Raw genomic sequence first — 72,089 nt, forward strand, 5'->3', positions numbered from 1 at the left:
ACCGTAATAGGTACACATTTAGTACTTTCTTTCAATCAAGTATGGTTTATTTTCTACATGTCAATCTTTAAATTATTAGCATAGTCCTTATAATAACGGTGGAGCGCCTTGATGAGTAAATGATAGCAAACCAGTGAAAAATCCCCAAAACTCAGTCAGTGGAGCTCCACCCGTACATGTCAATAGCGTCATTATCGATTGGATTAGTCGACCGTAGCGGACAATTCGATCGCTCATTGGATTAATATTATCACGTGGTAAGAAATGTGCATTGGACAATCGATAACTATAATGGTTTAGTACTGCATATTTCGGTTTAATCTTCACTAAGCGGGTTTATGGCTGAAAAGGTCACGGTGAATTTGCCGTGGACAAACCTGCACTATGTTAGGGAAAAATGTCTGAAATCGGCAACCTCTGTAGATTAAATTCAGACTTACTCAGACTTACTCATAGTTCATTTAGAATTGGGTAAATGAATCATGAAAGTACCACATTCTTCGGAGGGGTCGTTACGCCGTCTGACTGGCTCGCAAGTACCTTTCCGTGGAGGCATATATAGTCACATTAACTAGCACACATCATCAGAAGTTTTATGAATCTGCCGCAAAAATCTCTTGCTGCTTTCTTTTATACCGGAGCGGATCAAAAGAAGTTCCAAAATACATAATAAAATATTACATGTATTAAAACGATTTGATTATTGTTTAGTTTTAGAATTATGCTTCTTATATTTTCAAGTGTCCGGATACTTTTTCTGGGCATTATAGTAACTAACCCTCCAATGAATGAGCGAGATATTGCGTTTTCATGTCAAGAGAGAAACTGTTTTAATCATTATACCCCTTTATATTCTGTGAAATGACAATGGTTTAACCACATACTACAACAGACTATTCGTCAACATATCAAGTCCCAGCAGCACCCGTTAATGAGAACTAACCGATCACTCCATGAAGTGCTACGCACATACCGCGCATGTTTACTTTTTTTAGGAAACGCGAAGACACGTATTGCTCTATTGCATATACGCGAAAAGCATGCAATTCTGGCGTGATATTAGACACGCACGATTGAACGATCGGCCCTCATGAATATGCGACAATTCACATCATACAAAGCTTGGGGACTTTGGCTGATTGCGAATAGTCTGTAGTAGTCTGGGGGTTGAACGCAATTTAACGGTATCAAGGCACTTCAGAAAATATTACATTTTTTATTGTCTTTGACGGTGTTATTTATTACATGAAAGTAAGATACCATTAAACCGACGAGGAGTAAAAACCAATAAAACTAGGAAGATAGCTGCTCTAAATATCTGTTATAGAGAACATTTGATTCAAATATTTATATCGTCTCTTGCAGCACTCTACATATGGTTCTCATAATTGATTATATACAAAACTATAAGTAGAAAAATATCACTATTGTTAATAACTATAATCATATTTACAATTGTTTTACTCGAGCAATTTGAAAGTTTAGTAACCTGTTTTGTAAGTACGTTTTTAGAAGTATCAGTGGATGGGTATAGAATAGATGCTATTTATATATGCGCCAAAAAAGTATCCTTACACTTGGAAAAATAATCACAGTTCCAAAACTGAACCATGTTGGAATAAATTTGTTATTTTAATAAATGCACTATCTAATCCTGCACATTATGACACCACATTGTGACCTCAAGAAGTAAAGTTGAATTGAATGCATTCAAGCAATTGAATAGACGAAGGTCCAGTTTAAAAAGTGATAAACTGGCCTATACAAGGCGCAAAAAGATTCCAACAAGGGCAACATATAGACAACACAGTTTCTTCAATGAAGCTTTATTTAAAGCAGTTTTTATTTCAGTTTTTACCTCTCTGTACCTTTCATTTTATTTGTCAGTTCTTTTGTTTCAGTTTCTTTTGTTCCTTTTGTTTTAAATTAAAGGCACGCATAAATTAGCCATTCACCACTCTCAAACCAGATGTCTAGTCCGTGGAGTTTTGAATAGGACAGTTTGTCACTTTTAAAACTGGACCTTCATCTAATCAAATGCTTGTAACTTTGCTTCTTGAAGTCGCATTGGATCCAATGGTGTGTCATAATGTGCCGGATCTATTAACCCAAATATTGTTTAGTTTTAGAATTAGGATATTTCGTCTCCAAGTGTATGGATACTCTTTTTCCACAGTATAGAGAACGGGAAAGCAGCCAATATAGCGATATTATATCGTCCAAACTTTACAACCTTGTCTCGCAAGTCTAAATACTTATTCTGTTATTCATATTTAATACAAAACCATAATTTATTCTGTTAGTATGATTTAAAGAGTTTGATGAGCCATTGGAGGTTTTATTTGTCTAAACAAAATAGTACAATTATTAACTTTCTTATCGAAAGTAAGCAGAAATATGTTTACACACACTAAATAAACAGCCAAATCAGTAAACACGTCCATAGGCAAAGACCGATGAAGAATCCGATGTTACCCAAGACTCGGGCGCAATGAGATGCTGAAACAGCCCCTTCGTAGTCACCATGTGAGTAACGATCGTGGACCTGTCGAAGAATAACAGAGATAACAAAATAATGTCAATTAAGATATCTGCCGGTAAAGTTCTTGTTTTGAAATATTTTCTCAAGATATCAAGAGCTATCTTAAGAACTACTGAACCAATACTAAGCTTGTTTGTACTCATTTTAATGCATTTTTCATGCTGATTCAAAATATGGTCATGACAATTTACATTTCTGAAATTTTTGAATTAAAAAAATTGAAACATGTCGTCTGCAGTCGACACCCGCGTGAAGAGAGTTAAAGTTAGACGAGAGGTATTGTTGGTCGACCCAGCTAAAAATCGATTATTTTAATCAAAATATTATTGAAAAATAACACTTTAATGTTTTGCAAAACTTCATTCTGCAAATCATATACTTTGAAAACTTGCTTGATTTACTGTTGTTAATGAATTATGTACGTTTTACAAAAGTGTTGTTGTTTCAACATAACTCAAGAACCACAGGACCTACAAAAGTATATCTGTGATATTTGAATTCTTCTACACACTCGCTATGAAATGATCTATGCAATTTTTGCTGAAGCTTTCGCAAGATACTATGAACTACCAAATCACAACAGTTTGACATAGTTGCTAACATTAAATTGAATTAGTTAAGAGCTGTGCAATAATGATGTATATCACAATGGTTTGCCAAAACTCGCTTGCCCCTGTTTTGGATTTGCCAAAAAGTCCTTACTCTTTAGAGATGGTATGTGATGAGAGAGCAGCGAACATGAATTCTGCATAATTATGAACAGTTTGTTTGAGCATGAAGTATAGATGAGATGCCCCACGTGCCAATATTGCTTCTCCTCCTTTTAGTCAGCAGTCCTTGCCCACTCCATTGGTCAGATAATGCCCCACCTCTTTGGTACCCATAATAATTGCACCACCCCAATTCTAGTCAATGGTGTATGGTTTGATAAAGCTGGATGTATCTTAAAGTTTACTTTAAAGCTTAAGAAGGTATGCTTATATTTTGTATCAAATTGCAACTTTCTGGATTTTTCAGGACATTAATTTGAATAATTTTTGCTCCATTGCTTAAACGTAGATTTCTCGACTGGAATTATTCAAAGCTATATTTTGTATTATTCATCACTATTTGACTGCTTCATTATTCATGTTATTAGCAGATCAATACATAGCCATGTCATGCTAAATATTTCCAAACAGCTGGTGGGAAGGATTTGGAATCTGATACCAATCAGATTTACATCCGTTTTTAAATCCAATACCGCATCAAGTCGCCACTGTTAGGGTTGCACCCGAGACCTTATGCATCAGGGTCATATACTTATTATGAACGCAATTGCGATACACTCGCTTAATATTACATGTACAGGGTGGGCCAAAAACAACTTTACCCAATTAAAATGTTTCATATGTCAACATTGAAACGTCTGCTTCAAATTGTTTTTATATATTCGTAAAGAACATCTTCTTAAGAGTATTTGGTGAAAAAACTATTCAAAAAAGTATTAAATTAAAAACGTTACGCTAGTTTTAAATCAAAGGGTCAAAATTAACTTTGTCCACACGAAGGCCTAGTGGCTGTCGCTTCGCATCACTTGCAATAGCGAGTTCGATAGAGAATGAGAACCACTTATACGCACACATTTGTTCAGCAATTTTATATAACACAATCAAATAAACCAAATATAAACAATTTAAATATCAAGCTACGATATTTCGTCATTTTTGTCATTACGAAATGTTTATCTACAAGAAAGTTACTGCACTTATTGCGTTCGTGGTATGTTCGGCAAATTGTTGCGTCGAGAACTGACTCAGTTCTTGGATGTCCGCTTCTTGCTTTGCATCTATTCATTACACTTCCGAAGTTGTGAAAGTTGTTCATATGTAGAGTTATGGTAGGTTTCGGGAAACGAATCCGAAATCGACGCTGCACTTCCATGAAGCTTTCTGTTCTTAAGTAGGTCTATACCTCTCCCATAAAAGTCCTCTCTTGTGTTGTGAATTGCCTTATCTTGACACTTTGCAAACCTATTTAGAAATAAGCCACGCAGTCACAAAATGCACGAAGGCCTATTTAAAATTCAAAAATTGCTCCAGGTGAATCCTTTGTAATTGTGTAATAATTGTTGGTCAATGAGAGGAGTGAAGTTCGAATACATGACAAGCTAGTGGGGATTAAAATCGATTGAATTCGTTCATGCATGTAAAACAATTATCACTTTTCAAAGACAAGCCAAACGTGTTTACTAATTAATGTATGCCTAAACGCACATGTTTGCCTTACTCTTAGCAATTCGACACATCCCATTGAGTTACGTGTGGACAAAGTGATTTTTTACCCTCGGACGTAAAACTAGCACCATTTTGTTAATTTAGCTTCTTTTGCTTTCATTTTTTCATCACATACTTTTAGGAAGACATTCATTTAGAATATGTAACAATATCATGAATAGCTCTTCCACAATTCGAGCAACCACCCTCTGAAATTGGGCAAAGTTGTTTTTGGCCCACACTGTAGAGTACTAGGAAATTTGAAAATTCAAAATACCTACCACACAGCTAAAACATAGTGCCACGAGTCCCAAAGGGAAGAAGCAAAACCATAGTACAGTGCAGGAGAGGCACATTTGATTGGGTGGTGGGTATTGGCGCTCTGCTATAACCACAGTTGCAGGTCGTTGAGCATTGCCGTAGTCGTACTGATACTGCAAACAAATATGAAAACAATTTTTTGCCTTGGAATACATTTTTAACCAGACCAATGTTCATTTAATTTGCTATTCAACATGTAACTTGCTTCAGTTGCTAGTATATTTACTACAGGAGCTTACATGATGACTAAATAGTGAAATACCAGAAGGAACGCAATGCTAGTTTCCAGCCCAGTTAGATATTATCTAAACAAGGTTCCTTCGCTACTACTTATATTATCAACCATGTCTAAAAACAAATGAAATCTCACAATATAACATGATTTTAATCATGGTTGAAACTGACTTTACTGTTTCTGAATTTTATGAAAGACATTTAAGGCCAATACATGACCAATAAGATTCTGAACAAGTGGAAGTTTTATTAAAATTCCTCAGTGGAATCCTCACGATTGCAAAATTTAGAAAATCCCAAAAACGGCTTGTGCCCCCCAATCAGACCCGGTGCCCCCAATCATGGTCGGTACCCCTCCCCCACCCCATCGGATGACCCACGCTACGCCACTGAAATTCCTTATTGGTTCTCGTTGGTTTCTAAACCATTCGCTTTAATAATCATCTCACTTGTCCTCTATTGTGCATTATTACCTGACATGAAGGCATTCCTGGTTGTTGCATAACGATACGATGATCAGGGAATCCTGGGTAAGCAGGTGGCTAAACGAAAATAAAAATGATCAATCATTAGTAGATTGCAGTTTTTTAATTTCTCCATATTTTCGGATCCAATCTTTTATTACACTTAAAGCCTTTTCAGACATTGCTAGCTTAGCTAAACTTCAATTCCCCTCGAGTAGGTGCGTATTTCGTTGGTCGCAGTTTAATCGCGCGCGTAAAGCCCATAGAGTACACGCACGCGTACAATGGCGGTTTGTCGGTACGCTTGCAGCGAACCGCGTAAACGAATTGAAGCTGGAACAAGTTTGGAATTTTTCACTATTATACACAAAGCCAAAAAAGAACAATTTTTCACAAGGTCATATCTTAAAATCCTGTGCATCAAAATGAACCGAAATTACACACAGTATTACTTCAATACTCTACTCTGACACAACAGCAAAATACACTGACATTGAACAGCGTCCTTGAACACATTCACAGATCAAAAATGGCACCCATGTTGCACTCATCACCTGTGTATGTGTGCAATCATAGATTGAATACAATACCGCTCTTTTAAAACATACTAATCTTGCAGGTGCGAGTGATCAGCATTTCTTTGACATCTTTGGTTCAATACATAGGTACTGTGTGAACGTTGCAGTACATGGCGATCTTTTCAAAAATTGTATTCATCTATTGCTATGGTAGTTAATCCGATAATTACGTCACTTCGACAGTGAATAGTTTACTTTAGGTTTAAATAAAATAAATACAAATTTCGGTATTTATATAGCGCCTTACCACAGATCACGGAGTGTTCAAAGCGCTGTAATTTCGCTGCCATGGTGAATCATCACAATCAGATAGCATCAACTAGGCATTGTGCCGCCGAAATAGCGCAAACCTATCCGCACTTAGATTGTAACATCCACCATTTATCTGTGCAGCTCCCAAAATTCCACTGGGTGAAGGAAGTTTTTGATAACCAAACAACTTGTCACCGATTTTTTGAAAGCAGGAGAAAACCGGAGATCCCGGAGAAAACCTGCGAGAGCGAGCATGGAATCGGTATAAACCAAGTGCACATGAGTCCTTGGGCCGCGAGCGAAGCGAGGGAACTACCGCTGCGCCAACTCACAGGTTTCTACTATTGTTAATACTCCATGCCACATGACAAAAACACTTAATAATAATAATAATAATCTTAACATATGTACTTACAGGTTGTTGGTGTCCATATGTGTTTGGGTATCCAGAAGTTGTTATCGTCGTTTGCATCTGTTGTGAAACTCCAACTTGAATACCCGGATACGGTGGGGGCTAAAACAACAGACAAACAACGTAGTGAAATATTCGACATACTCCTCATGAAGTTACACAATACGGATGATTATAATTATATATATATATTATAATATATTAACAAGATTATTTTTATATTCCCAATAGCCTATATTAATTAGGTATTTGGTTATTCGTAGCCTCATCCCCCACTTTTCTCAAAATAAGTGATAAAAGGAATAAAGAGGGCTTTTTATATCCATTTTATGATTACAGTTGGTCTCTACTCGTTGTATACTGAGAGCTGGTATCCATTTTTATCCCTTGAAGAAGAAAAGTTTTGCCTTTTTCAAAACGTCGGGTTTTTAACTCTGTTTATATCTTTCGTGTTATTTCCCCATTGAATGTTGTGTCACATTTTGCCTGTTTTGAAGTAAAAAAGTTGAGCCTTATCCTAGAATAAGGATGAGGCTTATTACCTTTTCATCATACATAAATCCGATTGGCGGTGCGGATCCACGTTGTGTTGAAGATGCGCCAGTGCTAGCTCCAGCTTGTGCTGATTAAATAAAATAGAAAACGATTGCTGTCAGTTTACTCCCAACTGTAAACATGGGCGTCAATCCGGGGGGGGGGCAGGGGTGACGTGTCCCCACCTTTCGGTAAAATGACCCATGTTGTATTCTTCCAAGCCACTTTTTGTGGGGGGGCAGGGGTAACGTGTCCCCCACCTTTCGGTAAAATGACCCATGTTTTATTCTTCTAAGCCACTTTTTGACAATTCAGGCTGATTACCCACCCCACCCCCACCCCCACATTTCAAGCAGGATGACTGAAATGACTTACTATTGACTGTGAACTGTGACCCTGTTATGTAAGTTGTACCACAAAATTGCGGTTACGAGCTGAGCACACTCGCTAATTCATTCAGATTCAAATTGACCTTCATATTTTAAGAATCAGCAGGTTATTTTGCCATATAGAAAACAAAGATTTGACTATAAACATGGAAGGTTGCAAAAAAGAGACCCTAGACATGCTAAACGTCGAAGGTTGCAAAGTTAACGTAGATACCGACATACAGTAAAACCCGACCCTTTTTCGACGTTTTCTCGGTTGCGAGACGGACATATACCAAATAACCCGCTGGGCAATTAAAATGTATGTGAGAGTAAAATCGCTGGATTCTATGTGACATTTAAAGAACCATCCTTCATTTCCCATACATTCATTATGGATTTTATATACTTACCATTTACTGATGTACGCTGTTCATCATTTGTTACTGCTAAATTGTCAGCCATGTTTGATTGTTCACGTAAAAACGAGTACTAATAAGACTGTGATATCTGTTGAACATTTGGACTTTGATCTCGATAACGTCATCTCCATAAACAGCATCGCTATGGTAGTTGTTTGGCGTTTAGAAAGCATCATATAGGAACAATATTTTAACATAATGTCTGGTGTTTTTCTTTTTTAAAACAATGTAAGTCCCTGGAAAAGTCGAACTAGTAGAAGTAGGCTAGTATAAAGTGATCATAATTTTATTAGATATGAAACGTTGCTTTAGGTTTTTCATACATTTTCTCTCGACTAGTTGAATAAGAACATAATTTGTCAACATCTTTTGAAACACCCTGATACGCATGACGCATTTAAATTGTATAGGATATGAAGAAGTTCTCGGAAAGGTGGATGCCAGAAGGATGTAATGTATTGTAATGATGTTATCAATGCGGTATTGTAAAAAAATCTAGCTTTTAATCAAAGACCCATTATATACCAAAATAATAAACAATAAACATTTTGAAGTGACGGGGATGTGCGATCAGTGAATCAAAACGAGGGATTTGACACCAAAAAAGGGATAGGCGGTGGAAGGGGGAGGAAAGGACGAAGTAGATGATTTTTCTTCGTTTACAATTAAAATCTATTTCATGAGACATTTTAGGGATTCCCCTTTCTTGCATCAACTTGATCAAAAGCAAATTGAATCATTTCTAATTTTGGATCATATGGGAATTCCCCTGAGATTGTAAAGTGAAGATGACATCATATTGGATTCCACTCAGGAAGTGATGTCACGGGATTACTCTCAGGAAGTGATGTCATGTGAAAGGTTAATGTTATAATTAAGACTTGAGAATTCCCAAGATCACATTTGGCTATTAAAATAATGGGATTTCCCAGTGCTTGATATATAAGAGAATGTAAACATAATTCTTCACAGTTTATAGTGTTGATCTGGGCTAGCTAGCTAATATGGCTTACAGTCCAATTCCTTCACAGAAAGGAAATTGCGAACCAGAATTATTTTATGTAGTCAATGTGCTACTACCTGCCAGTGTTGTCGGAAAAGATCTAGAATACGTCAAAGAACGTACTTCTTCCAAGAAATGAATATATATTCTTCTGTCAACTTGCTGAAGTCTGTTTTTTTGTTATTCAACGCATCTGTCAATATAAGTGGGGACAACGGCATCGCAGTCCTGCTTCCTGAAGATATTGTGTGATAGGTGGAAATAGCACCATTTTTGGAGAAAGCAGCGCAAGGGGATAAGCGTTTGGAGAAAGCAGCGCAAGGAGACAAATGTTTGGAGAAAGCATCGCAAGGAGATACATATTTGGAGAAAGCAGCGCAAGGAGATTTGTGTGAGGATTCTATTCGCAAGGATATTTATCAATGCAAGTGTACAATGGACTTCGCTGATTTTCGCAGGACAAGTGAATAAGGATATACATCAGCCGTCCAGAACATTGCAAGAACTTTATGATAACTAACAAGAAGACTGCTGGCTAAGTACTGATTAATTTAAAGCTGTAATTGTGTGATTATATTGTGTATGCAATTGTTGTTATATGTACCAATCATATTTAACTTTCAATTAAAGACTTAGATTTTGTTAGCTTAATCAAACAGTGTATTTGTGTTGTGCATTCGTGTGAGTTTGGTTAAAAGGTGATTTTGGCCTTGAGTCCTGTACGACTCGTAACAATATTCATAATGTATAATTCAAAATGTAAGGGATTTTGGCGCTAGCGTCCCAAAAAGCAACCTTTTTTCAAAATTTTTACGCTTTTTCAATTTTTGCTAATTCGTTTTGCCGCCCCTTCATTTTTGCCGCCCCTGTTTTTGCTTCCGCCCCTTCGTTTTTGCCGCCCCCTACTTTGACCCCGGGGGGTGGCGCCCCAAAGGCCCCCCAAAATACGCGCATGCAAACCTTCGGAAAAGTGAACCTTCAGAATAGCGAACTTCACCCATGATAAAGCCTATGAGGCTAGTCATGTCCTCCTGTTTTCTTTCTCAAAGAGAAAAAAAACTATAGTATATTTCCTCATAGTCTTTATCATCTAGTTCGGGATACTTGGGATACTTGAAGGAAGTATCCATTTTGACTGATATCTCTCTTGTTGTTCATGTTGGTGCATTGTATCCTCATATTTACATTATCTTTTGAAATATTTTCCCAATTAGTATTAAAGAAAATCATGTACAACGTACATAATTAATTGTTGAGAAAATTATAAACGTAAATTATTAGCAAAATTATTATTAACAAACTGTAGTCATGATCTCTTTCGCGAAAGCGTTTGACTCCACTATATAAAAAGTACTATTAAAATAACTTCTTTTTTGATGGTCTGTATGAAAACACACACACAAAAAACACAAAACCACAAACAAATAAAACAGAAAAACTTTGATGTGATACACTCTAACGCGATAGCACAAATATCGTACGGATATGGCGCCAACTGTCCTGCTAATTTGGATCGAATATCCAAGCTCTTCCCATCTGTGGGCTTCTTGAAGGTAAACTGATGCATCAGATGCATGTAAAAGATAAAGTGTTCCATCCGAGCTAGCTGTTCTCCGAGACCCACTCGTTTACCTGCATTGTACGAAAAAACAGTGAATGTGTCATTAATAGCCCTATATGTGACCGTCCACGGCGAATGAGCCGTAAATTCCTCCCCCGGTCAATTTTGTTTTATTTCGTGTTTAAAAAGTAAACATCATAAACTTAAAAATGGTATATCATTTGACTTCAAACGATATCCAGAAGCGGGGTTATGGTTTGTTAAACTTTGCTCCTTCAACAAAATTATAGCTTTTACGTTTTTACATGTGTCTCTTTTTCCACATTGCTGGCAATAAATATCAAACAGTCATAATTGGCGGTCATTTCAAATCAAAGTCAACGAGGTTTAAGAAAGTTCTGTCATTGTTAATTGTTGGTTATGCATACATGTACTAAATATAATGCCTGGTAACCCACCACTTGAACGGGATTTAGCAAAAGCAAACAAAGACCCGAGCTATTAAAAGTTCTATAGCCATCTAAGGTAGAAGCTTATTATCCACTTCAACAATATGATTATTGATTAGTTTTGACTATCAGAATAAGACAGATGTCGGGCCAGCTTAAGTTACCGATGAATACGACCTTCGTACACATTTTACACCGTAACTCAGAATACAATTTAGGGAATTTACGGCTCATTTGTGCTGCCGGGTCACATATATACAACGACTAAATGGGTTTGGACCACTTGGTATTAGACGAAATGGGCTTGGACGAATTGGCGATATACCATTTCAACATGCTACATGTAATCAAACGAGTCAGACCATAAAGCTTTCACGCTTCATTGGTTCTCCAGAGAGAATGCTCATAAAATTTTCAAAATGATACATGATTAACTCTTTGTTAATAATAATCTTTCATTTTTTGGAAACCCAACTTTCACTGTTGTGACTAATCAAGTAAAGTGAGCTTCCAATGATCAGAAAATTATAAACTGAATTATCCTTAGTTTTGACAGTTCTCCTGTGGCCGTTGACACATATACTCATTCTTTGTGATTTTAATCTTTACCACTGGGATGTAACTTTATTGATTAAGGAATAACAAGAAGCCTGTTTGTTGACATGTAGCCCTACATGTACCTACCTGCAATGCCTAAATGATATTGGCTCAGGAATCTACGAGATCACTCCGTCTTCGTCGAGGATCCTCACAGGAAAAAACATCAGGTTCATCCCAAATGGAAGGATCTCGTGTCACGCTGCAAACATTTGATATCACATTGGTACCTATTGGTATGGTGTATCTCCGAAATTCCATTACTGATATAGCATATCGTGGCGCTCCCATGAAGATTATGCTTGCAAACCGCTGCATCTCGTGAATAACAGTTAGTCGGATTGGGTAAACGATCTCGCCCAACTATAGAGTCAATTTCTTCCTGAACACGCTTTTGTACATCCGGGTATTTTAGCGTAATGTGGATGAAGTTGTTTCCGAACCACTACCACTAATTCGTCTTTGCTTAGATGTGTCTCAATGCATTGTTAAGTTTTCATTTGCAAATCTTTTAAGTATACATCGATAATGTCTCTCATATTTTCTTTATCGTATGTATCTTGATGCAAATTCAATTTTAATCTAAGCTGTAGACGAGACGGTAAGCCCCCTTTGGAATAGAAGGGTATATTTTTCAAATGGTATAATTATTCGAAGTATTTCTATAGTCATGTGACTCATTGAATTGTCTAGCAGATAGAATAGGCTCGTGGTATTCAAATAGTCTCCAAAAGACAACATATTACATTTGAAACTACATTGCAGAAAATATTGGCGGGGCCGGGTTAATTATTTTAGGAACATAAAGTAAATCGCCACACCGATATACGCGGAAAGCCCTATAAAGAATCCGAAGCAACCACAGATAATGGCCATGCGAGATGCTGACAGCGCACCTTGGTAATCACCACGTGAATATCGTTTCCGGACCTGTTTGAGAAATCAATACAAAACTTGAATTATTCTGATGGTATGGGATGGTATAGGCCTAAATGAAATACGTTTGCAGCCACGTTAAGTTCATGTCTTCCAGAGGAGTATGGATATTATCCGGAATAGCCTAATATAGCAGCTGAGACCGCTGACTCTCACTGGAGCTCACTGGCCGTTTTGCGGCAGCTCTTTATTTTCTCCGTCGTCGTGCACTGAGCCAACTCTATATAGTTAAATATGATTTTCCTTTTGCACTTACATACATGTACTTACCATGCAACTAAAGTAAAGCGCAACCAGTCCAAGAAGAGTGCAGCAGCCACAACAAAACCATATGACGGTACATGTACAGCACCTGTGATTATTCGGTTGTTGTTGCCGCTCTGTTGTTTCTAAAGTTGCACTTGGGGGATTACTGTTGTTTTCGTACTGATATTGCTAAAAAAGAGAGAGAAGGCGTAATTCATAAAGGGATTTGCAACATCTAGTAAATTCATGATTTTTAAGTCGAAATAGAAAGGAGAAAGAAAGCCAGACGTTTCTCATTACCAATATAGATACGCCTTGGTACTTTCGCCCATCAACCACATGTATTTAAAATGCCTACCGTTAAGTACCGTGCAACTGAAGTAAAACAAAAATCATGTGACGAGATGCTTGATTGATTCAAAAAATACCAGAGCACCTGTATAAATGAAATGAAATGAAATTTTGGATTTACCTGTAGTTTTGAGAACACAACAGCGTAATAGAGAGATCCTTTTTGACCTCTGATTATATTAACCCTAACACCCAACCCTGCTTTTTGATATCGGAAGCTAAAGAAGATACGAAAAAGGAGAGAAGATGAATAAATAAGTCACTTGGCATCCCCGGGATTCGAACCTACACGGGTTATGGCTGCCCGGGCAGCAATTCCGTTAGCATATAACACTTAGGGTGATTGCGTCATCGCAGACCCTGGGATTCACGCATGCCCAGCATTTTTCATCATGGTATTTTGTGGTATTTTTGGGTGTTTAGGGTTAAGGATTCTATTTACTACTAAGGATGGGTTTCCAAAATACAAAAAAGTTATATCAACATAATTATATTTTAAATGATAATATGGATCTACTCCCGATTCCAGAAAAATACAGCTATTGTAGGATTTAAAATAATTAAAATATATTCCTTGCCAAATAAAACATAGCTCAATCTTTTAGTTGCAAAACTGGGAATACAATTCGTTTTATTATTTGGCCGGGTTTTTTTTTTTTTTTTTGAAGAAAGAGAAGGGCTAATGTGAAATGTGCGTGCCTGGGTGCATGGGATGTTGTAATGGAATAGCAATTTGGTTAAAATAAGTTACTATTCAAAAACAATTATGGTTTCCACTCCCCTTTTAAGGATTTCGGTAGTCAAAAATGCCGTTCACCCCTTCCCCTATTCCGACTGGTCTTTTGACAGCCCTGTTTTTCGTTCATTCTGAATTACGTTTTTTCACAAGATTGCTGTTTACACAGGTTTGAGCAAATAAATATCATTTTATTTGACAAATACTATTGCGAAATGTAACGGCCCCTTTTGGAGCATGAATCAAATATTTTCAAAATGAAATATAATGTGAAAGATGCCCAATAATTTTGTGTACACCTTGATCTAATTTCAACAGCCCAAAATTGTTGGAAACGAATTTATATTCCATGGCACTATTGGCACTAGTAAGGTAACGATTTGAGCAGAACCACTCTCATAGGAGCACGGTGGCCGAGCGGAACGGGTCCGGACTCATAATCGGAAGGTTGCGGGTTCGAGCCCCAGCGACGCCATCGTGTTGTGCCCTTGAGTAAGGCACTTTATCTCGATTACTCCTCTCCACCCAGGTGTTTAAATGGGTACCGGCATTCTTAAATGCTGGGAAGGTAACAGACTCGCTGTAGATCGATCCCCCTATAGCAACATTACATGGAGGAGTCTGGCCCAATCGCCAATGAAAGAGAGATGGGCACTCCGATCACTGTTTATACAGGGTCGTCTCCTTTACCTTTACCTTGAGCAGAACCAAGTTGGGTTCACTTCAAGTTCGGTAGTGACTTCATTGCTTGTTTATGGTTGCACCGCAAGCGTGCCGAAAGACCGCCCTTGTACGCGTGAGTGTAAGCTCTGCGTCTGCGAGATTAACTTTAAGTGCGTGATTTGCGAATACACACCTACGTCACTACCGAACTTGATGTGAACCAGAGCTAGTTAAATATAGAATAGAAATAGTGTTTCTGTAAGGTGGCCACTTTTTGTCTGACACACTTTATTCTGATATAGGCTGATTCAAAATGAAATACACTTTCGTTTGTGGTGTCTTTGCAGGAAATCTATCAAGAATCCGCTGTAAATGAAAATGTCACAGGAAAGAATAGTGTCTGAACGTCTAAATACTAAAAGAACGAGGCTGTATTTGCTAATACCAAACTCGAGTTATACTTATTTGAATAAAACCACCCTTTTTGTATCTGCACACCACACCACTTCTACTGACTGACCTGTCTTCAATTACGGTATTTTGAAAGTTGGGAACCAGGTTTAGTTCATCATCACCTTGCTCAACTTACATGAGTCCTTACTTGTTGCAACAATGTGTCGGGGAAAAGTATTTTAGTGTGTCAGAAAAAAGTGCGTCAACTTTATACAAAAACATCCGTTGCCTGTTGTGAAATGCTTTGTTATATTTTACCGGAGGTGATGAAGGTATTCTTGGTTGTTGCGTAATTATGCATATGTGATGATCTGGAAACTCTTGATAGGCAGGAGGCTATGGAAAATTATAAACACAAACCAATATTAACATTGGAATATTTTAGTACGTGGAAACCATTATAGCAAAATTCTTCTTAGCGAATCCAGAAATAGATGTTACATACCTCGATCAATGACAGTTTAAATTTATATTATTTGACAAAAACCAAGCAACCTTTTAAAAACTTTTTTGTGTTTTCTAGGATAGCCTACTCACCAGTGCATTATACGGTCCGGGGTATGGTGGTGGCTGGGGAAAAATAGTCAAAAAGTTTGTAAAAAGCGTATTCTACACAATGAAGTATATTATACATTGTATTAATATGTAAACTACCCCTAAACCTACACATGCACTCTCGCACTAGCGAATTTTTCACATTTAAGTAGGCGCGATAAAACACCGATTCCATTATTATTGCTGAAATCCATGTTTCCGGCGCGGTGTGCATAATTTTGACCCAGATTGCTTACCGGACTTAATTACTTTAAAATTGGAATGTGAAGCCTTCCCACAAAATCAATGAATAACGAGCGCGCAACAAGTTGTAATTTTACACTAGAATCAAGTGGCACATTGGCATATTGTAAATTTGTTCGAATATCTCCGGTAAACAAGGCTGGTCTGCTTGGTAAGAGATGTCGCACAGTGTCATCGCCCTGATATCTTCATGGCAGAAATCGCCATGATGGTAGATCGAATCCACTTGTTCTACAACAGCCACGCATGGCCATTTTGTTCCGACCTGTATAATAAGTTAGAGACGCATAATCCCAGCTAACAATTTTTCGTTGTACAAAGTTGTCTAAAAGTTATATAAAGTCGTACAAACGTAATATATGGACGTTGTAAGTACGTAAATCTGTGAACTCGTATTCGTGTTGTGACAACGTTATTCCCGAATGTTAATGTAACATCATTATGACGTTGTTTCGACGTCAAGTTGTGAACGTCGAAACAACGTCACTATGACGTTAGATCAACGTCCGAAAATCATAACACGAATACAAGTTCACAAATTAACGTAATTACGACATCCGTAGATTACGTTGTATCGGGGTCAGACCATGACATTTATACGGCGTTGTAATAACGTGCTTTATACGTCAAAACAACGTCATAAATTTGAGTACTAAACCACGTTTTAACCACGTGCTTTATACGTCGAGACAACGTGATTATGACATTATATTAACATCCGGCAACAATGATGCTCAATCCCAAAAAGGGAGAGCGTATAAAAATTCAAAGTTTAGAACTTCAGGAATAGAAGTCGTTACTTTGAGTTTCACGCCTAAAGCCGATCGTCAAACGACACGATGGAGACATTTTGGCTGGACAACAATCTCCTTGGAATGGAAGAATTTACATTCCATGTTGTCAACATCTAAACTATTTTTCAGATACGTGTAACGTTTTCTGAACGTATTATTCAAACGTTGTCACCAGGTCTGGTCAAACATTGCATCAACGTCGAAACAACGTCATTACAATGTCATAATGATGTTATATCAACGTCCAAAAATCAACGTCGAAAATAACGTTGTCACTACACGAATACGAGTTCACAGATTTACGTGTTTACAACGTAAATGACAACCTAAGTCCAACGTAAGCGAACGTCGTGAATACGTAGTGTGTTAGCTGGGATGGACCGAGGGACATCCGACTAAGGCTATTGACAATAGCCTGGTGACTGGCCTTCTTTAGATGTCAGTTAGTCTAGTACGTCATCTGGTTTAGACTGCCTCCCCTAGCGGTATACACAGCGCTAGTGCCGTGTTATGTTCTGTAACCCGAGTGTTTACGAATGGGCGCAGCTGTCATTTTTTTGTTTTCGAGCGCAAACTTTACAATATAGGCTTCTTTAGAAAGCAAAATTTACGGGAGATATTCGTCATTTTCCAAAGATTTGTCGTCTGAATATCAAATCGTGCATTAGCAGATACACGTGAATTGATTTAGTTTCCCTGCCTGTACAATATAATTATTTACCAGGCGTTGTCGCTGTACATCGAGAACGCGCACTTTGACCTCGCTCCTCCCGCCTAATACGCCACTGAGTTGACAACAACCAACCAAACTCTTGTATTTGAACAAGTTCATCTGGAATGTTAGTTTGCATCTGAGAATTAATTATTCTTTGCGTACAATATCATGAATTTTGAACTCACTTTTTAGTTTCCTTTTACCACTATACTTAATAAGACTTAAAAAGATGTCAAGGTAAATTACTGAAAATATGATCAAAAGTAGTACATGTTTTTGTATTATTTTCTTTATATTTGACTAGTTATAGTTGCCAATCAATAAATACCCTAAATTGCCAATAAATAAATACCCTAAATTGAACAAATAGATATATCGGTTTTTGCATGTCAATTTTTGAACTCTTCAGTCTGCTAATAGATACCAATAGTTACCTTATAAAACCGGACTCCTGTCGATGAAAGGGATCCATTATGTGAGGAAGATGCTGCCGTGTCCTCTATTTTCACTACACACGATTGAACAATATTATAAACAACAAGTGATGTTAAAATGGATTTAGAATCCGTATAACAAGATGTTGTGATCTTATAGCTGACATGAGTGAGAATTGAAAAGGTTTTAGGAAAAAAATAACAATCTAAAATGAGATCGGCCCTATCCAAGTTCTTTCTTTCGATTATTAGTGCACTCCCAAATACAATTGCTAATATACGGTATAATTAATATTATTCATGTTATTTGAGCAACACAATCCTAACACTCTACACATTTATTAACTCATAATGGTGTTAACATTTTAACATTTAACACTTCTATTAACACTTCTATTCACATTCTATAAATTTAACACTTCCGTTAAACTTTAACATTTCGTTTAAAATATTTTAACACTTTAACAGCTATTAGATACGATGGTAAAGATGCTACGTATAGACGAATCTCACGAGCCAAGTCATAGTCAGGATTTGGTCGGCCATTACTGGGTCTCCGCTGCACCAAACTGGTGTTGTGACTGCCCAATTGGGTGAATTAAAGCCGCTTAAAAATCGATGTTATAATGTATTGTGTTGCAAACTTTCATCATCCTTCTGTCTACGTGTATAGCACGGGTGATGGAATGCAGTTCAGAATTCCCGCCAAGGCCGAATCATTTCACATTTTGGGTGCATTGTAGCCGACGGGGACCCAGTTATGGCTGCCAGTGAGGTGTAGGAATGCGTGAAATGAGATTCGTCTATATTCTAAATATCCAATGTTATTAGAAATAATATGCCTACAATTTCCTGACGGAATTTGCTCTTCGGTATTTATTGCTACATTGTCAGCCATGTGTAACGTTGTTTACCTGCTTACGTATTTCATATTGCACACTGTTATCAATACGCGGGCGTAGTGCAAATTGAACTTTGATCATCCGTTTCATCCCTCTTAGTGGAAATGACGTCATAATATATTTTAGTATTTGCTATCAATAAGTTTGACTTGGAAATTAAGATTGATGAGCTACATTAATACGCATTAAGGTAATGATAATATTTATTTCCAATAATGAAAAATAAACGCAAGGTCAGTGTAAATATAAAGGTCAAACCCTAGGGAAGGTTTTGTAAAAGATAGCATAAGACCAGAGTGCTTTATTATATACAGCCGTGATCAATACAAGAAGTACGTCATGTTAAACATTTGCCCGGCAGTTGCCATTGGTCTTTGCCCGGCAGTTGCCATTGGTCTTTGCCTGGCAGTATGCGTTCGCATCATATTTTGTTGACGACCCGATTTTTTAAAACTCGCACCGAATCAGTCAAACAGTAAAAATGTTATTGAAAAGTGAAGTGGTTGTATGATGTTCTCTAGCAGCATAAACGATAGACCAGTCCCGTGTCTTTAGTCCTTCCGAACATTGTCTGGTCTATTGTTTTTCAGCGGTTTCTTCTTTCTTTAGTTCAGCCAAATTTCAGTTCAGCCAAACTTTTGTTTTTCAGTGGTTTCTTCTGACGGCTGGACTCTTCAGTGGTTTCTTCCTGTTTCTTTAGTCCAGCCGAGTTTCGGCTGGACTATTTTCTTAGCAGTTCCTTTTACTAGGTCCTGTCGAACTTCGGATGCACTAATGTTTTTCAGCGGTTTCTTCTTTCTTTTTTTCTTCCTTCCTTTCTTTCTTTCTGAGCCTGCTCCACTAATCAAAATATTGGCCATGAAACGATATTGGATAGGCAAAAAACGAAACCCTGCCTCTCTAAACATAAACTTCGGGTAATATTAAAGAGAGAAAAACGCCATTATATTTCTCGACGGAACGATGTGGAAAAGTGGTGGCGCTATACATGCTTTATGAATCATTCACACGATCTAGATCAGGCTTCCTCAAATAGATTTGTTGAAGCGCCACATGAAATTTAAAAAAAACTGCAAAGCGCCACTCAATGGCTGCGAATTCGCGGGGGGGGGGGGAGTCAGAGGGGGGTTTCCCCCCTGTGAAGCTATCGATTTTTTTAAATTTGAGGTGCAAATGACGCCATTTGGTGCAACATTTTGTACTATTTTAGCCTGTCTTTACAAGGATAACATGGGAATCGCATTGTTTATTTATTTATTTTTAAATCTAAACGGCGCCGCGCGCCACTCGGGAAGCCACGGCGCGCCACATGTGGCGCGCGCGCCGCTATTTGCGGAGCCCTGATCTAGATGATACACAGGCGGCGGGTGGCATGATGGTCAGAGAGAGCCGGCACAACCTCTCGGCCGTATGGCATTTTCCATATACTCGATTAGTTTTGTGGGGTTCATTATCGAACCCCAACGGTTTTAGCTTGTATTTATATTATTTATGAACATTTATTTGTTTGTGATATTTCAAGCGTTTTCTCAAAAAAATTACATTATACGGTTGAAAATTTACTGAATTTAGAGAATGCACGGCGACCACCACCTGATGATACAGACAAAGTGTGTGACGAATTTAATGTGTTTGGGGATTTCCCATTGACAGATCGTGTAAAATTATATGGACTTGTAATACTTTCTTTATCATCTTCTGCAAATTTAAAAGTAGACTTCAGGAAGTGAATAATATCACACTGCAGTTGTGTGTAACTACTACGACGAATATGGCAGGCTTATGGCTACAGGTAGAATAATAACACATCCAGATTGCACTGGCATGTGTTATGCACTTTCAGTTTCCCACGCGTTCGAATGGGAATTGGATTGCGCACTTTCCCAATGTTTGGTGAGCATATTTTCTCCAATATTTTGACAAATCGACGTCGAACGTTCTATTCTTGTTTGTTTTTGCCAATAGTATGTTTAAAGTTGTAAGTTTGTGTTTTTGATCGAAAAGACTGGATATTTTTTATTGCCGATTAGAAATTCTGTACCTTCGCAAGGGTGGTGAATTCGGCAGAACTTTGATGATAATTTTGCCTTTTTGGATACTAAAATGCATTCGATCCTGAAGTTTGTTTCAGCAGAGTCTTAAATTAGCAAGCACAATAAGGTGGGTACCAATTTTATATACCGTTGACCAAATTTTGAAGATTTTTTTTTTAATATCTGACCTGCGCAACTCGTTATAATGTGTATTTCCCATAGACAGACAAAATGGCGTGAGCCAGTCCTTAGCTTGCACGGCCACTGTGCATTAAGGATACAAGGAGTATTAAAAATATAAAATAAACAACAACATCACTAGCAACAACAAATCTTCAGAGCAATAACATCCGCTGAAGACGCCGGTTGACCCGGTGAAAGCGCTCCGGTGAGTGTACTAAAATTGAGTAGCGTAGAAGTCTAAAATTGCTTCCTATAAACAACAACTTGTTTAGCAGTCAACATTAATAGGTAAATTTTCACGGGAAAATTTTCTGGACACGTGACCAATGCGTATCAATGTGAGTGTAACCTCGAGCCTGATCTCTGACCCCCGGCGGTGACCTCGCTATTCAAGTCTTAGTAATTTTGCGTTGGAATAGTATTTTTGACCGCAATTTTGATAGAAATTTCTGCATTGCAAATTTATTGAATATTATGTTATCTTAATTTTTAAAACATTGAGGAAGGAGTAAAAGAGTATATGTATTCAATAAAACACATGAAGTCAAACAGTCTTAGTCTGTCTCTGTTATGGACGTGTACCTTTATGAAGACTCTTGAGAAGCAGGAAAACCACATCAATAGGAATTACCGCAACTTTAAAATCCAAAAGGTCATTGTGTCATCGATTCTAAAGGAGGTATCAAACTGTACGGAATCAATTTATCTGTAACATACTTTTGGTAGGTCTTGACAAACAGGAGAGTGTGGCAGAAGACCTGGACAAGGTCGTCGGAGGTTGACAACACCAGCCTAAGACCGTTATCTGCGAATTTTAGCTGCCAGAAACAGATTTCATACCGCAGTCCAACTGCGAGAAGCATTCCACAATACCACAGGGGTGGAACTTTCTGACCAAGCTGTACGTGATCGACTCAACATCTTCGGACTTCATGCCAGAAGGCCAAATGTTGTGTCCCCGTTGACTGTAGAACAACTCTTTTGTCAAATTCAGAGCATTTATTTTAATATCTTTACTTATTACTTAACATTTTTGATCCCCAAGAGTCAAATATTTGACAAAATAAATCAGAAATTTTACATCCTAGTAAGACTATACATTTTCTTAATACTTATGACTAGTTCAGTTCATTTCAGTTTTATTTTCATCTCAACACACATAAATAATATAGTACAGAGAAAACATTTTGTAATACGATTAGTAGCAATATACAAAAAGCAATGCCAAATAATTTACAATAAATTGAGATACTATTATTAATATTAAAAAATAATACTTTAATGTTTACAGACAAGTCTATAGCATAAATACAGTATTCAATATTTATAAGGTTACATGATTATGAACGTATACTTGATAAAAAAAGACATAAATAAATGTTGAATGTTGCATCACATGTCAGATAAAACTTAAAAGAAGGAAGGTATAAACCAGTAATAAATTAAGCTGCAAATGTTATCGTTGGGTTGGGTATGAATAAGATACAAAGCAAACTAACCAAATTATATGAATGCCATTGACAGACAAACATAAAGACAGACAAACAGTGCAGCATACAATGCGAACTAAAGCAGCGCATGTATGGCCTAAATCTATCATGCAGGAGAAAGCACTTTAAACATCATCATGTAAATATCCATTGATGAGGTACTGTTTGAATGTTAAATACTGTATATAGGAGACGGGGTGAGTTTAAGGAATTCAATGAATTTTTAAATCATGTCTAATCACATTACATTACAGGCATTTATATAGCGCATCTACATCAAGAACGATGCGCTTGGAAACACAATAAACAACAGGAACAGTAATAAAAAGACAATTAATGCATAAATAACTGAGTTTTGAGAGACCTCCAAAGTGGATATGGCAGACTTTGGGAGAGCATTCCATGTTTTGGGAGCAGTATATTATGAGAAAGTGCGATTTGAAGCAGAATGATAATGGAGTTTAGGATGGATGAAAAGAGACGCCCCTCCGCCAGTTCTTCCTCCTGGCTTGATACAATTTTGGTTTGAATAATCAATGAGATCGATGAGATCTGCGTCCTCAGATGACCTAAACCATGTTTCGGTGAATGCGTATAATGTCAAACAATTGGAACAAATGAGTCAAGCTCACCAAAAATGTGAGGGAATGGGGGTGGGATAATACTAAATACTGATAATAAAAGGTAATGGCTGGATGTTGGCCAATACAAAAAAAAAGACTTCCACATGTACAAGACACTCAAAATGTCATTTAATATAAATATATAGAATAATGAAAGAACAATTAGGAAGTGCACACGCCTATCAATATACCCAAATATCACGAATTAATATTTTAGCGAAAATGGATTCAGAAGAGAGATGGCGCCCTTCAGTTATTTCGGGTCACGTGATATCAGGGTATATAAACCGGTGCGCTCGATCATTCTTGGCTCTTCCGTACCCTGAGACCGTCGAGGCAGGTTGGTCAAGACATACCTCTCTCTCTGTATCAATAACCACTACTACCGCTCCCAGCCGATAACTTGGATCAGCCCAGAACACTAATAAATGATGAGAACAATGACCATATGACATATATCCGACTCCTTCGTCTGACTCATTAGTGTGACTAGTATTCATAAGACTGTGCGGATTGGCCGCACGCCCACGTCATATCACCAAGTTGCCTTAGACGCTCGCTACCAGGTTTCTGCCACACTATCAACTGAATTTGTCATCAGTAATGTAGGTTACTGCCATAAATAAGTACAGTAAATTTCAATAGGCTGAACAGCTTAAGGGATCGGGAATGAGCGTTTTGAGCGTTTCGACAGTATTTTTTTAAGGAACATGAGAGCACATCAGACATATCGAATTGCATTCTGAATACGGAGAATGTCTTTCTGATATCAAATAATTTTCATTTTTTTTTTTTTTTTTTATTATACAAATTTTATGACAAATTGTTAAAATTTGTTATTTTCACATTTTGATATATAACAGTCCTCGAAGTAAATTTTATAAATCTAATGATATATTCTTAAAGTGTATGTAGCTGGAAGGAAAAGCCGACGATCAATTGAAAATTTAGACTTTTCATATTGAAGATATGGATTTTTCACCCAAAAGACCTATTTTTTGTGTGTGTTTTGGGAAAAAAATTCATATCTTCAATACGAAAGGTCAAAATTTTCAATTGATTGTCGGCTTTTCATCCCACCTACATACACTTTAAGTATAAATCATCAGATTTATAAAGTTTACTTCGAGTACGGTTAAATATCAAAAATATCAATTTTTAATCATTTGCCATAAAATGTGTATTACATTGCGAATTTCAAAAAATCAAAATTATTTGATATCAGAAGGACATTCTCCGTATTCAGAATGCAATTCGATATGTCTGATGTGCTCTAATGTCCCACAATAAATACTGTCCAAACGTTCATACCCCAGCCCTTAAGTAAATGTCAATGCAGTATAAGCCTACTATAAAATACATTGTATGGTTTAAGCAAAATTTGAGCAGGGTTGACTATGTTTGATAACCCTTTTCCACTAAATGCTATTCAATTGTTGTCATACGATCAACAAATGCCACACGCACAAATGCATAAAAGTCACCTTAGCACCAAATCTTGTAAAAGATACATTTTGAAGGTACCTAGTCTTAGAGTCTAGACACATGTTAGGGACGAAATCAAAACTCGACCGGCGGTCAATCGCCGGTCCCGGGCGGTTCTGTCCGGTTGCTATTGTTCTAAACAATGGAAAGCGGGCGGTTGACCGGTCGAGTTTTGATTTCATCCCTTAAGTGGCATCACTCTGACCCCTAAGCACCACACACTGACCAAGTTGGCTACTACTGCCACACATAGACACAGCGTCTGCAGAGCTTGTTTAAAAAAATTATAGCACTTGACTTTTTGCAAATAGTTCGAGACAATGACCTTTTTTGGGGGCCTCGTAGCTTAAATTCCTATTGGACTATTAGAGTTAAAATTCATACAAGTTTCCAGAGTCTGAAATTTATTTTTCCTTAAACTGTACATCATAGTCCAAAATCCAACTCTGCATAGGATCATGTTGGTGAAAAGCCGCTACAAAAGACATCATTCCTGATCGAATATCGGTCGTTATCGGAGGTAATTGTGAATACACCACATTCACCTGATCAACTATTGCAACCTTTAATTGAAAAGTCTTATTACGGCAGTCACATGATGCCTCTAAAACCAACCCAAAATGCGTTCGACGTTCATATAAGAACAAACAATCATTTAAACTAAGCACCGTTGATGGATGGTCGAATACAATGTGTGGTATCTGATGCCAATACTTAGTCATCTGTGTCTCATCAGTTTTCTCAGATAGTGAGCAAACGCAGAGAGTACCATCAATAATAGGATCTTTGCATTTGTCATATACGGCGAATGTACTTATTCTTTGATAATGGGTAAGTGTCATCAAAGTTTTCTTTTTGATGTCTGAGGTGGGTGAAGACTCATGGATGACAACTCTAAACTCGTCTGATGACTGTGGAGCATTGGTTCCGGGTGATATGTGGATATTCATCTCCGTTATTGTGATATTCTGAAAAAATAAATGGTGTTAAGAAAATAGAATTTTCCGAAGTTTAATGTAAGAACAGTCTACATTACAATGCAGGCTTTGTTGTCTCATCAAATTTAATGGGGATGTGGATTTTCGTTGGATGGGGTGAAGGTGAGGTGTATGCAGTTTGCGAGGGATCAAGACCGGTGTGTGTGTTTTGTGGTGGCGTTGAGGCACACTATGGACCACAATGGCCTCATCCCAATGGCATAGTTCAATAACCTCAATTAAACACTCATAGTGCAAAATTTGACCTCAAGTTGCAGAGTATGAGTGTTTGTACCCATATTTCAAAGGTCATCCAATGAATGTGCAAATATATTGGGGTTAAAGAACTGTGCCCTGAGAGATGAACATGTTGTGGATCCTGGGGAGGTGGGGTTGGTGGGATGGATGAATGTGAGGTGTATCAGGTGTGTGTACGAGGGAAACCGGTGGGTGTGTTTAGTGGTGGTGGTGAGATAGTTTGAATACACCAGGCACAAAAAGAAACTCGTCAGTTATAGTCATCCTTGCTGTTCAACAGCCTGATAATTTTGGATTATTCTGAAATATACATTTTGTTAACTGGACTTTTCTCTCTCATTTGACACCCTGTTCGTGAAAATCGAGCAAGAATTGACCAAGATATGCGCATCCAAACCCTCAAACCCCAAAGCAAAAAGTGACAATTTTAACGATTCATTGTGCCTGTTAAATTGCATGTTTTATTGCGATTAGGCCAAAAAAAAATTGTTTGTTTGTCCTCCACAGCTTTGAAAGAGGACGTGCGGGCGGGCGGATTTTTTTTTTTTTTTTTCGGATTTGGCGTATTTCTGGACCTTGCTAGAGCTAAATGCTACAATCATTCATGGTGACTTAAAAAAAACCCATTTTGTTTCTTTAATATGCAGTTAAAAGTTATAATTTGTGTTCATGTCATAGTGGTGGACTTTTATTAATTTTCAACCATGAAAGAGATACTCCAAAATCTGGAAAAAAAATTTGAATTTTACTTATTTTTATTTAAAAAAAACATAATTGGAAAAAAAAAAATTGGTCAGGCCTTCATCTGAGGAGCGGGCGGTGGAGGACAAACAAACAACTTTTTTTTTGCCTTATTGGCCCGTGGTGCTTGCGTGTACATGGTGTAATACAACGATGCGTTCCCATTGAAAATCGTTGAAATTACAACTTTTGATTTGGAGGTTTGAGGGTTTGGAGATGCATACACTCTAAATTACAGGGATTTAAATTCAAATCCAAAAGACTTACTTTTAAAACTTTCAGAGACTGTAGTTAGGGACCAATCAATATAGGATTAAAATAAGTCTTTACAAAGTTTTATAAATTTCAGTCCCACAGGGATTTAAAAATGCAAGTCCATTGGATTTAATATTCAAGTCCTTTAAGATTTACTTTTAAGCATATCTGGGATTTATTTCAAAATATCGATATTAAATACAAGTCCGTGTGACTTCTTATCAAGCAATACGTCTATTCACGGGAGTAATACCAAGTCAGGACTACTTCTTTCATAAAGTTCAAGCAATAGTCTGCAGTGCCAGTGATATTCCAGTGTCACTGTGTCCGAGTGTGATCCTTCATGGAAATAAGCTTACAAATTTATAAATTATATTATGTGTATAGGTAAGCTTAAAAAAAGCTTTAAAAAATTTTAAGTCTCAACTAAGATTTAAATTTTAAGTCTTTCTAATTTAGAGTCTATCTTGGTCAATTCTTGTTCGATTATCACCAACAGGGTGTCAAATGAGAAAGCAAAGTCCAATTAACAAAATGCATATTTAAGAATAAACCAAAATTATCTGGTTTAACAGCAAGGATGACTATAACTGACAAGTTTCATTTTGTGCCTGGTGTAGTATGAATGAGCATAGGGTTATACCGGTAGTTGGAGTTAAGGTTGTGTTTAGGGCTAGTGTTATGGTAAGGATTAGTGTTATGGTTTTAGTGTTAGTGTTATACAGGGTGGTCCAAAAACAACTCAACCCAATTTCAAAGTTTCATATCTCAAAATTGAAAAATCTGTTTCATATTGTTATAGGAAATTGTTAACAATCGTCTTTCTCAGGGTATTCGGTAAAAAATGAATGAAAAAGAATTGAAATTACAAATGTGGCCACAGTTTTAAGTCAAAGGGTCAAAATTGAGTTTGTCTATGCATAAGCCTATGGCTACTGCATCACAACAAATATAAGCTATGGTTTACTCTGATGATGGCCATAAAAATATGTGACCAGAAACTAGTTTGGTTGATTTGTATTATCAAGCGCATCTTAAAATCATGTCCTTGTTTCGCGCAAATAGGGGATAAGCTATACTTACCTCAATAACCGTTTCCTGTACTTCAGAAATCCATTTTCCAACAAGTCGTTGACAGAACCCAAAACCAATCTTCTTAGTCTTACTTTCTTTAGTCTTCATAAATGCTTTTTGGATCTTATTATTTATTTGTCCCATAGCGAAATCTGCCATTGTTACTACTTTTGTGTTGTTTTGTAATCCATAATTGATACGCCCTTCTGCACAGATGCATTTACCAAACATTGGTGCTATCCCCATGGATTTACATGATCTCTTTGGATCTATTGGATAAAACAACCCATTTGGATGCGTATCAAACTTTTTATCAACAGCAAGACTTTTCTTGCTAATGCCAGGAACCAATGTTAATAACGTATGTCGCAGATCCAAAATATTGACCAGCCTGTCTTGATTAATTTCTAATGCTCTCATTTTGTCAACGCCAAGCTTCTCTTTTAAATCATTCGAAACAAGCGCAAACAGTACAGGATGAGACATTTCTATCTTAGATTCCGTTGTCTGTTGTACAAATGTGCCATATGTGACACCGTGGTCTCCAAATATAAGTGTAAACGTGTTTTTTTGTCGACTTAGGAACTTGATAAACTTTGCGAAACTTCCATCTAATGTTTGGATACGACGTCCAGTGGCTTCATGTGCAGTATTTAGATCTAACCACTTGAAAGAGGGTCTTCTCACTAAATTCAATTGTGTCTGTAACATTTCAATGTAAGAAAGTATATAATCTGGTTGGTACTGTCCATTGTAACATATAGCAGTATGGTCATATTGGCCTTTCAATGGGTTCCATATATTGTTAGCTTTCATAATTTCACAGTTAGCTAATGATATACCGATGTTATCAACTCCCTTTTCCAATAATTTTTGCTGCATTAATTTCCACACACCGGTGGTATCGTTCTTTCTATAAGTCGGCATTCCCACAAATTTTGGAATACCACATGGACAGCCACCCATACTCCATGTCCAGCAAAGATCATCAATCCATGTCGTATGATGGCCTTTACGTTTAAACATATCAAAGAGATTACCAATGGGAATACTCTTCTTAATCAGATATTTACGATCCTCTACCTTTCCTGAAGTGAGTGCTACTGTATTAACAATGGTGGCGCCGTGCATTGCCTGCATCAAGTTATAACTGAATAAATACGCATCCTGGTTGGATTTGATTTCACGTAACGCTTCAACAGACTTAGGCAATGACCTGTAGAAGTGACTGTGAGACGTGGAATCCAGCCATATCACGTTAATGTTGATGGAGTCTCTACAATCACTACCTTCATTACATGTAATATGTGAGAAGTTCTTCGGCACCAATAGAAGCTGGGATGCGTTCGTTTCGTCTTTGAGCGTGCATTGAACATAGCAGAAACCATAGTTTTCGGTATCTTTGTGTTTGTCGATGATATTACGGATAGAATCTTCCAAAGAAGCGAGGTTTATCTGGGTCTTCCACTGCATATGTCCATCTGTACGATTGATTGTGCCTAAATATATATTCTTCACACAAATGTTGTTGCTACAGTTCACCAGATGCGAGTTACCATTGCTCTATTTTGAAGAAGAAGTAGAAAAAAAACAAAGAAAAAAAAAACAATTCAGATACAGTATGCTTGGACTATATTTATCAATACGTATTTATAAATACGCACGTGACCACATACGCACGTGACCACATAGCGGGTGGTCTTCCTGTACATTTTAATGCAAAGGTGGTAAATAGCACGAGACTACTGTGCAGCAAAAGTTTCCATTTTGTTCAACTTTGTGTTTATATTGTAGACGTTTCCGTCGGCAAATACTTTCAAAATGTTGTTTTTGATAACATGTTACAAATTCGGAATGTTTAATAATTTTGCTATTCAATTAATGCTAATTTATCTAAAGAGTTCCTATATCCTTTTCAATGTCCCGAGGATTTGGTCATGCTTGCTAGTCTTGGTATGTCGTGCCCATGGGTCACATGCGATTTTATAAATACGTAGTACAATCATACTGACATAAGCCAAAGTAAAAAATATAAATAAAAGCTGATAAAATTATATTTACAAGTACTGAGCATCATCTTACAAGTAATGTTTCATTATCAATATCATGCAGTTTTTCAAATTTGAACAAAACCTAATTAAATGTTTGCAAAACAGGTTGTTTAAAAAGAACATAAAGGATTCACCGAACAAAATAAAGCCCATTGACTAGTGTGCATTGTGTTGTTCTTTTAAACGTCAAACTTGGAATGAAGTGAATTAAAACGCATGCTTTATGCAATTGCCCATTTCTTCGCAATCAGTCAACCGATTCAAGAAAAACTAACATAATAAGATGCATAATAAGATGGGTTTTAAATTTTTGGATTCTGATGCCAATTTTTCGACTTATGTTCAAATTCATTCACCCGGTATTTTTTCTGGGATATCCTGTATTTCTGTTTAAGCAAACCACCTGATGCTGTACCCATAGAGGTTATCCGTGTTCTATAAGGCTGCGATCACATAGAAGTATACTATTCGGGTATACGGTGCACGTTTTGCAGGTGCACGCGTATAGCTTAAATCGAGCAAGGTGATTTCATAGTACCGGGTCACATCCCTAAGAAGGCACTATTCGAAAAGGCCATATACCTGCGTATAGTATAGTATAGTGGGAATCGTGCGTGTTCGATTTTAGTGCAGCGTATACCGTCCTAATTTTAAAACTAAACCATATGTGGGTAAATTTGATTAGAAAATTGGTAAACTGACCTATACTCGCTGTTCACTATACGAAATACGCTCATTCGATCAGGCTGAGTTCACATAGTATACTTCTATATGAACTCAGCCTGATCGAATGAGCGTATTTCGTATAGCGAATACCGTATACCGTATATCCTATCAGCGACTGCTATACCTTGTTTAGGAGTTTAGGATTTTCAAAAGAAGTACCTGCATGTGCAACCATGAGTGCTTCAAAATAGCCCGCCTACGTCATGCAAGTAACTCAGAGGTCGTGCATTGAATTGGTTTGAATGAGGAATACTACGGGCACCAGCGCGCTGCAGCGCCTTTTGTTACTCACACATGAGTAACGTGGATAACCTCTATTGCAGCTTGATTTAAAAAAGATAAAAAACTCACTTGTATTCGGCAGATGTCATAAGATTTTTGATGATTGCAAGTCGGAGTTGATTCAGAATGATAGAGTTTGTTAGCAGTATCACAAGAACTTCTGTAAGGCTTAATACGCTTGCAGGTTACATATGATGGAGGCTCGGAGTCGTCGTCAAATCGTGGAATGGTACAAGTTTTATCTGAATCAAAAGCCTTTTACATATCAAAGAAAAAAGAATCGACATTAGTTTATGTTAGGATGTCGTACTAATCTATACTAGCATCGAAGCACGTCGTGTTTAGGCTGCGATCACATAGAAGTATACTGTATACGGTATACGGTATTCAATATACGATATATGCTCATTCGATCAGGCTGATAGCTAGCATACTCCTATGTGAACTCAGCCTGATCGAATGAGTGTATAGCGAATACCGTATACCGTATAGAGTATACTTCAATGTGAATGCAGCCTTAAAGGGGGTCTCCGGCAATCACAACATTATGCCTTATATATAATTATTAGAAAAATAATTATCAAGCACGAATCACGTGGTTTTATTTAAAACAAACTCATGGTGACCATAAAAACGAATAAAAACAGTCGGCTCTCAACATGCGATATTCAAAATTCCCGGGCCGAAATTGTCTAAGTGCAATGACGTAATGGTTATTTGTGCTCAATTGTCGTCAACCTTCATTGTATTACTGGGACGTCATTGCACTCGACAATTTCGGCACCCGGGAATTTTGAAAACCGTGTGTTGAGAGACGGGTGTTTTTATTCGTTTTTATGGTCATTATGAGTTTGTTTTAAATAAAGCCACGTGATTGACAATTATTTTTCTTACATATAAGGCATAATGTTGTGATTGCCGGAGACTTCCTTTCAGATGTGGTCATTTATTTATTAAAAAATAATGAACTCACCGAAACATTACCACCCCTGAAGGTAGCACTTATGTCATGTGCATTGCTGGCGGCGTGGAATTGAACTCTGAACCACCCAGTATGATGATCCTATTTATAATTGAAATTGAATATGAATAAATTATATAATAAATATGTAAATCAATATATCTTAACCATTTAAAATCCCGTTCAGTGATTCCAGCGCAAGTTTTAAAAAAAATGCTTAAAAGTTAGGGATAAGTCATTCAAATTGTCATTTGGTATTTTTGAAATTAAAAATTTGGCAAAAAACAAAGAAAACTGCAGTATTGTCAAAGTTGAAGCCTCATTCAAATACATGTAGCTATTTTATATAATTTCTGTGTAAATTACAGATTCATGTATAAATGCCTTATTTTGTCTTAAATACACGGCTTTCGGCTGAACCGCTAGCAGGCTATGTTAGCCCATCTATGACAGTAACAAAGGTACCAAAATAACGATCGTCTGGATGAGCAAATCACTGCAAGGGCCTTTAAGTGGTTTGTAGAAACTTTCATTTTGCCAATGTCATCAACAAGGTCTTTTTTTATTATGTTTGTAAGTGTGTAGTTCAGAACAATTATGCTTTTTCTTCTCTTTGTCCTGAGCTACTCACCAAACCATTTTGGTTCCTTGTATCGTGCATTTTGCTTGGTATCATCACACTTGTTATTGGTAAATATCTTTTGGTATATGCGACCGTACACGACGAATGAGCCGTAAATGTCCTAAATTGTATTCTGAGTTATAGTGTAAAATGTGCATGAAGGTCGTATTCATAGCTTCCTCAAGTTGGTGCGGCAAGTATCTGATTTTAATAGCGCTAGTCAAACATCTTTTAAACCAATCAATAATCATATTGTTGAAGAGGATAATAAGCTTCTACCTGTTTCAATAGAATTTTTAAATAGCTCTGGTCTTTATTTGCTTTGGCTAAATCCTGTCAAGTGGTGGGTTACAAAGTATTGTATTTTGTCTAGGTATGTTTAAGTAACAATTAACAAGAGAGGGCCTCGTTGACTTGGGGATGATTTGAAATGACCGCCAATTATGACTGTTTGATATTTATTACCAGCAATGTGAAAAATGAGACGCATGTAGAACCGAAAAAGGTACTATTTTGTTGAAGGAGCAAAGTTCAACAAACCATAATCCTGCTTCTGGATATCGTTTGAAGTAAAATGATATACCATTTTAAAGCTTATGATATATATTTTCTAAACATGAAATAAAACTAAATTGACCGGGGGAGAAATTTACGGCGCACTCGTAGTGTACGGTCACATATATATTTTGGTATTTTTAAACCCATCAACATGAGAAATATATTTTATTAATACTAAGGTTTATATTTGTTTTCTCGTGTTTCTTTCTTTCTTTTTATTACCTGATTAGTGTACGTGTAGGTATTCGTCATCCAGAAGTTCAAAACAATGATAATGCAAATAACATATACACCGAGAGCAGCTGCTATCAATTGTTTGTTGACCATTTTGCTACGTCAACCACCTTACTGCAACTAAAAAACAACAGCGATAATAATAATAATAATAATAATAATAATAATAATAATAATAATAATAATGATAATAATAATAATAATTTAATAATAACAACAACAACAACAACAACAACAACAACAACAACAACAACAACAACAATAATAATAATAACTACAACAACAACAACAACAATAATAATAATAACTACAACAACAACAACAACAACAACAACAATAATAATAATAACCTTTCTAACTTCGCGTAAGCACATGACACAGAATAATTGTATTGTATCATATTGTATTACTTTGAATAATAATAATAATAATAATAATAATAATAATAATAATAATAATAATAATAATAATAATAAATAATAAATATAAAAATATCCGATCACTTTCTTAACTTTTCTACCTACGCGTAAGCACATGACACAGAATAATTGTATTGTAATAGTGTATTACTTTGAATTCACTTTCAAACAGTATGGTCGTTATGTGCAACGCACTGAAGGGTCTATTGTTCTATTGTGTCCGATTTGAGCGCTGACATATTGGAAAATGTTGCCAATCAATATTCATGAGAGTGTACATTCAACGTCCAGTTATCGAAATTGGGTGACATGTGTTTGGCAGGTGTGAAATATATCTGACTGGGTGTTTTAATTACGTAACGTATTAAGGTTTTGGCATCATTAAATGGCTGTCTAGTGCTATTATATGCTTAGATTCTATAATAATAATAATAAATTTCTTTATTCATTCCTTTTTTTTCCTTTCTCTGCACTAATTCTTTCTTATGCACACACTTAAGCAGTGGCGTAGCTTTATTTTTGACATGGGGGGTTAAGTACCCAGTACAGTTAACCTTATGGTACAAATGCGCGGGAAAATTTTAGCATAGGCCTATTGAAACTAAACTGGTGAAATATGGGACAAACGTGGAATTAATTCGCGCGAAGCGCTAAAAATGGCATTTTGTGGCTAAAATTACCAAATATGAGGTTAATTTGGACAGAAACCAATACACAGGCGTCAGGGGGGGGGGGGGTGATTATATCGACCACCCCCCTGGTAAAATATTGGTGGAATTTATCCCCAACTCCCCCCTCCCCGATCTACGCCTATGTAATTTAGAGCCCTGTGACTGCATCGCTCTCTTTCTCCCCCTCCTCCTTTCTTTTTTGTCTTCCGCCCCTCCCCTACAATCTCGATTACCCATCCGCTTCTCCTCTTTTCACCTCTCGACCCTCCTCCACTACCTCAATTGGACCTGGCTTTTAAAATGGATATTCGTGATATAAAGAAATCCATTTGATTTTATTGAACAGGCCTATATAACCATGATAACAACATAATAGCTGCGAAGTAGTTAATTATAGAAAGTGACACAGATAGACCTATATACCTGGCAGCAATGACACGTTGTTACGGGTAATCTATCAGGAACTCTATTGAATTTATTTAAATGAGGCGCCTAAATTAAGATGGGCGGTCAATAATTCTATGTCGACGCTAAAGTGTGTTTTTGTGTGTATGCGACAACTCGAGCACACCCTTGTGTGGTATTATAACAAAAGGTACCTCTCGTCAATGTAAACGCTTTCACGTGACTTTCATTTGATCACTTAATGACAGTGGCCTGCCTATATAGCGTTAATACGCTGTCAGGTCAGTTACCAATTTAATGGCGGAAGCCCTTTGTCCCAAACAAAAGGTACCTCTCGGTGAATAGCTTGGCGGAAACTCTAATAGGCACAAAGGAACAATATGCGTTACGTAATCTATTCCCTCTCCTTTCTATATCTAACCTCCTTGGTTATGTGTGTGAGACGAACTGTCACGGTAGATTGCAATCATGCTTTTGTTGAATGCATTTGAGTAGTCCGCCATATTTACGGGGTGATACGTCACATGCAAGGCCTCTATAAGACCATGTACATCAAAGTGGCGCTTACAAAGAACAAGAGCGGTTATTGCACCTCTAATTGGTGCCCATGATTTTCATTTAATTGTATTCTTTTTAATTCTTTGTATCTAAAATTGTATAAAATTGAACTAATTGAATTATTAAAGGCGAGCCCTACTCGTACAGACACGTATAATAACCCTCCATGGAGTTTTTAGGCCTAAACTTGACAATCGTCCAGCTGCCCCTCCAAAGATGATGGTTGATGGTAAAGATAAATGCGCGCGAAGCTCGTGCTAAATATTTAAAAGTGTACTTGTAACTGATCTTCAAACTTTTAGGGCATGTATGAGGGCTTGAGGATATTGATATCTTTTTGACAATTGTGTACTTGAAGCAACTTACACATAATATATATGTGTCACGTTTAGAATCTCGTGCTAACATTGATAGTATAATAAAACACAAAAATGTTCTTAAAACGTTTATTCCAAACGTTTTAATAACATTTAAATATCGGGTTATTATGTAGGCCCCTATACCATGCGACATTAAAACCTTTTCTGTCAAAACGTTGCATATTTGCTGGGTACTTATCTGAAGCCTAAATAATATGCGAAACCCAAGTGTCACCAAGTGTCACATTTAGACATCTTTAGACCCCTGTAGGTGTTACATTTGAGTCCCAGAGACATAACGTACTTTGGACCTCTGTAAAATATTATTCAAATTTTGACTAGGACATTTACTTTTGGTCCCCTGAGATATATAATTTTCATTATTTATATCTATTTTTGTGTGGGCTCCATGTGCCCAAATATTATATTTGATATGTACCTTTGTTATCAATATATTGATTGTGGTCGTGGGTTCGATTCCCATGCCGGCACATTCCCTTGCTTTTTTTTCAAGTTGGGTTGTGTGCCGGTCGGGATTTGTGTTTATTTGTTGTCATGTTTAATTGTAACACTTTGGGTTGGTTAAACTGTTCACTCTTTCTTATTAAATATATTCAGTTTCCTCTTGTAGCGAGCAATCGTTCCCCATTGTGTTTATTTGTTCTTGTGCAGGATGCGTATCCCCATTACCTACTTTACTTATCAATATATTGTTTCGCTTTGTTGTTTTGATAAAATAATTGACCTGGGATGATGTGGAACTACTTGTTGAAAAGAAAAGGCAGGGGCCCGCAAGTCATGAAACCAAGGGGGCCCTGTCAGCAACTGCTGACTTGCTGAGAGCTTAAATCCGACACTGGGGAGATGTCCTTTAACTTTTTGAAAATTGAAAAAAAAAAAACTAACCGCATACGAAACCCCAAACTCCGACCCAGGAGTTCATACCCCGTACAAGAATGTAACCTAGGTATCTCCAACCACAGAGTATATTGCATGTAAATATGTCCTAAAAATCTTTTAACTTGTGCTAATTTCATAATGTGGTGATAATTGTATAATATTAAAGTAGTCTTCATAATTAAAAGGTTTCATAATTAAGTTCCTAGTTTTTTAGTTTCATAATAATGGTTTTAAGAAATAAAATTTCTGGAAATAAATATCTAACTAGAAAAAGATAATACTGCAAAAAAAAAGTGGGTAATGGTGAATTCAACGGACGAGGCTCTTCTAATACTGCAAACATAAATGGTCAAGTATATCACTGGAAATTTTGAAAAGTTTGGAAGTAAGAGATTAAATAATTTGATTTTAGAAAAACTATTCTCACATTCTTGTACTCGTGCAATATTTTTCTATCTCGTGCAATATATTCTTGTATCACATTCAAAGCCATTCAATATTATATAAATATTGGTCAATATTTCTTTCTTACAATAAGTTCAAATTTTGATGGTTAGTCACATTTGACACCCATGTAATCTTGCGCTTTTAAGGTACCGTAAAACCTCGTCTACAAGCATATAGAGAGCTTCTGATGAAAGCTAAATTAATCCTTGCGCCATTATGGAATTACAGATCCAAGCATATACAAACAAGTATTATTGTAAGACCAATCTATTGCATTGGCATATTTACGCATGTATAGTATTAATTTAGCTTTCATCAAAAACACTGTGCTTATAGACGAGGTTTTACGGTATTTATTTTAATATAATTAATTAATTAAAAAATTAAATAATTAATTATCAATTAATTAATTACTGCAAATCAAGAAATTAAAATAGAAGTTAAAGTTAAAGCATTCGTGAACATTATAATTCAATGTGTGCGACACGAATTTTTCCAGGTACCATTAAATAAATACACGTTAATTAAGCATTTTGTGCTACTCGGAGTTGGCAATTAATGCTTGGGAACAAAGATCTTTTTTGCTTCTTTTTTTTTTTTGCGTGTGTTTCGGCAGGGATCGGTCGGGCGGTTTGATGGTTACCATGGCATTTAGATACGAGCTCATTACCCCAGCAAACACAAAAACGTTTTAAATTAGTTATATTTTGGGTTTTGGTTTAGGTAAAAACGTTCTAATAACATTAAAATGTCGGGTTATATAAAGGTCATGAAATCGTTATAAAACGTTTTGTATGAAAACACACTACAACAATATTTTTAAAATGTTTTCGAAATGTCATTGTAAACTATTTTTTTGCAAACATTTTTGGCTAAATATTTTGTCAACACTTAAATAACATATGTTAAAATATTAGCACCCAGCAAACACAGAAATGTTCTTAAAATGTTTTTTACAAAACGTTTTAATAACATTTAAATGTCAGGTTATATAAAGGTCGTGAAAACATTTTAAAAACGTTATTGTAAATTCATGGAATAGATGCATTTGTAGGATTGGAAATATAAATTAGGCTTGATTTTTGATTGCCAAATCCAAGGATACTCACATATTTAGACTTTCGCCATCTTGGCTGATGGCTTCTTCAGAATGACCACTGGGGATCCACTTTTCCCGCGGGATTGACCGCTGTTTCCGGCGATTTTCGCATCCCTAGGTTGCTGAGTTCTTATAAGTGGATCGTATACGTGATCAAGAGAGTAACTACCGATGTCCCGGTTGACTGTTTTATCCCCCCGCCTTCTGATCCAAATTGCTTCTCTCTGATGAGTCTTGTTTGCTGGTTTCCATCTTTCTCGAGTAGTTTAGGCTCTTCCCAGTTGATGACATGATTTTCAATGGCAATGTGGTCAGTTATCGCCGATTTGTTAAGTTCAGTTGTTGACACAGATCTATTCTTTCTTGTATACTTTCTATCAGCGACTTTTTCAGCGTCTTTCTGATGTTCTTTGAGTCTGACTCCAAACGGACGCCCCGTCTCGCCAATGTAGGACTTGTCACATCCTTTACACCCAATTTCATACACAACTCCACTGGTCTTGATAGTATCAACTTTATCCTTTGGGTGTACAAGTAACCTTTTCAACGTGTTGTGTGGCTTCATGGCGACAGCGATCTTATGTTTTCGGAAGATCCTCTGAAGTTTCTCTGATAGGCCTTCTACATACGGGATGACCACCATGCCTTTAGTTTCTGTGTCCTGCTTGCTGTTCTTACGCTCTCTTTTGGTCTTATCCAAATCTGCTTTCGCTTCCACCTGTTTTTTGCTTTGTCAAAAGCCCACTTGGGGTATCCACAACTGTATACTGCCTTCTTAATCCTACTCTCCTCCTCCTCTTTGTCTTTGTCTTCTGTAACGATGGTATGCATTCTGTCTAGTAGAGTTCTGACGACGCCGATTTTCTGGTGTAGAGGGTGCTGTGAATCAAAGTTCAGGTACTGATCGGTATGGGTTTTCTTTCTGTAGACCAACAGTTTAACACTACCATCCTCCTTTCTCACAATGAGAGTGTCTAAGAAAGGGATCTTGCCATTCTGCTCTTCCTCGTAAGTGAACTTGATGTTGCCCGTGGTGTCTACTCCGTTCAGGTGTTCTGTAAGTTGTTCTGTTGTGTCTTTCTTGATGATTTCCAACACGTCATCGACATAGCGACGCCATAGGCGGGGTTTGCATTCCAATGGTGCGGTGGCGATGGCCTTCTTCTCCAACCATTCCATGAACAAGTTAGCTATTATTGCACTAACGGGGCTACCCATTGCTGCGCCGAATCTTTGCCGGTAGATCACCCCTCTGAACGTGAAGTATGTGGTAGTTAAAATGAATTCTAGTAAATCCATGATGTCATTGACTGTTAAAAGTGTCCTATTTTTCAATGATGTGTCCTCTTCAAGTCTCTCTCTTATGATTTCCATTGTCTCCTGAATTGGTGTATTTGTGAACAACGAAACTACATCGTGGCTGTTAAATATTTCGTCTTCCTCTACAAGCACTCCAGACAACTCCTCGGCAAGGTGTTTTGAGTTTACAACGTGGTGCTCCGAGGTACCCACTATCGGTGACAAAATTTCAGCCAGCGCTTTAGATGTCTGATATCCGATGCTACCCATGTAGTCCACTATCGGGCGGATAGGGTTGCCCTCCTTGTGTATCTTTGTTGTACAATAGAGCCTGGGTATGGTCTCTGCTGTTGGATACAGGAGTCTGTATTGGTTTTCCTCAATCTTCTTGGCATTTTTTAACTTCTGAAGTAACCCCAGAAGTTTCCTCTTGTACACTTGTGTTGGGTCCTTTTTTAATTTCTCATACGTGCGTTCATCACTCAACATGGTCTTAACTTTCTTTTCATAATCAAGTGTTGACTGTACCACGGTACATTTACCTTTGTCGGCTCCCATTATGAGCAGGTCTTTTGATTTTTGCAACTCTCTAAGTGCCACTTTCTCATCCTTACTAATGTTGGGTTTTGGTAAATTAGCCGATTTTAATGTACCAGCAACTTCCATGCGAAGGTTTTGGGCTTCCTCTATACTTAGTTTGGTGCATGCTGTCTCACACGCGACGATGAAATCATCATGTGGAATATGATCTACCGCTACAGCAAATCCCAATCCTCGCGACAACAATTTTTGTTGTGGGTCGGTGAGGTCTTGATCTGATATGTTTTTTACCCATTTTTCTCTCCACTTTTTTAGTTGCGTGCCACTCAAATCCAGCTCTGTACTGACCTTATTTTTGTCTGCTAATTCCTTCTTTTCTAGAAGCCAATTGATCTTCTTCTTGTGCCTTTCTTTCGTCGTTTCTTCCTCATGTTTACGGTTGTTTTCAACGTGTTTATCTACGTGTTGTCTCACTTCCGGGTCCGGAATTTTCAGTGTTTCTAGAACGTTTTGTTGACATTCTTGTTTCTTTTTTAGATTTCTAACTTTGTTGTGTATTACTCGTATGCGCTCGTTAATAAGTTCTTTTTCTGCTCGGCGGATAATATTTTTGGCTTTTTCCGTGTTAATCGGACATCTTAACTTTAGACTTGACGGTGTTATCTCTTTGTCTTTACATCGGTGGGTAAACGTCAAATGTTGTTGGTAACGGACTAGTTTACGATCATTACTCTCCAGATCACGTATACTTTTCACTGCGTGTTGACCGTAACGACTTCTCAACTCATGGAATAGATGCATTTGTAGGATTGGAAATATAAATTAGGCTTGATTTTTGATTGCCAAATCCAAGGATACTCACATATTTAGACTTTCGCCATCTTGGCTGATGGCTTCTTCAGAATGACCACTGGGGATCCACTTTTCCCGCAGGATTGACCGCTGCTTCCGGCGATTTTCGCATCCCTAGGTTGCTGAGTTCTTATAAGTGGATCGTATACGTGATCAAGAGAGTAACTACCGATGTCCCGGTTGACTGTTTTATCCCCCCGCCTAACTGACCACATTGCCATTGAAAATCATGTCATCAACTGGGAAGAGCCTAAACTACTCGAGAAAGATGGAAACCAGCAAACAAGACTCATCAGAGAAGCAATTTGGATCAGAAGGCGGGGGGATAAAACAGTCAACCGGGACATCGGTAGTTACTCTCTTGATCACGTATACGATCCACTTATAAGAACTCAGCAACCTAGGGATGCGAAAATCGCCGGAAACAGCGGTCAATCCCGCGGGAAAAGTGGATCCCCAGTGGTCATTCTGAAGAAGCCATCAGCCAAGATGGCGAAAGTCTAAATATGTGAGTATCCTTGGATTTGGCAATCCAAAATCAAGCCTAAGTTATTGTAAATATTTTGGGCAAACTTTTTGCACAATATTTTTCAACCCCAAAATAACATTCTGTTTAGAATGTTTTGTATCAAGTTTTCAAGAATGTTTTTGGAATGTTATTAAAACGTTTTTATACCCTTTATATAACCCGACATTTAAATGTTTTCTGTAAAACATTTGTGTTTGCTGTGCAGCAAATTACCAACAAATGTTACGAAAACGTTTTATACCATTGATGTACTCTTTATACAACCCGACATTTAAACGTTTTCTGACAACCTTTTACAGCCTTTTGCGAATGATGGCGAAAACGTTTTGTGTTTGCTGGGACGCCTATTGATTGGGACTTCTTCTGAATCGTGTCTATTACCATGAGTACAAGATGTGAAGTTTTCCTCCATACAAAGATTGTATTGGCCTGAACTGCGCCTATGTGTATTAGAATACTTGAGAATTTCCAGGGCGTAGCCAGCTTTCTTGGTCAGGGGGGGGCAAAATAAAATTTTGGGGCACAGACGAAAAAATTGCAGTTGCATCATACAATACATAGAGACTGTATGTCTTCGAGCTTCCCGAAAAGGGCCTTATTGGGATGCTGTGCGCGCGTAGCGCGAAAAAAATGGTATTGTACACTATTTTCGCCCATTATCCGGCTAAAAAAGGGCTTTATTGTTACAATGTGCGAGCGTAGCGCGGAAAATTTTTGTTTTTTACTCTATTTTGGCGCTGAATTTTGCTATAAAAGGGCTCCTTGCCCTTTTCTTTTCCTTTGCCCTCCTGATTTTCTCTTTCATTTTTTTTGTCAGAGGGCACTTTTTCTTTCATTTTTTTGTCGGGGGGGGGCACTCTGCCCCCCCTGCCCCCCGCTGGCTACGCTACTGAGAATTTCCCATGAGATTTTTTTTTCTTTTACAGCGCCAGATATACTTTGAAAGTTCGGTTTCCTTTTCATAGCGCTCGTGACGGAAAGATTTGGTGTGGTTATTGTACCTGGTTATTATACCTATATTGCGCCAATAAAGTATCCTTACACTTGGAAAAATAATCACAATTTCAAAACTGAACAATATTGGGGTAAATTAAAAAAAAAATAGATGCACTATCTAATTCTGCACATTATGACACCACATTGAATCCAATGTGACCTCAAGAAGTAAAGTTACAAGCAATTGAATCTTTTGGCCGCCCCTTCATTGCCCCTTAATTTTTGCTGCCCCTTGCCCCTTGCTGATATATCAGGTCCACATAAAATGCTATAGGCCTATACAATGTCCCCATAGAAACTGTGAAGTATGTATATAGGCTACTAATGTTTCTTTCAAATAAAATTCAAGAGAATGAAACGTGTTGATCAGACCCTGTTGACACAATAGAGATTTATAGTTGAGAGTCTAGCAATCCTCCAATCTTTTGAAAAATTTTCGGGTCACGTCACTTGTATTCGCGTGAAATCTGTACCACCGACCGTCATTAATCTTAAATACGAACACAAAGGCAATTTGGGTGAATTCCCTTTTTCTACTTGCCAGGGTTCATTACAATAAAAAAAGTTCACCTTCATTAGATCTGCAACACCGGTTTTTGTCTGATGTGCAATGGTGATATCCCGGGGTCACAATTTGGTTTTGTTTTCGGATACTAGTACATGTATGTAATGTATACTGCGCCAATAAAGTATCCTTACAGTTGAAAAAATAATCACAATTTCAAAACTGAACAATATTTGGGTAAATTTGTTTTTTTAATAGATGCACTATCTAATCCTGCACATTATGACACCACATTGAATCCAATGTGACCTCTAGAAGTAAAGTTACAAGCAATTGAATAGACGAGGGTCCAATTTTAAAAGTGACAAACTGGCCTATACAAGGCGTAAAAAGATTCCAACAAGCGAAACAAAGAGACAACACAGTTTCTTCAATGAAGCGTTATTTAAAACAGTTTTATTTCAGTTTTTACTTCTCTATATTTTTCATAACTTTCATTTTATTTGTCAGTTCTTTTGTTTCAGTTTTCTTTTATTCCTTTTGTTTTTAAATTAAAGCCAAACGCATAAATTAGCCATTCACCACTCTCAAATCAGATGTCTAGTCTGTGGAGTTTTGAATAGGCCAGTGTGTCACTTTTAAAACTGGACCATCGTCTAATCAAATGCTTGTAACTTTGCTTCTTGAAGTCACATTGGTTTCAATGTGGTGTCCTAATGTGCAGGATTACATAGTGCATCTATTAAAAAAACAAATTTACCCAAATATTGTTCAGTTTTGAAATTGTGATTATTTTTCCAACTGTAAGGATACTTTATTGGCGCAGTATAGGTAATGTAGTGAAGACGCAAAATATGAATATTGACCCGGGTTTTATGAGGAATGCCACTCTGGTGAAGAATGATGTTTTGATTATATTTATTACAATTTTCTCTATCATTTGACACCTTTCCGGGGATACCTTATTCAAATTCAAGTTCAAGTTTATTTTTTTCATCTCAATTCACATCAATGACGTTATAACTAAGGGGCTTCAACCGGCTTTTATGGTTTGCAGTAATTAATTAATTAATTAATTAATTAATTAAATAAATAATTATTTAATATAAATAATTAATTGATTAATGAATAATGTATGAATGAATGGATGATTAATTAATTAATTAATTAATTAATTAATTTATTGTTATTTAATCAACATTTAATCAATCAATGGGTTTTTTGGCATCCAGAGGTCCAAAGTACGTTATGTCTCTGGGACTCAAATGTAACACCTACAGGGATCTAAAGATGTCTAAATGTGACACTTGGTGACACTTGGGTTTCGCATATTATTTAGGCTTCAGATAAGTACCCAGCAAACATGCAACGTTTTACAGAAAAGGTTTTAATGTCGCATGGTATAAATGGTACAAAAAGGTTTTGATGACATTCATGTCATTACCCAGTCATAAACGTGATGCAAAACATTCTGTTATTTAACTGTTGACAAAATATTTTGCAAAAATGTTTGCCCGAAATATTTTACAATACCAATTTTAAAAACGTATTCATGATCTTTATATAACCCGGTATTTAAATGTTATTAAAACGTTTAAACGTTTTAAGAATTTTTTTGTGTTTGCTGGGTAATGACTAGAAATGTAATAAACAGTATTTCATTAACTATCAATGTTATTGTTAGCACGAGATTGTCCGTTTCTAAACGTGACACATATACCGTATATGTGTAAGTTGCTTCAAGTACACAATTGCCATAAACATCAATATACTCAAGCCCTCATATACATGCCCTAAAAGTTTGAAGATCAGTTGTACACTTTTAAACATTTAGCACGAGCTTCGCGCGCATTTTTACCATCAACCATCATCTTTGGAGGGGCAGCTGGAACCGGGGGGGGGGGGGGGCACATCAAAAGTTTTGGTGGATATGTTCCCCGGAATTTTGAGGTGGTGGGTCTTTGGGAGCTGACGGCGTACCGGTAAAAGGGGGTCTTTTGGAGCTGCGAACCGGGCTGCGAACAAGTAAAACGGGGTCTTTTGGAGCTGCGAACAGTCAAAATCAAGGGTCTTTCTTGGATTTTTGGTTGAAAATCGTCTGAAAAAAACCCCAGAAATATGAGGAATGAGAAATTTTTGGGTCTTTTAGAGCAGAAATTACCAAAATCAAGGGTCTTTCGGAGCTCTATTTTGGTCAATTAAAGGGGGTCTTTCGGAGCTGCAAAATCCAAAAAGGGGGGACTTTCCGGGGGAACATACCTGTATGGTCATTTGTGTTGAGTGCCCCTCCCCCGGGAGCTGGAAGATTTTCAAGTTTAGGCCTTTAAACACCATGGAGGGTTATTATACGTGACTGTACGAGTAGGGCCCGCCTAATATGTAAATGCATGGGGCCGGTGTACTTATGTATGTTCACCCTTTTCTCAGACATTTGGGGGTGAGGGTGTGTGTGTACGGAATAAGGGCATATTTTATTGTGTGATTTTTGGTGCTTGTTTGTAAGCGCCAAACATGTACATGATCTTATAGCGACGACTGTTTGAAAGTGAATTCAAAGTATAATACAATACAATACAATACAATTATTATGTGTCATGTGCGTACGCGTAGTTAGAAAAGTTAAGAAAGTGATCGAATATTTTGAAATGGGAGATATTGAACAAAGGTTTGTGTTTTTTTCTCTGGAGCCAGATGATATGAGGCACTTAAGTATTAGTTTGCAATCATCTTTGCTGCTAAATGCTTCAAAATAATGTAGTTTTCTACATTTGAGCCATTGTGTAGCTTTCTACATTTGAGCCATTCGCATGTATAGACGAATCCAACGAGCCAAGTCATGGTCAGGATTTGGTCGGCCATGACGGGTCCCCGCATGCACCAAACTGGTGTAGTGACTGCCCAATTGGGTTGATTAAAGCCGCTTAAAATTCTATGTTAGAATCTTTTTGGTTGTACACTGTCATTATTCTTTTGTCTACGTGTAGCACAGGTGATAGAATGCAGTTTAAAATACCCTCCAAGGCCGAATCATTTCACATTTTAGGTGAGATGAAGCCGACGGGGACCCAACTTTGGCAGCCATTAAGGTGTAGGAATGCGTGAAATTGGATTAGTCTATAAGAATAAATACGGATAGTGTACTTCGGTTATATCTATAAATGCGCTTTTATAAATGCGCACGTGACACATGGGCACGACATACCAAGACCAGCAAGCGTGACCAAATCCTCATGCATTCTCGTCCTCATCCTCATACAGAAAGGGATAGGAACTCTGTAGATAAATATCATCAAATTTAAGTATTAATTGAATTGCAAAATTATTACACATTTTGCAATTCCTAGATAGACAATTTTGCTGCACAGCAATCTCATGTTGTGCCGCCTTTGCATTCAAATGTATAGAAATACCACTCGATATGTAGAAAGACACTTCGAGACTTAGGGAACAAACCAAAAGATCGATGACGCCCTATAAACGTAACTAGTTTCCTTTCTCAGCCGACCCCGTCCCTCCCTGTCAGAAACGTAATAATGAAATGTTGAAAAATTTGACATAAATAATAATAATGACACATCCTTCAGCTCGATGTGTTTGTACAAACGTAATCGAGTATTTTACCCCCTGCCCCCTAAACGAAACTAGTATCGTTTAAATATAGGACGTCATCGATCTTTTGGTTTGTTCCCTTACTGTCTATAAGCTGTTATGGTAGCGCGCAGGTGGTCACGTGCGCATTTAAAAGCGCATTTATATATATAACCGAAGCACACTGTTAAAAGGGCATTTCGTGATCCACAGCCTCACCCCCCCCCCCACTTTTCTCAAAAAAAGTTGATATTTTGATATCACTGGAATACTCTGGCTACATAATGTTTATGTACAAAATATTTCTTGCAGATTAATTCGTTTAGCAAAGATATCGCGAAATTTGAATTTCGTTCTGGTGCACCAGAACGAAATTACAACGTATTGTCTATAGAGCAGTGTACTAATACACATAATCATGCATAAATCGCAAACGCAAAATCGGAATCAACTGAAATTTTGGGAATATGCTTTTTTCGTGGATATGTACTGAAAAATGTCATAAAAAGAGGATGCTAGGATCACGAAATACTCAGATTGACTAATAGCATTGTAATTTTCCAAGTACTTGCAAATCATAAATATGTTTAATATAAAACTATATTAAATGACAGTTTATGAACTAACGCAATACGGTATGCTATTAATTATTTCAACAAATTTGTTGCCATTATACCACAGGGGCAGGGCTTCCTAATGCATGTGCCTTCATGTGCACAGTTCGTGTGCAGAATCTTGTTAGCTCCAATTTGATACTAAATTTGCTACGAAACACTCTAAATTGACAAAGGTTGATACCAGTATATTTGAAAGTATACATAGATGAACTACAACTGGTTTTTTTTATGATCGCCGTATTGCAATTTGCATGTTCGGCCGAGTGAATATACGAATAATTGATGTAAATTTCGAGTACCACACCCTAGGTAAGAAGTGTAAGAAGCTGTGTAATAAATATTCCGACAAATAGGCAATCATTATTGTGTTATAAACGTTACTGGCCTCTGGAGTTCACCGGGGGAGTTCAGCAACTCTATTGAATTGCATGGCGCACGATTGACCGTGATTGACTTACTTGTAAGTCTTCACCCATATAAAAATATCAACGTACATGTGTATATCGACACCACAGCACATCTGTGCTGAAACGCTACCTCCCCTATTGGGCCCGTGGAATATTAGGTAGACATACTGATCATATCCCCGTCTTCTAAATAAAAACAATAATAATGTGTATTGATATCCCCAATTCAGCACGGTTCTTGACTAAACTGATTGTAAAAATTCACGTGGCTAGTATTACGCAAAACATGTACATTCGAAAAAAATAGGCTACTTTTACATGTACGAATATGCCTATCTTCAAAAATACTTACATGATGATGTACGATGCGGACGATGCCTATCTTCAAAAAATCAATGTTGTGTTTGAAAGGTTCAAATTATTCATATCAAAATGTTTCTCGTGGTGCAGCAGTTTCAAATGAATATATAAAACGTGATACAGTAAAGTGAACATAATAATCACTAGGTACGGCGCCCATTTGCACCGAAAGTCAACCACGGCCACGTATTTTCACTTTGCACTGAAAACATACGGTTCGGTGAAGAGGTCGGTGCATAATAAAGTGTCGACCAAGCACAGGCTCTGCGCTGCACTCTTATACTTTAAGATACGCTCGGTGCTCGCTTCTCTCGCTATTCGAGAGGCGTCGCGGTTCGTGGTGGCGGATACGATATCGCCATTTTTGACGTCGCCATTGGGTTGGTATTGCCAAAGCAAAATTATTTTACTTTTTAAATCATTGGGGTACGACAAAGTACCCCACTGTAATAGTATGTTATTTTTCAATTTATAAAACTGCTATTGACCGTCTGTTTTGAATGGGACTGTCAGCCTTGTATTTTCACCAGCCTCGTACGTCAATGGTCGATACCGCCTGGGGCTAGTCGACCTTGCATGTGCAATTCATAAATTTCATACTGCATATTAGATGAGAGAAAACCGCTCATTGCTGGTCTTGAATACCAGTCGTTTAGATATGTTACATCTCTTTTGCCCTACAAAAATGGTTTCTTTTAACTACAAGGATCAACTGTCCCTTTTCGAACAGGCCAATCTATTAGTTTTTGTTTGTTTGTTTTAAACATGAAAGTCCAACAATTTCAAAAAGGTAAAACACTGATTTGTCAGTCAGTATGACAAACACTTTTTGGATTTTAAGCTATTTTAGATGTTTGTTTTTTTCACTCATATCAACAAACACAAGTAATTGCTGAATAAATTTAGAAATTCTTTCCGGACATTGAGTTGTCTTGTTTCAATAGTGCAAACTACAGCCAAACATAGTGCCTCATCCGAAGACTTGGATATTATCCGGGGCTGCACGCATTTTGTTTCTTCAAAATTGTGCCAAAACGCAAAGTACGTGTCGGTTTTCACAAACACGACGGTTTTAACAGAAATTAGGCACGAATTTACATCATCGCGGCTGCTATTCCTTTTTGGAAGGAGATAGAGACATGGTTAAATGGAAATATACAGAGTCGAATAGGGCCTAGATATATGTTACAAAAATATAATTTTAGGACTGGAAGGACACCCAAGGTTCAAAGTGCTAACTATATTCTTTTTAGTGCTAAGTATTACTTATTTAGAATTAATTATATCGACACTTTTTCACATTTTTAAGTAAAAAATATTTGAGAAAAAGCTTGTTTTCAGAGAATAAATAAATTGAATACCGTATCTTTCATATAAAATTGGAGTGTGTAAGAAAATAATGTAAAAACAAAGTAAATACATATATATATTTATTATTGTCTTTCTCGTGTGCCCACGGACAAACAAACAAAGTATTTAAACTAATTTAAAATTATGCACAATTTTGTAAATATCTCAAAAAAGTAACTAACCCCATTAAATAATGGCCATTATTCAAAAAGGGGCTATTGTATTACAAATCTGTAAAATGCGTTGGAAGCAGAATTTATTTCTGCGCATTTTGACACCTCATTTGATACGATTGCCCAGAAAACAATAAAACATGTTTAATTTAATGTAGTGAGGTCCAGATTTGAAAGTTGCACTTACATACAATACAAAAACACTCGGATATCATTACACAGATTTCCTTCCATTACACTGAATACAAAATCAATACAATTTACTGCAACTTTCAAATCTTGGGTTACATTGATTTAAATGTACGCTGTGACGTCAATGTTTAGTCAATTGCTACAAATGAGGTGTCAAAATGTGCAGAAATAAATTCTGCTTCCAACACATTTTACAGATTTGTAATACAATCGCTCGTTTTTGAATAATGAGTGTGTATTTTTGCTATCTACTAGAGACAGCTTATCGAATGAGTGTGTATTTTTGCTATCTACTGGAGATAGCTTATCAAATGAGTATTTATTTTTGCTATCTACTGGAGATATGTTATCGAATTAGCGTGTATGTTTCAAATTAATAATTGCTTGTATTAGAATAATTTTTGTCTTTCAAGAGTGACCGAACATACTTTGGTATAATTTCCAACTGCAAACACTTCGAAGATGGGATGATACATATTGACGATGACGAAGCATATCATTGTTAATAATGGGGTGGTAAAATCAGGCAGTAAAATGTGATCTACATAAATGTCATTTGGTACCATTTTTTTTTATGTGAAATTTGTCTTCCATGTGTGATCATTCTGCCACGAGAGTACATTCTGCTATCTACTGGAGACATCTTATCGAATGAGTGTGTATTTTTGCTATCTACTGGAGATAGCTTATCGAATGAGTGTATATTTGTTGCTATCTACTGGAGATAACTTATCGAATGAGTATAAGTGTGTATTGTTGCTATCTACTGGAGATAACTTATCGAATGAGTATAAGTGTGTATTGTTGCTATCTACTGGAGATAACTTATCGAATGAGTATAAGTGTGTATTGTTGCTATCTACTGGAGATAACTTATCGAATGAGTGTGCATTTTTGCTATCTACGGGAGATAGCTTATCGAATTAGCGTATATTTTTTCTATCTACTGGAGATAGCTTATCAAATGAGTATTTATTTTTGCTATCTACTGGAGATAGGTTATTGAATTAGCGTGTATGTTTCCTCCCGCCTCACATAAACAGGCTATTTCACACCTCTCTCAAACCACCGCGATTCTCTGTCCAATATGACAACTGTTGTCGAATTTGTGGTTGGTACTGTTGAGATGCGAATATACAGCAGAGTCTCCATAAACGGATGCACTCTCCCTTAGCTAGTACATGCGCTTGGCCAGCGGTTGCTTAGTTTCCCCTATTATACTGCATTATACAAGTCCTTGCACCCATTGTCTGTGCATTGAATAGCATAGACAAGGTTAGGTTATTCTGTTTGTCTTTCGGGACCTTGTCCTTAGGGTCAACTAGTTTTTGAATCAGTGTGTTGGTGGGCTTAAAGAGACAGTGATTTGGTGTCCTCGAACAATTCTGCGTGTGTACCAGCATAGAAGAGCGAGCGCATTTCTTTAAAGTTCACCATACCATGGTCTATATAATTCTTCAACGCTTTTCATCGCATTTTCTTAAACGAAATAAAGATTATTATTTTGAAGTTATGGATTTGGATGACCGTTCATTTTGATATCCACTTAAGTTGATCATATTGAATGAACGTGTATCTTGCTATCTAATAATAATAATAATAATAATAATAATAATAATAATAATAATAATAATAATAATAATAATAATAATAATAATAATAACACTAATAATAATAATAATAATAATAATAATAACACTAATAATAATAATAATAATAATAATAATAATAATAATAATAATAATAATAATAATAATAATGCGCTTATATGGCGCAGAAATACCTTTAAAAGGCCTCTAAGCGCTTTAAAGAAATATTCAAGCAAAAACAAACACAAAAAAGTTACAAACAGTTATCAAATGAGTGTATATAATTGCTATCTGGTTATGGATTTGGATGACCGTTCATTTTGATACCCACTTTAAGGGCAGAGTAATGGGAGAGAACATGGACCTTTTCGAGCTTCATTATTTCAGAATTGTATGTCCAAAGTATATAAAACTATACATTTTTGGAAAGGAAATGAGTCAAGGAATCCCATGGTGACGTCAGATTTGTTCACAAACCTCAAGTTTTTGAAAAAATCACAAAAATTAACTTTTTTGGCCCAATTTTTTGTGACAACTTAGAAAAAAATCCGTTCGGAGTAAAACAAATTCAGTTAGCTTTTCATGAAGAAGAGACATGAACTTAGGGAAGGTTTTTTTATTTTTTTGAAATTCGTCTCTTTTTTGAAATATTGAAAAAAACATGTGAAAAAAAGCCATTTTGTCACTCTATTAAGCTAAAAATTGCACATAATGGTGTATATTTTTGTTTAAAACAAATATTTTGAAAAATGAAAAAACCTTCCCTAGACTTTGATGTACTCTAAAGGATAATGCAAAAAGTTTACCCTTTGCTTGCATATTTTTCGAGTTATCTTGTCACAAAAATCGCGCAATATTGTCAAAAGTGAACTATGAGAAATCGACGTTTTAGTAAAAAAATGTCAAAATTATGCACAAAACGTCCTTAAATTTTAAAACGGTAAGACTTTCACACTTGTAAAAGCTGTATCTGGTGCATGGTCTAAATATGCATATTTTTGCACCAATGAATCTATAATGTCTGCTTTCAGTGCGCCAAAATTCAAAATAATTAAAAAATCATGCATTTTGACTGCAAATTTTTGTTTTGTTTACACCACATTTGCTGGCGTTAACAACATACCGAATGCGCCTTGATTGCGTTGGACATACGCGCAGAGTTGCGCCGCGTCACGCGACGCGAATCGCGCGCGTAATCACAATATTTCGCATTCGCGCATTTCTGACTCATTATTTCCCGCCAATTTAGTAAGCTGTCTTGAGCCATGTGACTTTTTAAAGTTGAAAAGAGTGAAATAAATCAAGCAAAAATACGAATAAATATTAGCAAGTTGTATTTTATCAGTTTCAAGTGAAAGAATACATCTTAGTGTTGATAAATATCAAAAAATCTCAAATTCGGTCGTGGACGAATGTGTCTTCCATTACTCTGGCCTTAAGTTGATCATATTGAATGAACGTGTATCTTGCTATCTAATAATAATAATAATAATAATAATAATAATAATAATAATAATAATAATAATAATAATAATAATAATAATAATAATAATAATAATAATAATAATAATAATAATAATAATAATAATAATAATAATAACGAGGCGCTTATATGGCGCAGAATTACCTTTAAAAGGCCTCTAAGCGCTTTACAGAAATATTCAAGCAAAAGCAAACACAAAAAAATTTAAAACAGTTATCAAATGAGTGTATATAATTGCTATCTGGTGGAGATAAGTGTGTATGCAGCTATCTACTGGAGATGGTTTGTTGTTAAGTTTATATTTTTGCTATCTACTGGAGTGTGTAGCTTGTAAAATGAGTGTATATTCTGCTATCTACTGAAGATAGCTTACTGTATAAGTGTGTATTTTTGCTATCTACTGAGTGTCTATTCTGCTGTATACTAAAGATAGCTTATCGAATGAGTGTATACATATATATTCTGCTATCTACTTGAAATAAATTATCGAATGAGTGTGTATTTTTGCTATCTACTGAAGATAGCTCATCACAATGAGTGTCTATTCTGGTTTGTACTTGAGATAGCTTATCGAATGAGTGTGTATTTTGCTTTTTTCTGAAAATAGCTTATCGAAAGAGTGTATATTCTGCTATCTATTTGAGATAGCTTATCGAATTAATGCATATTCTGCTATCTACTTGAGATAGCTTATCCAATAATTGTGTATTGTTGCTATATACTAGAGATAGCTAATCGAACGTTTTGATATGGTGTGAGTACTCATGACCGAATGAGTGTCTATCGTGCTACCTAACAGAAGATAGCTCGATCATATATAATATCTTGTCATCACCTGGAGATACCTTATATCGAATAAATATGTACCTTGCTATCTACTGAAGATAGCTCATATCGAATCAATTTGTATCTTGCTATCTACAGACACTAGCTCATCGAATTAGTATGTATCTTACCTTTTACTCTAACCCAGTTCAAACTAAAGCGAATCTTGCGATCTACTGAATGAAGATAGCTCACATGTGTATCTATTTATCTACTAAAGATAGCTCATACCAAATAAGTGTGTATCGTGTTTCCTAACTGTTAATAGATTATATTGAAAGAGTGTGGATCTTGCCATTTACTGACGATAGATCATATCTAATAGGTTGTGGGTATACTCGATTATTAACCTGTCAATAATTAAAATGTGTTTTAAATGCAGATAGACCGTGTTTGCGACCGTATAATCTCATAGGTTTGTATTTTTGCATGCATTGAATATTACTCAAGTCAATGTGTATCTTGCTATCTACTGAATTCACCTGTATTCACCTGTTCTTCGGGCTCTGGAAATAAGGCTGTTGCCCTGTAATGTCCACCCAATATCATTTTATTATTCAATGCATGATATAAACTTAATTACTGAAGCTAGCTTATAACCTAATGAGTATGCATCTTGATCATACTGCTTACCGCTCGTAAGTTCGTGTTATGGCAAGCCACATCATTCATAAATGCGAGTTTTGCCCGCTATACTGGTCGAGGAGCCCGCTATACTGGTCGAGGAGCCCGCTATACTGGTCGAGGAGCACGCTATACTGGTCGAGCAGCACGCTATACTGGTCGAGCAGCACGCTATACTGGTCGAGTTTTCACCACGCCGAACGGCGAGTTTTCACCACGCCGAACGGCGAGTTTTCACCACGCCGAACGGCGAGTTTCACAACGCCGAACGGCGAGTTTTTCTGACGTCGATCTAAAATACTTATAGTTCACGAAAAATACTACATGTAGGATTATAATAATGTTTAATAACAATTTTGGAAAACTTGTCTGCAATATTGTAACAACCCACTGTTTTTGGCGCCAAAGTTGGACTCCCTAGTTTACTGAAAATTGGTCGCTCTATAAACGGAAAAATGATAGGCCCTAAGGGTGGCGCCCGGGGCACACGTAGGCCTATTATTTGTATTGCTACTTGAACAATGTTCAGAATGTTGTATGAACGGGGTTCATTCATAGGATTTCGGGCATGATCGTTGATTTATACGAGTGTTTAAGCGATCATGCCCGAAATCCTATGAATGAACCCCTAAATCAATGTTAGTTGCAAATTCAATCAGTCAGGTTATTTATTAATGTTATTTATTGAAGATCGGGTTAAGTGTCAACCGGTATGCTCTGAAATTTGTTCATTTTTCGTGCGCACTCTTTCGCCCTTTAAACACCCCCCCCCCTCGGGTAGGCCTACTCACATGTATACGGGGATGTGCCGCCCATGGTTTTAGTCTCAATGGGTTTTAGTCTCATATATTTTCCTACTTTGTTTCCCCGGATAGTACTGCAGCATTACAAGGAAAGCCGCATTCAAAGACCACAAAAAATGTTTGGTTGTAGGCTACTTGTAGGGCCTACTCCACCGACCGATCCTAATGTGCAGGGCCTACCCATAATAGGCCTATATGTAGGGAGCACGGTGGCCTAGCGGAAGGGGCACTGACTCATAATCGAAAGGTTGCGGGTTCGAGCCCCGTCGACGCCATCGTGTTGTGCCCTTGAGTAAGGCACTTTATCTCGATTACTCCTCTCCACCCAGGTGTTTATATGGGTACCGGCATTCTTAAAAGTATAACAGACTCGCTGTAGAGGAGTAGCGATCCCCCTATAGCAAGATTACATGGAGGAGTCTGGCCCAATCGCCAATGAAAGAGAGATGGGCACTCCGATCGCTGTTTATACAGGATCGACTCCTTTACCTTTACCTTTTTTATGTAGGCCTATTACGCCTATTTCTTTTAATCCAAAAATTAAAAGAGTCTATTTTTCTTTTCAAAAAGAAAAATCCAGTTTTCCCAAAAAAATGTGTTTTCCTTCAATAATTCAAAGCACATTCCTGACAAGCACTTTTTATTGTGTAATAAACATTTAGACCACATCAGAGAGGATGCCCACAATTAAGAATAAAATAATGAAAAATCATAAAAAAGTGAAATGTATATGATGATATTATATGATGTTATATAGGCCTACACATGAAACCAAAATAAAGAAATACTTAAAGGGCCACATAAATAAAAATCACGAGCTATCTGGTCAAGAATGATAAGAGGAATACCGGTAACTAGAAAAGAGCGGCAACATTTTTATGTTAATTTATAGGCCTAATACGAAAAAGAAAAGAAGAACCTTTAAATTAAAACACAGCACAATTTTCTTTTAATTTCATTTGTGATATTTCCAATTTATTTTCCATTTTTACACATTAAACAGAACTTCAGTCACATTTTCAAAGGGCAAAACCTGGTATATAAATGTAGGGCCTGTCATTTTTCATAGAGCGACCAATTTTCAGTAAGCTAGTGAGTCCAACTTTGGAGCCAAAAACAGTGGGTTGTAAAACACGATATTGCCTTCATATTGCAAAATATTTTTAAACATTATTATAATACGTGTAGGCCTATTATTATTATTATACTACGTGAATATTTTAGATCGACGTCAGAAAAACTCGCCGTTCGGCGTGGTGAAAACTCGCCGTTCGGCGTGGTGAAAACTCGCCGTTCGGCGTTGTGAAACTCGCCGTTCGGCGTGGTGAAACTCGACCAGTATAGCGTGCTGCTCGACCAGTATAGCGTGCTGCTCGACCAGTATAGCGTGCTCCTCGACCAGTATAGCGTGCTCCTCGACCAGTATAGCGTGCTCCTCGACCAGTATAGCGTGCTCCTCGACCAGTATAGCGGGCTCCTCGACCAGTATAGCGGGCAAAACTCGCATTTATGAATGATGTGGCTTGCCATATCGTGTATCTAGCTACACATGTATATTTGATTCCAACCTTACGTGAACTCAGAACTCTATCAATGCAAGTACCCGTTGGTGTTTTTATGTTTGAAGTAAAATAAGTAAAATGCGCCATAGGTTATTCATAACATTATGAGTTAAGAAAATTAAGTTTGCCAAGAGGGCGCCATAACACTTTCCTTTTCTGGTCGATGGGGTGGAGTACGCCAGTCGCTCAGCGTTATTAAAATCAGGTGGTGTATGACGTGCAGTCCCTAAATTCAGTAAATTTTCATCGTCAACCGTGTAATTGAATGGGATTATTTTGAAATTTTAAAACGCTTGAAATATCACAAACAAATAGGCCTATGTTGATAAATAATATAAATACAAGCTAAAACCGTTGGGGTTCGATAATGAACCCCACAAAACTAACCGAGTATATGGAAAATGCCATACGGCCGGGCGGTTTCACGAGTTGCCGGCTCGATCATGTCATCCGCCGCCTGATTAAAATTGTGTATACTAGGCGGGTCTCTCGGTTCGTGCTAATGGCATTTATTCAAATTTCACCATACCATGATCTATTTCTTCAACTATTTTCATCGCATTTTGTTAAACGAAATAAAAATGATTATTTTGAAGTTATGGATTTGGATGACTGTTCAATATTTTGTTATCCACTTAAGGGAACAAACCAAAAGATCGATGACTTCCTGTAAACGAAACTAGTTTCGTTTAGGGGAGGGGTAAAATACTCGATTACGTTTGTACAAAAACATCGGTCTGAAGAATGTGTCATTATTATAAGTAATTATAATAAGTGTGTATGCTGCTATCTACTGGAGATGGCTTGTTGTTAAGCTTGTATTTTTGTATCTTGACATCATCTGGAGATAACTTATATCCCAGCAAACACAAAAACGTTTTGAAAACGTTTTTAATAAGTTATATTTTGGCTTTTGGTTTACATAAAAACGTTTTAATAACATTAAAATGTCGGGTTATATAAAGGTCATGAAAACGTTTTAAAACGTTTTGTATGAAAACACACTACAACAATATTTTTAGAATGTTTTCAAAAATGTTATTGTAAACTATATTTGCAAACATTTTTTGCCAAATATTTTGTCAACACTTAAATAACATTATGTTAAAATATTTGCACTCAGCAAACACAGAAATTTCTTAAAATGTTTTTTTCAAAACATTTGAATAACATTTAAATGTCGGGTTATATAAAGGTCATGAAAACGTTTTTAAAACGTTATTGCAAATATTTTGGGCAACATGTTTTCCCGAAATATTATCTTAACCCCTCAATAACATTCTGTTTAGACTGCTTTGTATCAAGTTTTCAAAAATGTTTTTGGAATGTTATTAAAACGTTTTACACCCTTTATATAACCCGATATTTAAACGTTTTCTCTAGAACGTTTTTTGTTTGCTGAGCAGTAGATTATCAAAAAATGATTTTTAATGTTATTAAAACGTTTTATACCCTTAATATACCCTTTATATAACCCGACATTTAAACGTTTTCTGACAACCTTTTATAACCTTTTGCAAATGATGTCAAAAAACGTTTTGTGTTTGCTGGGATAGAATAAACCTTGCTATCTACCATATCTACTGAAGATAGCTCATATCGAATCAATTTGTATCTTGCTATCTACAGACACTAGCTCATCGAATTAGTATGTATCTTACCTTTTACTTTAACCCAGTTCAAACTAAAGCGAATCTTGCGATCTACTGATTGAAGATAGCTCACATGTGTATCTATTTATCTACTAAAGATAGCTCATACCAAATAAGTGTGTATCGTGTTTCCTAACTGTTAATAGATTATATTGAAAGAGTGTGGATCTTGCCATTTACTGACGATAGATCATATCTAATAGGTTGTGGGTATACTCGATTATTAACCTGCTGTCTTAATTAAAATGTGTTTTAAATGCAGATAGACCGTGTTTGCGACCGTATAATCTCATAGGTTTGTATTTTTGCATGCATTGAATATTACTCAAGTCAATGTGTATCTTGCTATCTACTGAATTCACCTGTATTCACCTGTTCTTCGGGCTCTGGAAATAAGGCTGTGACCGTGTAATGCCCTTCCAATATCATCCTATTCATTGTAAGATAACTTAGGTATGCATACCATGTGAAATAATTACTTAATTACTGAAGCTAGCTTATAACCGAATGAGTATGCATCTTGATCATACTGATAGCTCTTAAGTTCGTGTATTTAGCTATATTTGGTTCCAACGTTATGTGAACTCTATCATTGCGTACCCGTTTTTTGTTTGTTTGTTTGGTTTTTTAAAAGTAAAATAAGTAAATGTGCTACAGGTTATTCATAACATTATGAGTTAAGAAAATTAAGTTTGCCAAGAGGGCGCCATAACACTTTCCTTTTCTGGTCGATGGGGTGGAGTACGCCAGTCGCTCAGCGTTATTAAAATTGTGTATACTAGGCGGGTCTCTCGGTTCGTGCTAATGGCATTTCTTCAAAGTTCACCATACTATGATCTATTTCTTCAACGCTTTTCATCGCATTTTGTTAAACGAAATAAAAATGATTATTTTGAGGTTATGGATTTGGATGACCGTTAAATTATTTGTTATCCACTTAAGTTAGATCATATTGAATGAATGTATATCTTGCTATCTACTATATCTTTTTATCGAATGTGTGTGTATTTTTGCTCAAATTGCTATCTGGTGGAGACATCTTATCGAATAAGTGTGTATTTTTGCTATCTACTGGAGATGGCTTATTGATAAGTGTGTATTTTTGCTATCTACTGGAGATAACATATCGAATGAGTGTGTATTTTATACTGGTGGTAGCTTATCGAATAAGTATTTATGCTGTTATCTACTGGAGATGACTTGTTGATAAGTGTGTATTTTTGCTATCTACTGGCGATAACTTGTCGAATGAGTGTGTATTTTTTTGCCATCTACTGGAGATAGCTTATCGAATGAGTGTGTTTATTGCTATCTGGAGATATCTTGTTGATAAGTGTGTATTTTTGGAGATAACTTATCGAATGAGTGTGTCGCTTGTCAAATGAGTGTCTATTTAGAGAATAAAGGTATTGTTTTTAGCCGCTGGAGTGCATCTATCGTCTCATATAACACGGGCGACATCATTATTTTAAGTAAAACAACGGGGCGAAGCCGTTGTTTTACGCCAAAAATAATGATGACGCGTGTTATATGAGACGATATATGCACGACAGTGGCTAAAAACAATACCTTTATTCTCATTCTTAAACACTTCAATTCAAATAAATATATTAATCATAAGCATACCATATTTTAATCAAATTAAATCCTACATTTTACAAGGAATTACCTAGGGCTTAGAATCGATCAGTCCCGTTTTTGCTATGCTCCTCCGATTGGTTCAAATAGCGCGTACGAGTATCGCGTCGACACGCACGCGCTAAAGTGTGTGATATCGTGTCATATCACACGGGTAAGAACCAATAAGATTGCAAGAACATTCTCAAGTGTTTAAGAATCTGCTATCTACTGAAGATAGCTTGTGATGTTTTTGCTCTGTTTTTCTCTCCCGGCTTGGCTCTCCACTGTTGGAGTGCGCCTCCGATTGGTTCAAATGGCGAGTACGCGTATCGCGTCGACGCACACGCGCTGACCCGTGTGATATCACATGGGCAAGAACCAATAAGATTGCAGGAACGTTCTCAAGTGTTTAAGAATAATAAATATGACAGCTGTTGAAAGGTTTAGGAACATTATAATAATTGTTTGAGAAAACAGAGCTTACCCATTATAGTTGGTGATTAAGTGATGATTTGTATTTTGTGATAATATTTTTTTTATCATGAAATAAAAAAAAAAGTTAATAAATGAATCGACACTTGATTGACAGACGATAGGGGCAAATTATTACCAACAAATAACGAACTAAAAATAATGGGCTATTCCAGTTAAAATCCACACTACCCATGTGCAAAATTTTGGAAATATCCTCCATAGAGGGAGTATGTTTTTCAAATGTAATTGGTCAGGGTTAATCATTTTGAAACCCATACTCCCCAGCTGTATTATGGCTTTACCAATATCTTCAACAACTGGAGTGAGTATTTCAAATGGAAGTTACCCAAATGTCTATTCTATTTGAAACTCACACTCCTTTAGCTAAATCTTCCACAAGGGTAGTGTGGATTTTAAATGGAATATATCCCAATTTACTCACGTCTGTCCAGTCCAGGTCTCTCATTACCAAATTTTTAATAAGGTTTTTATTCGGGTTGTCACTCGTGTTTAAGAAGTAATATAACATTAACGCATACAATATCTTTTAAATACAATTATAATGAGTGTCTATCAATCAAAAAGAGGTGGAAATGAAAGTTAATTGCAGCAAGTGGACAAGCCAACTGACTTGTTCAATAAAAATGTCACTTTGCTTAATTAAACATGTTAGTAGGCATATCACCTCAAAAATAAGCGCAGCAGAAACACGTTCTTTAATGATTCTACATGAATGGTCTTTATGAAAGTATCAAAAATAAAAAACCAGAATTGAAATCGGACAATGCATTGTGATGTAGTGTCAATTTCAAGATGCACGTAAATGGGATGAAAACCTGCAACAAATAGCTACAATGTCAAAATTGGCACATTTCGAGATTTTGAAGGCTAATTTGGACACTTGCTTGACAAAGCATTAATTTAAGTATCACAGGTTAAATGCCTATCTTTCCTGACTTCGTTAAAGACATTGGGAAATGAATTTGGAGAATACCTTCTGTTAATAAAATACTATATGCTGACCTCACGCTCCAGTAATTTCAGATGATTGAGCTCAGTAATACATCAAAGAATGTCTTCCAATTCATGAAAACACATAGATAATCAGCTTATCGGATTAAAAGCTTGAGACATTTCAATTGCAAGGCCCATTACTTATACAGCAACAACAACATAGGCCTACAAGTATGTGCACACATTATCATGTTGTGGATGGTGAATCAAGCTGGTCCCTACACATTCCCAAATGAATGCAGTGAACAGCCGGTGTTCACTCATGATGGACGTACTGATCATTATGTATGATGCAAACTTACACCACATTTCGCCATAATACATTCTAGAAACGCTTGCTGTTAGAATAAGAAAAATTTTAATGCTAATTTATTGCACATTCTAGGGAAGCGTGGTTACCTTTTTAAAATAACCGAGTGAGAGGGGTTTTCAAGAAAATATTTTTCCTGTCAAAACTGAAGCATCCTCTGTATAAAAGAAAATATGAATATTAACTGCACATCATATATAACGATTCGTGATACCCAATTGTGGCACATTTGATGTCGTTTAAGAAGCAGAGAATTTTATTTCAATTTTATATACGCCAAAATATTTTTTTAATTGAGCAAGAATAAGGATAGAAAAAACGTTGAAAATCCTATGTGAATATTACATTAGACCCAACCAAAGATTACTGTTTCGTTTTTATGGTAATCTAATCTTTTATTTCCTGAAAAAACATTTTGGGTCTAATGTCGAATATTCACATACTTGATCAAAACATCGAACGTGTATACAAGAAAATGGTAGGTTTTCCTCTATAGTATTTTACTGACCATGGAAATGTACTGAGACACAAGCACGTGTCAAAATCGATATAATGTATTGTCCATATAGACGCCCAGTTATCATGTTTATTGTTGGATTTTTTTGTATAAAACACGCAGTTAACAATAATTGAGCGCTAATAATACACATAAATGTTTTTAGGCAAATAAAATTCCAAAATATGGTACGTTTTCTGCCTTTGCTTGGCACGTGGTAGGCCTATGTTGAAGTTGCGATTATATCTTCAAATAAGTTTCAAATGAATTCCAACAAGACAAATGGCAGAGTGGTCTAAGGCGCTGGGTTCATAGTGTGTCCAAAGCAGTCCGCCGCCTTGAGTTCGAACCCCGCCTCCGCCAAACTTTAATGAAGTAAAATTAAAATTAAAATTTTACTTTAAAAAAATTTCATATTGGGGAAATGTGACTGGCAGAATTTATGTATGGCGTGGAGTGGTGTGATGCAAACTCATAGGTGTTGTGCGTTTGGCAATTTGGGAGGGGGTGGGTTCAAAATGACCCCATAGGATTATACGGGGGTCAAAATTTCAAATTGCTCAAATACCCCTTTCAAATATATCAAATTATTTACATACATAAATAAATAAATAAATAAATAAATAAATAAATAAATAAATAAATAAATAAATAAATAAATAAATAAATAAATAAATAAATAAACAAAAATAAAAATAAATAAATGATGGACGTACTGATCATTATGTATGATGCAAACTCATAGGTGATGTGCGTTTGGCAATTTGGGAGGGGGTGGGTTCAAAATGACCCCATAGGATTATACGGGGGTCAAAATTGCTCAAATACCCCTTTCAAATATATCAAATTATTTACATAAATAAATAAATAAATAAATAAATAAATAAATAAATAAATAAATAATAAATATCAAAGATTAATGTCACACATCTCACAACAGATATTTAGTTGGTTTAGTTAGTGCTCTTGCACAGTGCTTTTTAACCGGGAGGTACCGAGATCGATTCCCACCTCTGCCTTCAATTTTTTTGAGACTGGGAAATAATAACCTGACATTCGCCGCTGACATTCGTACTGCAGAAGCGGAGTTATAATTTGTTAAACTTTGCTCCTTCCGTAAAAGGGTACATTATTTTGGCACTACATTATTTCTTTTTTTCCACATTGCTGGTATTAAATATCAAATGGTCATAATTGGCGGTCACTTCAAATTATCCCCAACTGAACGAGGTTCAGGAATGTCCTCTCATTGTTAATTGTTGGTTAACCCACCACTTGAACAGGATTTAGCCAAAGCAAACAAAGACTTAAGCTTTTTACTAATGCTATACATAAGTATAGGCTTATCCTCTTCAACAATAGGATTAAAGATTGGTGTTTGACTGGACTAAGATGAGAAACATGTATTAGGACAAATATTAGGGACATATGAATACAACCTCTATGCATATTTTGCACTGTAACTCGAAATACAATTTGCCGACTTTACGAGCGGTTTGAGATGGATGGTCACATTATGTGCTAGTGTCATTGGTTATTGTGAAAAGGCAATAAGGTGTGTAATTGCAATATTTCCTCTGAATAGGAAAGACTCTCTACATCGAACCATGGATGCTGGTGGTTCGAATTAAGCCCGATCCTGACTCCACTTCGCAGCGCGATGCGATGCTGCGATGCTTTTTCAAACATCTCAGCATCGCGCGATGAAATTAAAATGTACATGTGGAGTCAGTATCGGGCTTTAGAAGAAGGTATCTTCCAAACCCAATTCCAAATGAAAACACAATTTAAAAATCTCTCATTGAATAATTATAATAAATAAAACAAATGTACTAATTTTGCAATTTCAGCCCAACTAATTAATATGCAAAAATGATGCCAATGGAAAACCGTACATGATATCAGGGTGCGGTTTTTTTGCACATGTATACAAAATTCTTTCATTTCATAACAAAAGATATACAAAAATGTATAAATTATGCAAATTAGCTAATTACAGCTAATTATGTATTCATGCTATTATTATGTAAATAAGGCATGTGTAATTTTGGCCTTTTTCAATATTTTATGAATGTTCTATTCATACATCGTAAATTTGTTAAATATGATCATGTTATGATGTTCAATAAATAAACTGCAGTGAATTACTTAAATACAATAAACAAAATACAAAGTTTGACATTTTTACGGTGTCTGGAATAGAATTTTCAATTGAACATTGTATGCATCACCATTGTTCAAAGCCAAATCCGAAAAGTAAAAACAAACATTCATTTGCAATGAGACTTGAAATTAACATTTCTAAATCTGGATTAACACGGGAGGAAAAGTGGTGAACGGATCAGCTGTTCCACTACCGCGTATACCAAATTAGTGTGACCGTTGACAAGCACAATGGCATTACAATTTGATAATTTGATGTTGTTTTGTTGCTTTATTAAAACAATACTTTAATACTACTGTTATTCAAACATACATTATATTTGTTTACAATACATGACTCAAACTTATAAGATTATTGTGTTCTCTTTAAAAATAAGCTCAATTTCTTTGAGTGGTTCCGTGCAGTGACCTCGTATGCTGCTGTGTAAAACTATAATACTACCATGATGTATCGCCAAAATTCACTTCAGATCTCTGCATCGAGTTTTTAACTAGTTTTTCTAAGTGTGCTTCACTCGCTGTCGAAGGAAACAATTTACATGATAAGAAAGACTAGAGTTTCTGCTGAATGGTGGAAGGTCCGACTTTCTCAATAGACCTATGTTTATTGATGTATGAGCAATCTTCTACAATCCGTAAAACAGGTGGTAACTCTTGAATAAAGCAATATTTAATTTAGTCGGACTCGATGGTAGCCTCAGAAAGGTTTCACATACCACATATTAAAAATTCAAACAACTGGGATCAATGAAACATATTTAGAAATTCATTTTTTGACATGGATGTTTTCCAAAATTGGCCGACTTTGATGCGCGCGCTTTTCAAGTCACTGTTATGCTTGCATGCACAGTGTGGCAGAATTATTATACAGCAACTGTGACATCCCTAATGTTAGCGAACTGTTTCAAAATCGTAGGGGAAACATAATTCGGGGCGGACGCGATATGCACACTGAAAACCATTTTCAGCGTTACTCTAGCCATTTTCAGGTATTTTCAGTGTTGCTATTGTCAAGGGATTATTTTTCATCACAATAGAATGTTTCAACAAATTTCAGTGGTTAACACTTTTTTAGATTTCTATAGTGATTGAATTATTAAATAATACTTTTAAGTCTTTCTCCTCAGTTAAGACATATAGAGGTTATCTACTCATGTGTGACTTCTAACAAAAGGCGCTGATTCCCGTAGTATTCCTCATTCAAACCAATTCAATGCATGACCTCAGAGTTACCTGCATGACTCTTGGCGGGCTATTTTGAAACAGTCATGGTTGCACATACAGGTACTTCTTTTGAAAGTCCTAAACAAAGTATAGCAGTCGTTGATAAGATATGCAGCTTATAGAACACGGATAACCTCTATTGTAACAGATAATTAGAGCTATGCTGATGTAAACAAAATCCTATATACTGCTACATAAGGGACTAGTCAAATAACTCAAGGTTATCAATATTCGACTGGATAATTACCATAGCAACATGTTAACACGAAACAAAATAAACAAATCAAAATTACCAATACAAAAACCCTAACAAAAGTATATTACAACCGTCCCTTGTAATTTGTATTTCATTATATTGCTAAATTGCCAGAACGAAAACCATGCATTTAGCAATTAGGTTTTACATAAAGTAATTCAACTTGACCTTGTCTACATTTTTGTAGCGCGAGTATGAATTGATTTTTCATATTTCAACGAAGTGGATGGATGGAGTTCTGTGATAATGCAATTTTAATTAAATAAAATCTTGAATATGAAAGTAGCACTCTTTGTTGTGGAAAGGTTGGTTATCTAATGCAAGACAAATTTACCCCGGATAGGTATAAACCAAAAGACAAAGTTACCAAAATATTTATGGGTTCTCTGTAGAAACAGAATGGAAGAAATTGGATGAGATCAAAATACATCGATGTTTCATGCACCAAACAAAATGGAAAAAATTGGATGAGATCGAGATACACCTATGTTTCAAGCACCAAACAGAATGGAAGAAATTGGTTGAGATCGAGATACACCGATGTTTCAAGCACCAAACACAATGGAAAAAATTGGTTGAGATCAAGATACACCGATGTTTCAAGCACCAAACAAAATGGATGAAATTGGTTGAGATCGAGATACACCGATGTTTCAATCACCAAACAAAATGGAAGAAATTGGATGAGATCAAGATACACCGATGTTTTAAGCACCAAACAGAATGGAAGAAATTGGATGATATCAAGATACACCGATGTTTTAAGCACCAAACAAAATGGAAGAAATTGGATGAGATCGAGATACACCGATGTTGTAAGCACCAAACAGAATGGAAGAAATTGGATGAGATCAAGATACACCGATGTTTCAAGTACCAACCAAAATGGAAGAAATTGGATGAGATTGAGATACACCGATGTTTCAAGCACCAACCAAAATGGATGAAATTGGATAAGATCGAGATACACCGATGTTTCAAGCACCAAACAAAATGGAAGAAATTGGATGAGATCCAGATACACCGATGTTTTAAGCACCAAACAGAATGGAAGAATTTGGATGATATCGAGATACACCGATGTTTCAAGCACCAAACAAAATGGAAGAAATTGGATGAGATCAAGATACACCGATGTTGTAAGCACCAAACAGAATGGAAGAAATTGGATGAGATCAAGATACACCGATGTTTCAAGCACCAAACAAAATGGAAGACGATGTTATCAAGATACACCGATGTTTCAAGCACCAAACAAAATGGAAGAAATTGGATGAGATCGAGATACACCGATGTTGTAAGCACCAAACAAAATGGACGAAATTGGATGAGATCAAGATACACCGATGTTTTAAGCACCAAACAAAATGGAAGAAATTGGATGATATCGAGATACACCGATGTTTCTAGCACCAAACAGAGTGGAAGAAATTTGATGAGATCGAGATACATCGATGTATAAAGCACCAAACAAAATGGAAGAAATTGGGTGAGATCAAGATACACCGATGTTTAAAGCACCAAACAGAATGGAAGAAATTGGGTGAGATCAAGATACACCGATGTTTAAAGCACCAAACAAAATGGATGAGATCGAGATACACATCGATGTTTCAAGCACCAAGCAAAATGGAAGAAATTGGATGAGATCGAAAAACATCGATGTTTCAAGCACCAAACAAATTGGAAGAAATTGGATGATATCGAGATACACCGATGTTTCAAGCACCAAACAAAATGGAAGAAATTGGATGAGATCAAGATACACCGATGTTTCAAGCACCAAACAAATTGGAAGAAATTGGATGAGATCAAGATACACCGATGTTTTAAGCACCAAACACAATGGAAGAAATTGGATGATATCGAGATACACCTATGTTTCAAGCACCAAACAAATTGGAAGAAATTGGATGAGATCAAGATACACCGATGTTTCAAGCACCAAACAAAATGGAAGAAATTGTATGAGATCAAGATACACCGATGTTTTAAGCACCAAACAGAATGGAAGAAATTGGGTGAGATCGAGATACACCGATGTTTCAAGCACCAAATAGAATGAAGACATTGGATGATATCGAGATACACCGATGTTTCAAGCACCAAACAAATTGGAAGAAATTGGATGAGATCAAGATACACCGATGTTTCAAGCACCAAACAAAATGGAAGAAATTGTATGAGATCAAGATACACCGATGTTTTAAGCACCAAACAAATTGGAAGAAATTGGATGAGATCGAGATACACCGATGTTTCAAGCACCAAACAAATTGGAAGAAATTGGGTGAGATCAAGATACACCGATGTTTCAAGCACCAAACAGAATGGAAGAAATTGGTTGAGATCGAGATACACCAACGTTTCAAGCACCAAACAGAATGGAAGAAATTGGATGAGATCGAGATACACCGATGTTTTAATCATCAAACAAAATGGAAGAAATTGTATGAGATCAAGATACACCGATGTTTTAAGCACCAAACAAATTGGAAGAAATTGGATGAGATCGAGATGCACTGATGTTTTAAGTACCAAACAAAATGGAAGCAATTGGGTGAGATCAAGATACACCGATGTTTCAAGCACCAAACAAAATGGAAGAAATTGGATGAGATCGAGATACACCGATGTTTCAAGCACCAAACAGAATGGAAGAAATTGGATGAGATCGAGATACACCAACGTTTCAAGCACCAAACAGAATGGAAGAAATTGGATGAGATCGAGATACACCGATGTTTTAATCATCAAACAAAATGAAGAAATTGGACGAGATCAAGATACATCGATGTTTTAAGCACCAAACAAAATTGAAGAAATTGGTATGAGATCGACTCAGCACCAAACAGAATGGAAGAAATTGGATGATATCAAGATACGCCGATGTTTCAAGCACCAAACAAAATGGAAGAAATTGGATGAGATCGAGATACACCGATGTTTCAAGCACCAAACAGAATGGAAGAAATTGGATGAGATCGAGATACACCGAAGTTTTAAGCACCAAACAGAATGGAAGAAATTGGATGAGATCAAGATTCATCGATGTTACAAGCACCAAACAAAGTGGAAGAAATTGGATGAGATCGAGATACACCAATGTTTCAAGCACCAACCAAAATGGAAGAAATTGGATGAGATTGAGATACACCGATGTTTTAAGCACCAAACAGAATGGAAGAAATTGGATGAGATCGAGATACACCGATGTTTTAAGCACCAAACAAAATGGAAGTAATTGGATGAGATCGAGATACATCGATGTTTCAAACACCAAACAAAATGGACGAAATTGGATGAGATCGAGATACATCGATGTTTCAAGCACCAAACAAATTGGATGAAATTGGATGATATCGAGATACACCGATGTTTCAAGCACCAAACAGAATGGAAGAAATTGGATGAGATCGAGATAAACCGATGTTTCAAGGAATAATGTATTTTTATTTTTTTTTACAAAATTTCAGTCATTCTAGTTTCCTTTCCTTTTTTTTCCAAACTGGTAATCATTGTTACGGAATGTGCTTGATGTAGTATTGGAGGCTTTTTAACTTTTAATAATCGTTTTTAAAGCAAAAGTTGTTCTGATACACTATATTATGCCCCAAGTAAATGTTGGTTTACGTGTTATAATATGAAAATATTATGCGGAAGGGCGAGCATAAACAAGTGATTGACAATTGGCTATAACCCTATAGCTATAATTAAACCATCCACTGCCAATTACGCTTCCGATGCTTCGGTCACGTAATACCTCGCATGACTTGCTTACCATTCCGAAGATGACTATCAGCATTAATAACTATTATCGAATTTATGAATCACATTTTATTCGCTTTAATGTATGCTTCCCAGTTAGGGGTTCGACTCCAATCACTATCATTTTGGTACCTATTCCGATGGGTGTAGTCTGCGCGAATTGCCGCTTCTCACTCTTCATGCTCTTCCATTTCAAAACGTGAGGTCTAATCCAGTGAATCCAAATTCTACTAATTGAATGTAAGAGAGTACCTAGGCTATTTTGATATCGTTTATTTTCCAAATTTGTTTATTAGTGCCCAATTTTCGTCACCTTCCAATTATTTTTCTTTTTCTTACCTCTTTGGTTCGCAGTTTTAGGTGTTAATTCCGCTGGAACACATGATGGCTACATGCCTCAGCTGTTACCTGTCATTGTATGACTGCTATTTTATATCTTTGGCGCAAGGCACGAAAATACGTTTTATAAATTACAGAATATTTGTAAACTACATACAAGAAACTAATGTAGATCAGCTCTTTTCATTATATAAAATCGTATTATTGTTATTTCGGATTTTTTCATAGTTGAAGAAACTGATGTAAACCAGCCCTTTCTGTAGTATAAAATCTTATTATTGATATTAAGTTAAGTGGTCAACACGTGAATACATCTTACATGTCCACAATTTAACAGCGTGATTATAGAGCAATTGTGTAGAATACAGTGGCCTGGCCTTGATCTTGAATTAAGTGATGCAAGATTTGATTTTCCTTCAAGACGCAGACTCTATTGAACAACTTATTATTCTGATAAAACGTTTCCGTGACAACAGTTGCTAAGGACTGTGTTTTTATATGTAGCGTCGTTTTTAAAATATAATGCAATAAGTATTTATATATCGTGAAAGGTTTACGCCTGTGTGCTACTGTACGCAAGAGGGAACAAGGAGAGTGGACATTATTTTGATGTTGGCGCCACGGTTCTTACCTGAGTAGAGTCGAGTCACGATACAATATACTGTCACGATCACACGGTACATTTGCAGCACACGGACAAGACAGTTGGACATTCTATCTTGCCTTGGAGGATATTTTTAGCTTCTCACGTAAATGATTTACATCAATTTACTGCAGGTTTATCTCACTATATTTTGTCATTATCATCAATACTGTTGTATGAAAGTTCAATACCTGGGAATTTTACATTTTCTTTAGAATAAAGATAACATTGAAAAGTGACAGAATTGTTCGTGTGGGACAATAAAGGAAAACGTCGAAACAAAGCAGCCGAAAAGGTCGCGTTTTCTCCGATGGATAGTCTTGGGCGTTTCAATTGTCTGTCCGTGAGTCACCTGTATTGAATATTTTGTTAGAGGACATTCTATTCTACACGTACTGACATTGTTAATGCACGTTTGTACTAAAAATATGGAAACAATAATTCCGAGGCGGCACTTTGTTAAGTATTAAACCCGTCGTGATCAGTGGTAACGTAAACCTATTCATATCATAATCACATTTCTTTGTCACGAGGTACAACGTTCACCATGTTTCCAGTAATAACCACAGCCCGACCTAGACGCACAATGGCAGAACAATTTGAAGAAGACCTCACTTGTCCGCTATGCTTTGAGCTCTTCGTGGATCCACACATTCCAAAAGATCTGGACTGTCCGCATGTTGTCTGCCAGATGTGTTTGAAAGATATGGTGAAGGGTATGAAAAGGATCATTACATGTCCTGAATGTCGTCGCAAGACACGAGTACCTCAGGGTGGGATTCGTTCTCTTAAGACTAATCTCCGCCTCAGGAGTCTTGCTAAGAAGCACCATGACCATCAGACAGTGAAACAAAAGACAGGTGCGAAGGTTTGTCCAAGACATGGCGAAGAGCTTCGTCTGATATGCATGACATGTAAGTCATTAATCTGCCCTTTTTGTCTTATCGATGAACATCGTCAGGCGGGACACAATGTGAAAGGACTGGGAGAAGTCCGTCAGGAACAGAAGTCAGAAATGGTTCATATTCTACAGGATGCGGAAGCCGAACGCGAACAATGTAACAAAAGAGCTAGTGAACTCTTGGAAGTCGAGAAACAGATTGAAAATGCGCTTAAACTAGAAGAAGATAAGATTGATAAACGTGTGGATATTCTTATTCAGGAAGCTCGTCAGAAAGGTCAAGAAATGAAAGTAGAATTAAGAAAACGAGATCAAAAGAGACTGGACAGGATTCGAGGAGAAAGACTTCACATGAGTGAACGTGCTGTGAGCATCAAGACTGCATGTATTAACTCGTTGAATATTTCAGATACTGTTCCAGATGCTGTGTACGTAAGACAGCATGATATTCTGATTAAAGAAACGCAGAATTTGATGACATTTGATGAGTTATCTAACGTTGAT

General features: G+C 36.6%; 3 protein-coding genes and 1 long non-coding RNA gene across 5 annotated transcripts in view; 1 reads left to right on the forward strand and 3 right to left on the reverse strand.

Moving 5' to 3' along the window:
* Nucleotides 1–5,152: 5,152 nt before the first annotated feature.
* LOC140165309 (uncharacterized) lies at nt 5,153–7,123 on the reverse strand. Its single transcript, XR_011860674.1, has 3 exons — nt 7,062–7,123; nt 5,826–5,894; nt 5,153–5,231 (listed from the first exon to the last, which is right to left on the reverse strand). It is a non-coding gene; the product is annotated as an uncharacterized lncRNA (long non-coding RNA).
* A 17,270-nt stretch (nt 7,124–24,393) lies between these two features.
* On the reverse strand, nt 24,394–48,318 carry LOC140165709 (uncharacterized). Of its 2 annotated transcripts, none has more exons than XM_072189019.1 (6): nt 48,117–48,318; nt 33,562–33,693; nt 32,172–32,261; nt 31,268–31,453; nt 28,149–29,702; nt 24,394–25,802 (listed from the first exon to the last, which is right to left on the reverse strand). In XM_072189019.1, exons 2-6 carry the CDS (start codon nt 33,664–33,666, stop codon nt 25,239–25,241), a joined length of 2,499 nt encoding a protein of 832 aa, XP_072045120.1. In that variant the 5' UTR covers nt 33,667–33,693; nt 48,117–48,318; the 3' UTR covers nt 24,394–25,238. The 2 variants fall into 2 exon arrangements, with proteins under 2 accessions (XP_072045120.1, XP_072045119.1); XM_072189018.1 differs by lacking the exon at nt 48,117–48,318 and adding an exon at nt 46,355–46,430.
* Nucleotides 39,053–41,071, reverse strand: LOC140165582 (uncharacterized). Its single transcript, XM_072188867.1, has one exon. The coding sequence runs from the start codon at nt 41,069–41,071 to the stop codon at nt 39,053–39,055; it is 2,019 nt and encodes a 672-aa protein (XP_072044968.1).
* A 22,284-nt stretch (nt 48,319–70,602) lies between the features above and the next one.
* LOC140165710 (E3 ubiquitin-protein ligase TRIM22-like) overlaps nt 70,603–72,089 on the forward strand; it is a 1,683-nt gene continuing 196 nt past the window's right edge. The window contains exon 1 of the mRNA XM_072189021.1: nt 70,603–72,089. This exon is cut by the window's right edge and continues 196 nt beyond it. Within this exon, the coding sequence (XP_072045122.1) occupies nt 71,232–72,089 (858 nt within the window). The 5' untranslated portion in view covers nt 70,603–71,231.

This window comes from Amphiura filiformis, chromosome 12 (genome assembly GCF_039555335.1).
Source record: "Amphiura filiformis chromosome 12, Afil_fr2py, whole genome shotgun sequence".
In the NCBI taxonomy this organism is placed as follows: domain Eukaryota; kingdom Metazoa; phylum Echinodermata; class Ophiuroidea; order Amphilepidida; family Amphiuridae; genus Amphiura; species Amphiura filiformis.

Coding starts and splice junctions, on each gene's coding strand:
- LOC140165709 (XM_072189019.1), bottom strand. CDS start 33,666: ATGGTCAACAAACAATTGATAGCAGCTGCTCTCGGTGTATATGTTATT. Junction 32,262..33,561: donor CCTACACGTACACTAATCAG/GTAATAAAAAGA, acceptor AATTATAAATAG/GATCATCATACTGGGTGGTT. Junction 25,803..28,148: donor TACAGGAAACGGTTATTGAG/GTAAGTATAGCT, acceptor TTATTTTTTCAG/AATATCACAATAACGGAGAT.
- LOC140165582 (XM_072188867.1), bottom strand. CDS start 41,071: ATGCATCTATTCCATGAGTTGAGAAGTCGTTACGGTCAACACGCAGTG.